The sequence below is a fragment of the Leptonotus elevatus genome, chromosome 4 (genome assembly GCF_054856555.1).
Source record: "Leptonotus elevatus isolate MCC_2025b chromosome 4, RoL_Lele_1.0, whole genome shotgun sequence".
NCBI lineage: Eukaryota > Metazoa > Chordata > Actinopteri > Syngnathiformes > Syngnathidae > Leptonotus > Leptonotus elevatus.
Genome location: NC_141242.1, coordinates 7,144,843 through 7,205,790, shown reverse-complemented (window position 1 = coordinate 7,205,790; position 60,948 = coordinate 7,144,843). Strand labels below are relative to the sequence as shown.

Sequence of the window (60,948 nt, the reverse complement as noted above, 5' to 3'; positions counted from 1 at the left end):
CAAAGTCATTGCCAGTGGCTATCTTGCTCTTAACTATGACAGCGGCCAGTGGTAAACGCCTGCAGCTGGTAATCGTGCACTTTAAAACCAACAAGCTCTCTTTAGAACCACAAATGGCGCCATGTTTAAGGCATGGTGGTTTTTCATTGCACTGCAACGCCGCGGCGGCGGCAGCGCATGGTCGTCATGTGGTGCCAATGATTGTACATCTGCGCAGAGCTGCCGCAGCAACATTTCAGGCAGATGGCCTCAACCCTATTTTAGTTGTGTTAACTGTACAATAATGGACGTCATTTGCATGGCTAAAAATCACATGATTACTTCAGATGGATTGCGCCAATTAACATTACCCGATTATTGGCGCTTTTAGCTGCTGCTACAATGAGTAGCACAATTGACGGTATTACTCGCAAGTTTCTCCGAAGCGGAATTCTTGCTACTACCGTAACTCTACTGCTAGTATCATAATCGCGATCCCGATTTCTGCTGCCGTGATTAAATGACCCTGATCGGCGGCGATATTTGATCTATAAAATGCAGTCATCCAACCACTAGGGGGCGAACACAGGGTTGAGGCTTCACTAAACTTGATAAATAACAAGCTAGCTGCCCCCTGCAGCGAGAGAGCACAAAGTCAGTCGATGGGCTGATAAGGGTAAGAGAAGAAAGTACAGCAAGAATTGGAGGGGAGGGGCGTTACGGTGAGAAGCTACGGCTTTAAAAATGATCAGCATCTGTTGTTTGGACTTTGTGATTGAATGCATTCAGTTAGCCTTTTCTGAAATTCTTGGAATGGAATGGACTTCTATTAATTAATTAATATTATTTTTTTATTTTTTTGTCATTTATTCTGTCAGTTTCAGATGTTTAATTTTGCTCTGAAAACTGTTATTGTTTGTTGAAAAGTAGTGAAATAGAAAAATACAGATGACCCTCATGAGGATAAGCGATTTGGATAATGGACGCTTTTCCCAACATAGTGATTTATTGTGATAACAGGATTACAACACCGATCAAAATAATAATAATAATAATAATAAAAAATATATAATAATAATAATAATAATAGTAATAATAATAATAATAGTCATGTAGTGCCTATGCTTTATATACTGTAATTACTTTTTGTAATCATTGCTGGTAGCTTAGAACTTGCTAAATAGATACTTGTCATTTTATATCACAATTAGGCATCCAATATCACCACCATTAAAAAGAAAACATGCATCTGATCGAGCCAACTACTTCCTCTAATTGATGCTTGAAACAGAGCAGCCTGAAGAAACAGCGAGACATCCCCCCCCCCACCCACCCCCATTTGACTTGATTATAAACTGTACAACACCGGTTTAAATAATGTCTCTCTCTGAAATAACACTTTTTGTTTTCCTCGTCTGACAAGCCATTTCGTTGCGGAGGAGATTGCGTTAGCAACAGGTGCCCGCAACGCAGTGCAGGCGTGATGGCTTCCGTGGCCTCCCCGCTGTTAACCTCCCAGTGGCCCAAAGACCCCCCCCCCCCCCCCCTCCCCGCAGCCTGCCGGCGTAACCTGACACCGGTGCGGACACTGGCACCATCGCGGGTGCGACCCTGAGAGCTTCAGAGACGATCCCGGTGACGGCGGTGAGCATGTGCGCACGAAATACGCATTGAAATAAAACACATATGATTTGTTATGACATAGCGATCAAGATAGTAAGAATAGGATTTTGACAATAATGTGTTTTTTTCGCAAAAATATTACAAATTTCATACTATAGAGTTTGGAAATAGTTTTCCCCATTAAAGTCAATATATTGTATCTGAACAAATTGATATGATATGACCTCAGCAACCTCAATGTATACTGCAGGAGGTGACTTTTTCCAAGCGAGGGTCGCCAGCCAATGAAGCGTTCTTACACTTGAACTCTTTCCCCCCTCCCGCCCCGAGCATCTTGTTACTGCAACTTGGCGGCTGTCTTTGCCGCGCCGATTTGAGAGCCAGGATCCTGTACCTATTACAAGACCGGGTTCAATTTAATTTCCCTGCGGTCATCGAATAGTAGTAAAGAGCGGTGACGGGGCAAGTGTCAACCTTTCCTTGAGCAAGAAACTTAACCTCTAGTGGGGGTCCTGAAGAGCTGCTTGCCACGATGCATTATGACCTTTGCCTTCTAGTATGGCCAGTAATAATAACACTACAGTATAGTCAGGATATCTGATACAAATTGCATAAGTGGGCACAAATTGGTACAGAGGGGAGGTCCTTCTTTTGTTTTTGTTTTTTTTTTCAAAAAAAGGCAACCCTGAGACATGTGAGATTTCGGCCTTTCCCGATTTTGAACACAATAGAGGAAAAATTCTTAAATACATTCCGATTCTTGGTATATGTGTCCCTGCCTGGCCCAGATTATTTTTGTAATCAGCATAAGTAACCGCGGACATTTTTTTTTATGTTGTACACAATTCATCACTACACAACTGTTAGCTTTATTCACAATCTCAGTCAAATGACTGTTAGTGACAATCTTGTTAGGCAGACAAATCATATTATTACAATAAAGAAATAATTGCCCGGTTCCGATTGAGATATTAAATAACTCTTTGGTTACCATTAAACCATATTCCCAAACGAACGACAGTCAACTTGAATCCTTTGCATTAGATTTTTGTTGTAGGCTGTGTTGACGTTCAATCTCAGGCCGCAAATCGTGACCCCTTGCTGGCCTGCCGCCCACCAACATGTCTAATTGTGTTTATTAAAACGCACGACCGCGATGGAAACGCTGCTGCCAGTAATTGAATTTCATCTGAGGTGGTGGGGGAGAGCTTGACCCTTGCATGCTCCTTTGCAAAAATTACAGCTGTGATGACATGCCTGGGGTGCCTACATATAACTTACTAAACTTATTTAGTCATTACAACTCCACTGTTGCCCTTGAAAATAATTTGCTGGTAACGCTTGAGTACACAACATGGAGTAGCCAAATGTCAGCATCTTCTGCTACTTTTTGTACCTTTCCACTTAAATGATCTTTAAAATTGCACTTGAAGAGCAAATATGTTAATTGCGCCTAACGACCAATCACAGCTCGCCTGTTTTCTGAAGCTGCGCTGTGATTGGTCGTTACGCTACTCCTGTGATGTCATTTTTCAGTCGACGGCAAGCAAGGGCGTATGAATGGACTAACGACGCCACTTACTCGCTGTCGTGGGGAAGTGGCGGCCTGGCGGCCATCTTGCGTTGCCAATCGCTAAGCCTGCTTAACTTGAATCATATGTCTGTCTCCAAGGAGAAAATGCCACATTGATAAGAATGTGATTTTAAATGTTGTCTTATAAGGTCAACAATGAAAACGGAACCGCTGTCAGTCACAATTCAAGATGCTGAGACTAAACGGTCGATGCTAACGGTGACATTTGTTCTTTGAAAGTCTCTCATTGTTCCATAGAGGGATCCTAGCGTAAAACATGTACTGATAAGTGTTTTCAACAACAACAACAACAACAAAAACATTAGTATTCAGTATAGCAATGGCAATGTAAGATGGATGCTCTTTGGCTTTCACCACGAGGGGCCAATTGATAGTCCATTCATATGTGGCAATATGGCTGCCCTCTGAGATGGATAAAAACAGATGGATTTAGCTGCTTAACTCTTATTCCACAAATTAGAATGCCGTGTTTAGACTAATGGGGGCCCATACAACATATTATTGTGAAGATTTTTTTTTTTTAAGGAAACAGTCCAATATAGTTGAAATTATATGGGCCAGCACTACTGATTTTGAAGGGCAGATGAGATTGGCATGGCAGAACATAATTGTGGAGGCTGAACTGTGACTAGAGCCAAAACAAAAAAATCGAACATCCGCATCTACTGGAAGCAATGGAGCCAAGAGAAAAACACTATGACTCTTAGGAATAAATCAATAAAAAATTAATGGAACAAATATGAGAATTTAAGTTGTGAATATATAGGTCAGCTCTTCTTATAGTGTTTAGGGCAGCAGAAAAGGCCCGACGTGGTAGAACATCACACATGAAGTGTTTGCAAATATTATTTGAGGATATATAAACATTGACACTTTTTTCATTATTAATTAATTAATTTGTTTATTTATTTAATCAAACGTGGAACAAAAATAAAAGAAATGCATAGTGCAATATATTATCTGAATGTTTTATATGTAGAGGAGGATATAACCCGCCAAAGTATTAATACATAAATACAAAACATGGGAGTTGCTTGTTATTTTGCAGGCGCGCACGATAGCGAGCTGAAGTGTAAATAACTTTTTTTGAGAGTGAGTCGAAGTTAAAGCGAGTGTGGTGGCCGTTTCGCCTTTAAGAGTTAAGAAACTTGAAACCTTGTTTGCGCAACAATCAGTGCAGCTCCCAGCCGCCAAAGTGTCTAGACTAGCACATGATGGTAGTCAGCCAATGGCTCCAGCGCTCTCCTCGGGGGCCCCGTGTGTGTGCGTGTGTATGTGTGTGTGCGTGTGCGTGTGTGTGTGTGCGCGCGCGACTGTGTGCATGTGAGAGAGAGAGAGAGAGAGAGAGAGAGAGAGAGAGAGAGAGAGAGAGAGAGAGAGAGAGAGAGAGAGAGAGAGAGAGAGAGAGAGAGAGAGAGGTGAACAAGAGAGAAACGGGGAAAAGAAAGCGAGCTGGCTTGCTTGCAGTTCGCTTGCACTCTGAGGAGAGAAGCAGGAATGCGCTTCTTGGTCCCGGGGCTCGCTCCTCTTCTTCGCATGGATCCATCGTTGGGATTGTCCAAAAAAAGAAAAGACAAGCAGTGACGTCTCAGGAGGACGAGGATGTTAACACCGAGCGCCTTGTTTTGGGATTTAATCGTCGCTTCTGTGCTCGCCGTGTGACAAACAAACAAAAGTGCCAAACTTTTCAAGTCTGCGGCGTTTTTTTGGGAGCTTGGGGTGCTCCTTTTTTTCTCTCTCTCTCTCTCTCTCTCTCTCTCTTTCTCTCAATGATGGACTCCGCGACGTCAAACGGTGTTCATAGCTGACTTGAAACCAACCCGAGTTGTTTGCTACCCTTTTTAAAATTTGATTGCATTCTGCTCGGAATGTGGCGTTCGGTCGCTCGTGTTATTGTCGTGCGCGTAGACGCGAGCGGTGCGCGCTGTGTCTGATGTTGCCGTTTGGCCGGCAGTGCTCGTCGGTCGGCTGTGCATGCCTTGCACGGCGCTTCGCTCGCTTCTTCATGTTGAGCGTGTGCAACGTTGGGACAGCCGTACACGAGTAACCCAAACCCCCGCCCCCCACCCCCCACCCCGATCCGAATAGATAGTCAAGTTGTCGTATGTTCAGGACGAAACGCTCAGGTCTTGTGCGGCGACTCTGGAGAAGCCGTTTGATTCCAGATAAAGAAGGGGACGATGGAAATGGCCAAACTAGCGAGGGGTGCAGGGACGATGTGTTCGCGAACAACCCGCAGAAGATTCCCAAAACGGAGTTCCGACCGGTGACCCCCGGCGGCTCTTGCGTCGGGGAGGCTGGGGGCCCCGTGGAGGTGGTGGACCAAGATGGGGGCGCGGGGGGCGCGCAGGACCAAGGGGGTCCCCGCTCCGTGCAGGACAGCGACTCCGGGACGGTGACGTGCTGCTTATTCAAAGAGCGGGACCACTCCGAGCTCAGGGCTCCAGAGGCGACCCCGGGCGGCAGGGACCCCGGCTCGTGCCACTTGGCGTTTGGGGGCCTCGGCCAGCGGGACCTCGGCTCCCCCGAGGCCGACCGGGAGGCCATGCCGCGCGCCGTGCACGAGCAAGAACTCAAGTCGGCCACGCACTCGCTTTTAAAAAAGCTCAAGGAGAAGGCGCTGGATACTTTACTGGAGGCGGTGGAGTCCAAAGGCGGCCTCCCCAGCGATTGTGTCCTGGTGTCCCGGACTGAGCTGAGGCTGGGCGGCCATGTGGCGTCCCCGCAGCTGCTCGTGTGTAAACTGTACCGCTGGTCCGACCTCCAGCACCCGGCCCAGCTCAAACCGCTCTGTGAGTGTAAAAGCTATTGGGGCCCGGACAATCCAACTGTATGCTGCAACCCTTATCACTACAGCCGCCTCTGTGGGCCAGGTAAGAACTCCATCGGCTCACCTTACGCATGCACAATCAACTACTGCGGCGACTCTCAAACCTGTATTCACCGATTAAACACTTAAGTACTGCCAATGTTGAAATACAGTAGTGTAATGTGTTCATCAAGAAGTATACTAAATATATTTATCAGTGTAACATAATGGACAGATTTAACGTCAACGCTGCTTTTTAAATCTAAGACAGCACAACATTTGCTCTTAAAATGAGTCGGTAAGAATGTATGTAGCTGATTAAATGTTTGAAAATAAACAGTTCAAAAGACACAATTAAAATTCAAATGTAGCTGCCAATACTATTTAATCCACTGTGACACGACGCACACTGAATTCAGTGATACTTTAGTTTACCACTAGAGGGAGCTCACTCGTAATACGGAATCACTGACCTGGAGCAGTGTTTTTCACAACAGCTTTTGAGCCAAGGAACATATTTTGCATTCGAAAAAAAATCTCATGGCACACCATCAAACAAAATAGGCATACACATGAGAATCGTATTACATTTTTTGACCTGCCATCATACGCCACAGACAGATGACTCCCCAGATGCATTACTTACATTTTTTTAACCAATTGTATGACACACTTTAATCACTCTATATCTAGAATTTACTCATCATTTGTACCTTTATTTTTTTCATTGCTCCTAATCTTTTCTTGATTGCTCTTAAATGACATTTGAACTCACTTTAATTCACTAACTGAAGCATGACTGCCCAAAGTGAACACTAAAAAATCTCCCTGGAATAAAACTGGTCGATTCTCCCGTTGCCGTGTATAAAGTTGTCCCTGAGTCTTTTCAAATGATCGATATGGATTTCTATGGAGAAATATTCAGAACTTGTATACAGTTTTGAACGAAACGATTTGTCAGTATATGTCTTACATCACTCACGTCGGCCTGTGACATATCGGCCTCGCAATGACGCCGTGTGTTTGCCTCTTCGAAAAAGTTCACGTTTCCACCGCATCCGTTCGCTAATGTCTGCCGCGTGACTTCCGCGTCCCCAAAATGTAAGTCGTCTTTTTTTGTATATCTTCCCAACTGTCGTTGAAGTCGATTTCCACCGAACGACGGTAATTGCCGTAATAATCGTAATGAATCGAACCTTGGGCTATTGTGCCGGTGTCGTGGGGGCTCCCTGACTTATTGAGCACATTAAACTGGAGGCAGCGGGCGAGCCTGCAGTTTGGCGAAAGCCCCAACGCCGGGCCACTTGACCCCCGCTGACACCATGACAACGCGCACTATCGTGTGCAAAGATGCGAGTGTCGGTATTTCTGTCTCCTCTCTGGCACGGGAGGTGGTTTTTCCATAACATCCATGTTTACGAGCCAGCTGGCTGCTTTTCGGCTCTTCAAAGGCATGCGTGCAACAATATTCAATTAAATGCGACACTTGTGTTGTGCACGCGAAAACACGATTGGTTGTCTTTTTTTTTCGTCTTTTTTTTTTTGTCGATTGCTTTTTTCTTTGCTTTCCTGCCGTGTTGTTGTCAAGTTGCTCCCTTCTAAAAAAAAAAAAAAAAAAAATGGGAGATGGACTTCACATTACTCATGTGAGGACCCGGGCTCGTAGTAGACATAGCTCACATGCGTTCATGCGTGGCCTGATAGAGATGGTATTTCTTTCATGCTATTCATGGCCCAAGCTTTGAATCAAGATCTTAATCACTGGCTTGGACATTGTTTGGAAATGAGATGTCAAAATTTGGCGAGAAAAGTACTCAAGTTCGAAAAGAAGTCTTTTCGAGAGGATTCGATTGTACGTGCGTTGGACCGCACCAAACGCATCGCTTTTTTATTTGGTCGGCCATTGTACATTTCAAATGAGATCCGTTTCAAGTTGCGCCTTTTTAAAAGCCCTTTTGTCCTAAGAGGTCCCCTCATGCTGTTTAGGTGGAGGAGTGCTGATAATATAAAGTTTGCATACTACTGGCGCCAGACTGACTCGCTTGCGTCTCTGAGTTCAGATCCTGGCAATTACTGCCGCCACTCTTAAAGGACCTGCTGCCTATTATGCGTTCGTCCTTCCCCTTTCCTCTCTGCCCTCCTTGTGCAAAGAACTCTCCTTATTTCTCCTCTTTACAAAAGATAAAAAAAAAAAAACATCCCGTCCGAAATAAGCACGAGTCGTTTGCTTTCAATGAATGCAAGCGCTTCCTGTAAGTTTGTTCGGCTTGTCTTGCATTGTTGCATTACTGTAATGTAGACAATATGAGGTTACCCTTGCGCACTACTACAATTCTACAGTACAAGCTTTCTATTGGCTCTATTAGGTAGTTTGGGTGTACCTAATTAAGTAGCTATCCACTTATGCAAAGATGTATACAATTGTGATTATATGCTAATTTGTGTCACAAAGCCATATGCTGATTATGGGTATGCACTAAGGCCTGACCGATATGGATTTTTTCATTTTTTTTAGGCTGATGCCGGTTCCAATATTTGGCAGAATAAAATTCTGATGACCATTTAATTGGTCGATTAATAAACAATATATATACAGTACTGTATAATGAATGAAATAGCTTCTTTTTCAGTCCCTTAAGCTTAGAACAATGATGATGTTACCATGATTGTTATACATGACTTTTTCCTTTATTAAATTTTAACTTAATAACTGTGAGAAAAATTGGCAAAAAATCTGCCCTTTTTTGCCAATTTTTTGGGTGTTTGAATGTCATTATCTGTGTTCATAAAAATGTAAAAAAAAATTATAATAATAATAGTAATAAATTAAATAAATAAAAGCCGGCGAAAAAATTTGCAAAAATCTGACAAATTTTTTTCTCAATTTTTGGGGTGTGTGTGAATGTTGTTATCTCTGTCTTATGTTGTAATGTGTTTAATTAAAAAAATATATATATATATTTTTCCAGATTATACAATATCAGCCAATTAAAACGGCCGAACGAATAATTGGTCAGGCCAAGGCTCTATTCCAAACCCTGTAGATGTCGTCAAAACATAAATATATTCAGTTAGGGGCCCCGATTTCCTTAATTTTGGGGGCTCGTTAATCGACAAACTATTTGTATTTGTTACACCGACATTGTTCAGTACCAGTTATACAATCAAACAAGATTGGAAAAATAAAGCTGTATGCTGCTTGTTATGAAAAAAATCGGTATCGGCAAGTCTAACTTTTTTTAAGATCGGTGATCGGCCGGAAAATTGTGACCCAACATGCAGTGTTTTGTTTTTTTCTCTGTATTTAACATCATGTCATATATTGCAGAGTCACCCCCACCTCCATATTCAAGGCTCTCCCCTAATGAAGAACACAAGCCACTGGGTAAGTGACACTCGTGATCTCATCTTAACTCATTCACTGCCATTGACGGCTATAGACGTCAAAAATTCATTTGAACTATTTCTATGAGTTTAACATATTTTTTCACTTTTGTTAACAAGAGTATGAAAACCTAGGGAAAAAAATGATAGTACATTTAGAACAGATATAAAATGTGTGATTAATCGTGAGTTAACTATTGAAGTCATGTGATTAATTACAATTGAACATTTTAATCGCCTGACGCCCCTAAAAAAAAAGATTATTAAAAAAAAAAAGTCTAGGTGTTCATACTCTTGTTAACAAAAGTGGAAAAAACATTAAACTAATAGAAATCGTTCAAATGCATTTTTGACGTTTATAGGCGTGAATGAGTTATCTCTAACTTCTATAATCCTTTACCTCCAATGACTTTGTGAAGTTGCTTCAATAACGGCTTTAATGGAGCTTAAACGCAAAAGTGCCGGCTCGGTCTCCTCCTGCTCCTTGGAATCCGCTGAAATATCCATTTTTCAAAAAGAGTGGCCTTAATTGTGGCGTAGCGAGTTCTATGGGCCGCCGGGCCGGCTAGCACGAGACCAGCTGAGCGTCCTGGAAGCACTTGTAGGGAGATGTCATCAGTTTAAAGCCTGTTAGTGAGCCTGCGCTGTTATCTATTATGGGATGAAACTAATAGTCTTTAGTGGATGGGGAACATGATATTGACACTAGCAATGATGAATAGTAGCAGGAGAAGGCCTGTAGCAACATTGCAGGGAGGCTGATGCACCTAATGAGGAGGCTAATTCCTCTTTCCTTCCCTGCAGACCTGTCAGACTCCACATTGTCTTACACTGAAACGGAGGCAGCCAGCTCACCAAACAGCACACTGGGGGAATTCTCAGGTGGGTGTGCTCCTCCTCCGACTGTTCCAAATAAGGAGATTGTTTTGGAAACTGCTCATAGAAGGCCAGAAAAAAAAAAAGAAGAAAAGAAAATCATGTCTGTACTGTTGGACAGGACGGTTTTATGGAATTTGGGTGTGACGAGGAAATTGTTTTTGATGATTTTGTAGAGAATTTCTAAATATGTGTGGTTTTTTTGTGGTGGTAGTTTGTCAGTGGTGCAAGGTTTTGGATGTTTTCATGAATAGTTTGGCTAATTTTTGGCATTTTAGAAAGTTGTTTGTATGCCTACTCTGTTAATTGGCCCATGGACTTACCTGACTATGCGTGCTCTATATCTATATGGCACTTAAAAACATTTTAAGATGGAACCCAGGGGCAACAGACCCAATGAAAGCAAACAGGAGAGGCCCCAGAATTTAACCCTGTGGAACACCATACGATCCGTGAATTCATATTGCGCATATTCGTCCGACCACTTCTAACTCCCTAAACTCCTGCCGTTTGATCGAACCCAAGTTAAGAACCACAAGCTCATAGTTTACGTCCCTCTCATGCACCGATTTGCATTTGCTAGCTAGCTAACCAATCAGCGCTGACATTGTTTTGCTTACTACGATTAACTCGTTCACTGCCATTGACGGCTATAGACGTCAAGAATTCATTTTAACAATTTTTATTAGTTTAACATTTTTTCCCACTTTTGTTAACAGGAGTTTGAAAACCTAGAATTTTTGTATTGTATTAAAACAGATATAAAAATTGGGATTAATCGTGAGTTAACTAGTGAATTCATGCGATTAATTACGATTAAAAATTGTAATCGCCTTTACGCTCCTAATTTTTTAATAATCTTTTCTTCAAAAAAAGAGTGTATTCATTTATTTTTTTTTAAGAAAAGATTAATAAAAATTAAGGGCATCAGGCGATTCAAATTTGTAATCATAATTAATCGCATGACTTCACTAGTTAACTCACGATTATTCACAAATTTTACATCTGTTCTAAATGTACAAGAAAAATCTAGATTTTCATACTCTTGTTAACAAAAATGGAAAAAAAATGTTAAATAGAAATAGTTCAAATTAATTTTTGACGTCTATAGCCGTCAATGGCAGCGAATGAGTTAATAACCCATTCATTCAAATCACATGACACAAAATTTCGTCATTCTTGTCACTGCTTGTATTACAAATATGTTGAGCGAGGTTCTGGATAATGTGTGCATTTTATTGCATGAAGCCATGACAGTGCGAATTAACCGTTCTATTCTAAAGAGAAAAAAAAATTGTATTGAGACAAGCCTGGTTCCAAGTACGTTATCCTGCCGTGAAACGCTTTAGCTGTACAACTTATGGACCGTCATAAATAAATCGAAACACGCAGGGCGAGCATGTTTGTGTTCATATAATAAATGCTTTCCACCCGTTTGTGTGCATTAATTCCCATCGTAGTTTTTTTTACGCGCACCTCGACAACAGGTCAGGTTCTGTATTTAGCACACCTGTTGAGCCTGTTTTGAATGAATGCGCAAACTTGACCAGGTTTCATTTTGGCCTTGTGTTTTATTCCCTCTCATTAAAAGCTATTAAGAGCGTGAGTCGCTCAGATAAAGGTTTCATTGTAAGTCGAGGTTCCGCAGGGCGTGCGGGCCTCCCCGCCCTCTGTTTTCCTTTCAGAAATATTTGAGTGGGATAAAAGCGTAATAAGATCCGGACTCATTCAGAAACACACTCACGCACGCATATTGCGCACATGCGTGTGTGCTGTCGTGGAAGGGGCGGTCGGGTGGATCAGCAAGGGATGTGAGTTGAACCAGACCACTTTAAAAAAAAGGGGGGGGGGGAGTGAGGGAGTAATATTTACTTGAAAAACATAGTAAAGTTTTTTCACTCCGAAATTCTTAAGTGAATTTTACAAGGGACGTTTTGAGAACTTTTTTTTTTTTACCGGTTTATTTAAAAAATAACTGTTGAGGAATAAACAGCCACTCTACCACTTGAGCCATGCCACTCTTGCTGTTGGCCACAATAATGCATTGCTGGTGTGTCCAAAATGAGACCAAAAACTGGTCTTGGAAGTACAAGGATTATGCCTGACATCATCAATATACTAACACACAGCAGGAGTGGCATGGCTCAGGTGATAGAATGGCTGTCTCCCAACCTGAAGGTTGTGGGTTCGTCCCGCAACCCTTGAGTAGCTTCTTTTTTCTTCTTTTTTTTAAAATAAATAATTACTCAGTCACTGCCATAAATTCATTAAAAAATATATTATTAAAAATTAGGGGCAAGAGGCGATTACTAATTTTTAAAAAATCGAGGTTTCATTACTCTTGTTAACAAAAGTAGGGAAAAAAATGTTAAACTAATAGAAATAGTTCAAATAAATTTTTGACGTTTATAGCCGTCAACGGCAGTGAATGAATTAAAAAGAAAAGAAAATATTATAAAAAATTCGGGGTGTCAGGTGATGAAAGTAATTAATCGCATGACTTCACTAGTTAACTTGCGATTAATCACAAATTTCATGTAAAAAATAAATGTACAATAAAAAAATCTAGATTTTCAACATGAGTGGATAAAAAAATGTTAAACTAATAGAAATGGTTCAAATGAATTTTTGACGTTTATAGCCGTCAATGGCAGTGAATGAGACTTAAGAAAAAAACTGGTAAAATGTACACAAAACTTTGTAAAATTTCGGAATGAAGAAACTTTACTAGTTTTTTTAAAGTAAATATGATTCTTTTTTTCTTCTTTTTTTTTTTTTACAGTGTGTCCTTAACTCAAATGCAACACACCGGTTAACTTACGTACGAGCTTTCATTTTGAGTTTTTTTTTTCGGGAGCGCGTTTCTTTGGAGGGTCGAGTAGCTGCCTACCGGCAGTGACGTATTCGGTCAGAGATGCCCCGTTGCTCCCTCGGCCGACTTCTGTCACCGCCACCCAGTGTGGCCCAGTGCGGCGACACTCCCTGAGTCAACAAATGAGGGGCTTGTCGGAGCGTGCACCGCAATTCCTGTGAGGCTGCGGTGAGCAGGGACTTGCTAGACATGCGAGGCTTCGCTTTCTTCCTACTGTGTTGCCGCTGGTGCGGGCCGCACTCGGGTGAGAGGCTGACCAGTGGACCAGAAGATGGTGTTTGTTACGTGCTGTGCACTCGTTATTGAAGCCACCCTGGCTCCTTTTGTTTTGAGAGGTAGGCTAAACGTGCGTTTGATTTTAACATACAGCATGAACAAACAAAAACACAGGAAAATTACAGTTTGCATATTGAAAACAACCACATAACGTCCACTAGCTTAATGCTAACACATAATGGAAACAGCATATTCGGGCTAACAGATAGCATTAATAGTCATGTTTTTTTCACACGGGCGGCTGACTGGTTAGCACGTCCGCCTCCCAGCGCAGAGAACGTGGGATCGAGTCCGGGCTTCGGCCTTCCTGGGTGGAGTTTGCATGTTCTCCCCGTGCCTGTGTGGGTTTTCTCCGGGTACTCCGGTTTCCTCCCACATTCCAAAGACATGCATGGCAGGTTAATTGAACACTCTAAATTGTCCCTAGGTGTGCTTGTGATTTAGAATGGTTGTTTGTCTGTGTGTGCCCTGCGATTGGCTGGCAACAAGTTCAGGGTGTACCCCGTCTACTGCCCGAAGCCAGCTGGGATAGGCTCCAGCACCCGCGACCCTTGTTGTGGAATAAGCGGTCACGGAAATGGATGGATATTTGAACACAAACAAAGTCAGTATAACAACACTCAGGCATATATTCTTTATCCTCTGCAAAAATATTACTATTACATGGAAATTGTTTTTCCCCGTGTCGTCCGCCAAACAAACAGTTTAAAACTCGAGCTGTCAAACGATTCAAGTTTTTCATCAGATTAATCCCATTTTGGATATTTGATTAATCACGATTAATCGCATAATTAAAAAGCTTTTAGCCCGTCAAATTTAAAGAGCGCCTGTTATGTGTTAATATTTTCGACATTTAATGTTATGAGGACGTCTTCGAAAAATGTTGTCCACTGCATAATTAGTTAATTACCTGCATAATTTAAAATGGGGGGAAAAAATGACAAGCAATATTCTGAATGTCATACATAAACATTTATTAATTTAATTAATGGTGTGATTAATCTGCGTTAAAACATGATTAATGCGATAATTTTTTGTGATGAATTAATTCGTTAATGCTTTAACTTTATATATATATTAATGCGACGTGCCGCTGTCTCCTCCACAAGTCGCCGTACATTTAGCACGGCGGTGCTGACCCGGAAATCACGCCGCATGTGATCTGGCTCGCGAGGAACAAGTAAACGCAAGTGGGCGCGGTGTAATGTGCGGAACAATCAAGCCCAAGCGTGCGACCCGGGGCCACAGAAATGATCGATGCGCGTTGTTCTGTGGAGCTTTGGTAACGAGTCTATGAATGATCACATCTGCATTATTCGATGCACTTTTAATCCAAAACAACTTGTGATGTTTCCGTTCGCATGGCTGATATACGTCCCTGTTGGAGCGTACGCGGTTAAAGGCGCCACATGGCCGCCGTTATCGATACCTCAGGCTTGCCGTGCTATCTTTAGCCAATATGTGCTCGTAGCCATCTGGACCGTTCTCAGCGTTTTATTTAAACGTGGCTGCGTCACATTGTGGGAGAAAGACAGCCTGCAGCAGACACTCTGGGATGTCTGTTTACGTCAGGTCAGCTTGGGAGCCTGCGCACGCATAGCATGCGACGTGCGTGCGTGTGTGTGCGTGTGCGTGCGTGTCATTGCCTGCGCTGCCCTCCCAGTGTGCCCGCACACCTGTTTCCTCAGCGCCCGGGACTCGTCGTGCGCACACATGAAGGCCTTTGAAGCGGGCCTCATTGCTTCCTGTATGACCGTCCGAGGGCCGCTCGCTCCCTACGCGTTCACTTTATTACGGCGCTCTCGAAACTTCATTTCACCAGCTGGGTTTCTCCTGGTGAAAGACAATTCCCTGGCAAAGCCCTCCGGACCCGAGCGTAACAGATGAGAGAGTGGACTGAATGGGGGGGGAGGCGTATATTGACTTACGGGATTATTTCAAGTAAAACTGGAACACTGTGATGCCCTCACATGTGGGCAAGGAGAGCCGCAGTCGCTGAGACGTGTTCATATTGACTCAATTAGTCAAACACACAAATACAAAATGAGCAAGGAGATATTCGGCCAAAATGCTCACATGCAGACTGACACCAAATTCACTCACCGGGCCACACCCCTTAAAGGCACACAGTTAGTACACAAATGCCATGTACAGTACCTACACTTTATAAAGCCTGTTAATTTCTTCACATTTGCTTTGATTATGTTTTTCTGTATCTGTGTCGAGCTTTTTTTAACATATCGGGTAATCATGAAGGCTACCGATACTAGCTATCGATACTTAAGGTAAAAAAATCTGGCATGCTGCAAGTCCTCCTTACCAGTAGTTGACATTACACTGTGGTGTTTTGATACATCAGCGAATCATAATTTGCGTCAGAAAAAGTGATTTGTTTGCAATTAGAGGTGCAACGATTAATCAACATCTAATCGATTATTAAATCAGTTGATAATGATTTTTGATAACTGATTAATTGTTTAGATACTTGGTTTTATTTAAAATTGCCCAAATACTTGTCAACAGGAAATGTTCGCCGATCTCTGTCATCCTCCATGGAATCAGACAAAATAAAATTAAAATAAAAACATTTGCTTTAAATTTGGACAACAATGATCGTTTAGTTTTTCCCTATTTTCCAACATTTTACAGAGCAAAGCATTAACTGAATCCTAATAAAAAAAAAATTGCACTATCAATATCAATTTAAAATTATATCTTATTTAAAAAAAAAAAAACTGATAGAAATTCAAACGTTTTTATTTATCAGATTAAATGATTAATCGACAAAATAATCAGCAGATTAATCGATTATTAAAAGAATCGTTCGTTGCAGCCCTATCTCAATTATGTTCATTTGAATTTTCATATCAAAAGTTATCTACTCTATCGGTGAAGACTGATCAGTCTGGGAAAAAAACGGCATTGAACCTCCATATTTTATACGATATAGTGCTATTTTTTCATGAACAATTGTTAAAAAAAAAAAATGCCGACATGGCGTCCTGTAATAGCAAACAATATTTACGATCAACGAATGACGCAACCCGTGTAACTGTTCCTGCTTTAGACTGCTGTAATATCATGGCTCCAGTCTGCCTGCATTCTTCCGTCATCACAGGTTGTGTGCAATCAAGCCATGGAATTCGTCAGCATAACACACACGCACACACACACGCACTCACGCTGCTGCGGCTGCAGGGGCTCCCTCGTATTTACGGGGGTCACGTGACCAAGAGGACACACAAAAGTGACCCGAGTCGTTGTCCTTTTTTCCCCTTTTTCCTTCCTCTTACCGAGCGTGTCGGAAAGCTGGAGAGAAGAAGCGGAAAGAGGTTGTGTATATTGGGTGCCCTCGTCCCTGTAATGGAAGCTTACTAGAGGGCATCGGTAGTCAAAAGTTCCCACACAGTAATCATTCCGCTTTCTGCACAATATGCCAGACTGTCTCTGGAGCAAAGGCACTTTGTCAAGCCCACTGGCAAAGATATGGAATCGATTGATCAGGGGAGTTGTGGTGTGCAGGCATTGAGGCCACTAATCGCTGTCCACACGATGACTGTTACGTTAGACTTCCCCCCCCCCCCCCAAAATGTAAGCTTGTTCTTCTGTCTTCTCTCCGCACACTCGCAGCAGACAATGAGGCGCTCTAAAATGTCAACGCCTGCGGGAACACCCTGTCCACACGAAGGCTGTTACGTCACTTTTTAAACCTTGCTCTTCTAACCTTTCTCCATAACATGCGTGCACTCGCAGCAGACTATCAGGCGCTCTAAAATGTCAACGCCAGCAGAAAGACCCTGCCACATGATGGTTGTCACATTCAACTTTCTACATTTTTTTTCGACCTCACTCTTCTGCCGTTTCTCCATGACATGCGTACACTCGCAGCAGACCATGAGGCAATCTAAAATCGGCAACGCCAGCAGGAAGATCTTGTCTTGGCTGTTACGTTAGACTTTTTACTATTTTTTAACCTCGCTCTTCTGCCTTTTCTCTGTGACTTGTGTGCACTCACAGCAGACAATAAGGCACTCTAAATGACAATCTAGCAGAAACACCTTGTCCACAAGACGGTTGTCACTGTGAACTTTTTACACGTTTTTTTATCTTGCACTTTTCTCCGTGACATCCAAGCACTCACAGCAGACAATGAGGCACTCTAAAATGGCAACGCCAGCAGGAACACCCTGTCCATACGATGGCTGTTACTTTAGGTTACTTTTTAACCTCATTCTTATGCCTTTTCTCTGTGACGTGTGCACTCGCAGCAGACAATGAGGCTCTCTAATGTCCACAATAGTGGACTATTTGAAAGGGAGAATATCCAGTTAGAAAGACAAAGCTAGCTAACCAAGTGCATGTCATAATTGTGTCAGAGAATGGTTAATGCCAACAAAGCTTATCTAACGGGGGGAGCGGTGACTCATGCCGGGGGTTTGAGGTACGTCACGGGGCCTCGTTTTAGCCACGCCCAAAAGATCAGTCGCCCAGCTGAGCCGCGATTGGTGGTTCTTAGAGCTCTGAGCAACTGTGATGTCATTTTCAGTCGACAGCAAGTGGCTAAATGGCCGCCCCCTGAGATGGATAAAAATGGGTGGATTTTGCTGCTCAATTCATATCCCACAAATATGAATCCGAATGCCGTGCTTAGACGAGCAGGGGCGCACACAACATTTGGGGTTGACTTCCCTTTTAATGAATCGTTTCATGGCAAATCGAGGCCTGCATGTGGCACGCTAGCCATGTCGCCGCCAGCCGCTGCCAAGTTGTCACGTAGCAACAACCGGATCAGCATCTTGTCGTTTGAGTTCATCTCCCCCCGGCAGCCTGGCATGTACCCTCAGGTTTCCACCGCAAACCCGAGTCTTTCCCAGCGCTTCGCCGCCCACACTCCCTCAGGAACGCCGATGCTCCAGGATACGGGATGTGGAAATAATGTGACTGGAGTGCTTCCACCCTGCCTCCTGGAATCAGGTTTTGCGGATTGTTTATTTGAGGGGAAGGAGTCCTCAGACAAACATCCTGCTTTAAAAAAAAAGCGGCCCAGGGTTTTTGCAGCGGTGCGGGGAGGTGCGCTGCCCCTGCGACAGCGGGGGGAGCCTGAGGAATGTTGGAGAGTGGCGCGATATGCTGGGCGGTCTTGTCGGGGCTCTCGTCACCCCGTTTGTCACGTCCAGCTCGGCGGAGGCTTGCGGCTGCACATCCTGAGGGGTCTTGCGCTCCATTCTCTGTGTAGCCGTGTAAAGTCCTTACCCACAATCCCTGTCTCAAGTATCTGTTCCTGTCCTGGGAGGCCGGTTTCCGTTTCCTCTTACGTAACATACACACACGCACAGAAATGAAGCGTTGATAAGAGCGATAAGCACATTTTTCATTTTCCCTTTCTCAGCATTGTTAGACGGCGATCAGAAATCCACTTTCAACTTTTCCTCTTGGGGGGCCGCGCCGCTGAATGTCCTCGGCGGAGTCCGCAGCGGCGGCGGTTCATGAATATGCCCTGTTGTTGTCTATGCGAGGGTGTGTGCACCTTGTGGTTGTTTTGATTGTTTGTAGGTTGATTGCGAGTCTAGATTGTTTCCACTCAGACCGAAACAAAACAAAACAAAAACAAAGCGGGCATCTGGCTTTTAGATGAAGACGTCTCCATATTTGTGTCCTCAGTGTAGGACGTGCAGACCGAAGGCAAAGTCAACATTGAACTATATTTAAAACCGTTTTTTATGATCTTTCAGAGTTGAGGAGTCCATTCTCGTTCAGTCCAGCTCGCCAAGGGAGCTTTTGGCGCACTAGTCTCTGATCTGATTTGTCCTTCCCCTGCAGGGGCGTGTCTCCAAGATGGCGATAGCCATGTCTGCCCCGTAATGAGTTTGGCATCATAGCGGCGCGAGAAAAACTTTCTACAAAGACGGCGTCATGTGTCTACTTATTACAAGGCACGCTTTGTTTGGCGGATAAGGCGCATTTTATGCTCTTCCTTTCATGATTGTTATCATAAATTTGTGATTATTTATTTTTTTATCTGCCGTGGGAAGGATGCTAACATCGATGCTAACATCGAACACGGTACATAGCTTGGGACTTTTCATGTCCTTTTTCACAGCGGTCTTTTTGACCTCATAAATGGTCAATAATATGGAAGCATAGAAATGCCAATGTAAAGTAAACATACATCTGAATTTTGAACGTCATTTCACGTATATTTTAGCATATTTAATACATTTGAATGTACGTTTGCAAGTACACTGACACGTAGGTTCGAACGTATTTAAATATGCTCAAACGTACTTGCAAATATGTTTGAACGGATTTATACCCTGTGGGATTATGGGACAGAATGCTACGTTTTTAGCATTTAGCCTATAAATATGTTGAAACGTGTACGTTTTTTTACCGTACGTTCGAGCAGATTTAAATCTGCTCAAATGTACTTCCAAATACGTTTGAGCGTATTTAAACTCCATGGGATTATAGGAAAGAATTACTTATTTTTTGGCAATTAGCCTACAAATATGTTGAAACGTATTTGCAAATTTTTTTGAACGTACATTCAAATGTATTTCAATACGCTCAAACGTACTTGCAAATATGTTTCAACATATTTATACCCCATGGGATTATGGGAAAGAATGCTAATCTTTTAGCATTTAGCCAACAAATATGTTTAAACGTATTTGCAAATACATTTTTAAACGTCTTTGTAGCCTAAATGCTAAAAACTTAGCATTCTTTCCTGTAACGGAAACCAAGCACCGCAGACGTATTAATAAATCTTCTTTTTTTTTTATATGAATGAAGAATGTTTATATTCTTAATTTATGAACGTATTGTTATAATGCAGGCCAAATGCTGAAAAAAATTATCTGTTGTTAGCATATAGCCTAAAAGTACGTTCGAACATATTTGCCACATTTACTCCAAATTGGCAAATCGACGCTTCTATAATAAACAGAACGATTATGCAAAAATATACAGTCTGGAAAAAAGTGGTTTCAACCTTCCCTAATAATAAATCGAATTCGATTCGTATTCCAAATTGTTCAGCCCAACGCGAGACCGTATTTCCTTTCATGGTTTGAGTCACACTGGCATGATACAAACCCTCGCACCCATGCAATTATATAACGTCAAGTCTCGGGAAGTTGCCTGCTAACTAACAAACAGTTGCACAGAATGCGACGACGTCACACGTTTGTCCCTTGTGCGAACAATTCAGCTTTGTTGAATTGAAGTCCCGCGCTAAATTGAGGCACATTGTAGTTATATATGGTCGTTATATCATTGCAACACATTTCACGGAGGCTTTTAAAAGCGCCGCCGCTTGGCCTCTTGACTTAGCGATATAATGTTGCCCGCGCGGCTGCGCTGCTAATCTGAAGCAGTCCTCGACGTGGCCTGAAACCTTTTACAGTGCATGCCACGAGAAACAAGCATGCGGGCTCAGTGTTTATCTGTCTTTTCTGGCCAGCCAGTGTGGTGCCAGCGCCGTCGGCTTGTTTGACTAACTTCTGAAGGGCTCGCAGATAAAGATTAATCAAAAAGCTCATGCATGACTCGGAGTCTAATCTCCCGGCACCGTGCTTGTCATTCAAGGTAACACGGTGCGCTGTGTTCAACCACAATAAGGTGTGTGCGCTAAGAAGGCTTCCGCCCCATTTTTTTGTTTTTTGTTTTTTGTTTTTTTTTGCCTTGCAAGTGACCTAAACGTGCGGAGGGATGCCGCTGCCATCTTTGCAAGAGCTCCATTCATTCAGCTCGGGTCACGGGGTTACAGCAACAAATAAGGAGCGTGCAATGCCATTAAAAATGTATGGAATGTCCAACTGTTAGTTGAGTGTTTTGGTTGTGCCTCCTCTCAAGGCTGAGAGAGGGGGAACAATGCTCCCTTTTGAGCAGCCACTGTAAATGTGCTTGCCTGGCAAAGGCGAGCGGAGGAGGTGCCAGTGGCGGAGGCCGTTTTTATTTTCTGACCATTTTACCCACAATTATAAATCCAGACTCTGGCCTTGGCGGCTATGATTTTGGCCTGTGGTCTGATTGCCGGTTAAAATAGACTCAAGATACCCCCCCCCCCCCCCCTTTCCTCCCTAGAGGTGCATCGACAGTTGCGCCCCAATCTATAGCCGTCAGTATTTTTGAAACTCAGAATAGCCGGTGCATTCTTTGAGCCACCAGAATGCTGTGTGCGGATTAGCCGCGGAGGCCCGTGTCAGTCGACATCTCCAAACAAGTCTTTTGCAGCGAGAGGGGGGAAGGACAGAAGCTCATTGTGGACAGAGAGGAACAATAAAGTGCTTCATTTTCTCTGGCTGTTCACATGTAACTGGAGAAACATGATTTTCACTCCTTCATTATCTTAAACTTGATCTGCCGGGCAAAAATCTCGCACGCTGAACATGGGACCCAAGACGACATGGGATTCGTTTTGAAAAAGCCGATGAATTTGTTTGATGCTTACGCAAAACACGTTATTTTTTTAAATAGCCTGCTTTGACCAGGCTAAGCCTTAAACAGTTATCCATGCAGTTTTCTACGGTTGCTCTCTCGCTAATTCACGGTTCGGTTCACGCGTTTTCATTTCTGACCTTAACTTCATCTATTAGCTATTCAGCTATTTTGCGGGTTTCTTGCTATTTTTCTTCCTTCTCGGTAGGTTCAGTCAAAAAATGTTTTTTTTTTAAGTGTAAATTTGTTGAAAAAACAAAACAAAACCATGAACATCAGAGCTCATCGCCCATCAAAATTCATAATGGCTTAATAGAGACATCAAAAGTCAAGCTCTGCTTGGTGGAAATTCACATATAAAAAGACAGTAGAAATTTTAAGAAATAAAATATAGTAAAATTAAAAAAAGTAAGAATATTTAAACAAAGTTTAAATTATCTGCCAACAGAACACGAAAATTATACTTGACAAGATTAAAATAATAATAATAATAATAATATTTTAATATTATTTTTTTTTAAAAATCAAAGCTATAATATATATAACTATTTTCTTAAAATACATAACTATTTACTTGTGTTTGGCCAACTTAGCCTTTCACTGCAAAAACCAAAAAGCCATACTAAAAATAAGCAAAAATGTCCCCAAATTTGGACAAATTGTCTTATTTTAAGCAACACAAAAAATCTGCCAATGGGGTAAGCTAAATTTGCTAGCCAATAACTCTTGACCCAGCCAGGGATTGAACCCACAACCTCCCAGTCTGAGGGTACGACACTCTACTACTACACCACTGAGCTTGTATACGCCCAGCTTGTATGCATGATGTCCTAAATGTTTTAAATTCACTGATTTCTCAATACTTCGTATAACAAACAATGCTTACTGATGAAACTCCCTGAAAGTCATTGATTTAACATGTAAACATCCTCACGTGTAAATTCCTTTTGACTTTGTCCCTGCCCTTGGGTTATAGAGGGGGGGAAAAAAATCTGTTTTTCTTTCGTGTGTCTTCAATTCTTGGCTGCGTGGCTTCAGTTCTTGCAGTCAGACTGTCGCATTTCAGGGTACGGTTTCGATTAGAGGTCTGGCTCTGACTTCCCCCTCTTCGCCTCTATGTGACTGCCAGCACATAATTTTTAATAATGAAATCCTGCCATTGCCTTTTAGCTTGAAGACTTTGTGCAGATGTTGACAGAGAAGGGCCACGCCGGTGATTGGAAATGTTCACTGCTGTGTTTTTAATTGATGTCTCTGTTGTTGTGAATGGACTGAACGGGGAGGAGGGGGGCGGGGGGGGGGGGGGGGGGGTGTTGTCTGTGTTTGGGGAGCTGGTGTCTGGATGTTCACGGTGGAGCAGTCGTGTGTGTTACAGCCCGGCAAGTGTTGTGATTGAAACATAAACTCTGGTGCCACATTATCCTGACAGAACACATTCTCCTCACGGACTCTGATCAATAGGAAAGCCTTGTTTCAACTACAACTTTTGTCCATCACATACGCTGGAAACCAAAAACATGCCTTTCGCTTAAATTAGTCTTGCTACCATAGCATGGAATAATAGAGTTCATTGTTATTGTGGGTCTTTGAGTTTTCGTTTGTATGGCAACAGTTCATTGGATAGGGTCGTGTTATCACCTTAGCTAATGCTAAATAGCGATGTAACAATATCGTCGTCATGATGTCACGATATTAAAAAGAGCACATCAGTTAACGAAGCGGCGAGGTTGTGTTCCATTTCTGCAGTTCTAGCAAAAATTTAACAGTTAACTTCCTTTTTAACTCATTCACTGCCATTGACGGTTATAAACGTTAAAAAATCATTTTAACTTTCTATTAGTAAAAAAATAAAAAGAATCGACTTCTGTTAACAAGAGTATGAAAACCTAAAAAACATTTTATTGTACATTTAGAACAGATATCAAATTTGTGATTAATTGTGAGTTAACTATTGAAGTCATGCAATTAATTATGAGTAAAAAAAATTAATCGCCTGACGCCCTAATTTTTAATAATCATCTCGTCAAGCGATTACATTCTTTTATTGTAATTAATCGCATGACTTCACTAGTTAACTCACGATTAATCACAAATGTTATATCTGTTCTAAATGTACATTTTTATACTCTCGTTAACAAAAGTGGAAAAAAAAAGTTTAATAGAAATAGTTCAAATTAATTTTTTACGTTTCTCGCCATCAATGGCAGGAATGAGTTAATTAATCGCCATGACAACTGTGTGATTGACATACACTTGGCTTGCTGACTGGACTAAAACCAAACCAGAACGCCGGGATGATTTGGCGCATGTCATTCGCCGGCCATCTTTCTTGCTGTCCTCGCTTTTAGCGTGTCGTGGTTTTTCACAGTTTCCCGCTGTCCTATTTTCAAGTGCAAAACTGACTGTACCCGTAACTGAGTAGCGCTGAGAAAATCCATCCAAACTCCACACAGAAAGGCTAAAATTGAGATTCGAACCCCTAACTTCAGAACTGATGCTAACCTGAAAAAAAACGTTTACAAGATCATTTTTGTTAGATTTTTTATTTTTTTTTGTGAACCTCCTTGCTGCACCCCACCCCCACATCCTAACCAGAGTAGGAAGTTTGGAGGCACGGGGAGGAGGAGGAGGGGGGAGTTGAGGAATGTGCAGGGTCCTCTTTACTCAAAGCTTCCAGCCTACTTGGCTGAAATCCGCCTCGCACACTCGCAAGCAAACACTAGCGCGCGCGCACATGCGCACGTAGGTTGTACGAGGGGGTCAAAGGGCGCAGCCACCCAGCAGGATGTTCACTGAGTGTTTTGCTTTCGGTGCTCGGCCGCCTGCCCTCGTCCACGTCTACGGGCCTTGGCCGCGGCCCCCCCGCAGTTCTGAAGGCCGGCAAAAGACTCTTTTGGCACTTTGCGGAGGAAACTCGAAGGAAACGAGTCGCACGCGGTCTTCCTTGCTCCTTCCCTGCCGAGGCCGCTCCTCCATGTTAGCCGCGTCGCTCTCTGTAGCCTTTCTGTAATTTATTGATCTAATTTTATGGATCGTGTTAGTTATCTGCTACATCAAGGGCGAAGCACTTTTCCTCCCCGGAGTCGTCTCGGAACGGAGGGAAAGTGTAGAGGAAGTGGATGACAATGTGAAGGATCCCCGTTGTGACGAGCCAGCCTTGCTTTGCCGGATTCGGTTTCTCAGCTTTGCCTCGGCCGTGTTTTGTGGGATCTCTCTCTCTCGCTCTCTCTCTCTCTCTCTCTCTCTCTCTCTCTCTCTCTCTCTCTGCCAAGCACACCAGACCTCGGGGAGGGGAAGAAAAAAAAAATCCATAGACATATAAAAGCAGCTTCAGTTGGCGTGTCTGACTGATAAAGCTGACTGCGATGGCAGAGATAGCCCAGACGCCAGACGAAATGTTGCCTGCTCCGGGTTAGAGTCTGCCAGTGGGAGCCGTTGCGCGCTGAATTAAAGGCAAGCATGAGGGCGAGTTTGATGCTTTGGTTGTCGTTTTAGGTGGAAAACCGTCAAATACGTACGGGCATAATGTTACAATGGCAATGCAAAGAGTCGGTTCCCTAGCCCCAGACCCCCCCCCCCCCCCTCCAACCTATCAGTTCATTGGGAGAGACTAATAGCCGGAGGGGAATCTAATCCTTGGCACAGGATGAGAGGCTGCTGCCCCCCTCGCCTCCCTTTTCTCCACGCCGCCCCCTTCCCCTCCTCACAGAGCTGGACTGGAAACAGTGTTTTTGTTTTTTTTTCTTCCCTCCCCTTCCCTCCCCTCCCCTCCCCTCCCCTCCGTTGCAGACTTGCAGAGGAATGAGTTCATGTGTGCAGTCCACTCTGGATTAGCAGAGATGAGGTGGCCTAGTGAGCACGGAGGGGAAGCCATTGTTTGTTTGCCTGTCCCCCTGGAGGTTGCGGCGTTTTAACACTGACTCGTCCCTTTTTTTGGCTTTATCACCCCCTTAAAGTCATTTCTGGGATGCTATTGAAACTTCAATGCTTCCTTTTGTGTGTACTTTGGTCCCAATCCACAGACAGGCGAGCACAATGGTGTTCAGATGTGAGCCTCAGCAATCTTAAGGACAGTTTTTTTATGATATTTTGTTTGGTCTGTAACTGTCACAGTGCCGACATTGACTTTGAATGACTTTAAGGGTCATATAATGATTAAATAAGTTAGCCGCATGACAGTCCATTATAATGAAGTCCATTAAATGTTTGATGCTTGAGTTAAGTATTTGTGCACAAATTAAACAGGGAATTTTTAGTAAGGCTTCTGACATCCGGCATAATATAATCCTGATAACTGATTCATTTATTAAATATATATATTTTTTAAATGGGTCCCTTCAGGCTTACAACTATAAAGATATGAATTACTGGCAGAACTTTTAACCATTTAATAATTTACTTTGTGGTTTAGTTTTTGTTTAAATTTGCACTAAAGAGAAAAATTTGCAAAAATCGTCTGCTTTAAAAAAAAAGAAAAAAAAAAAAGGTCATTGTCTTTGTCGTATGTTGTATTGTTTTAATTGGTCGGACCCTTTCGTTTTTAGTCAGCTTCATTTCCATGTAATATCTTCAACAAACAAGAGGTCATATATGCTTAACTTTGTTGATGCTCATTTATATCATCATAAGGTGAATGTTAATGATAATGTCATACATTTTTGGGGTTTTCTGCGGGTCATTAAAATGTAGTTGGCTAAAATTAAGGCCTTAAATGGCATTGAAAATCATTAAATATGATGTCCGGAGGCATTAACAATTTAAATACAGTTGATGGAAAAATATTGTTGTTCGTGTTTTATTTTACATACAACATTGTGCAAAGGAGTCACTACGACACAATTTAGCAAAAATAAATGTATTTGTGGGGACTGGTCACTAGTTGTAATTTAGAATTAACAAAATGGCCTAGAGTCCACAAATTGCTTCCACACACCAATTTCTCTGAATTTAAAAAGAAAAATGTACTGTTCCTGTCACCAATCCAACATAAAACACTAATGCCGCCTAGTGGCAGAATATTACCTCAACACAAACTTATGACTTCATGTTTCACACTCTGCATTTTTATTTGGTAACCCTATTTGTTCACTTTTATGTAAATTGTTAAGAGAATGAAAAACTGAAAAATGTGCACGGTAACTATGGAAATCATGTGACTATTACTAATAATGAGTATGATGTGGGCATTAAATTCGTTTATGTTGCATTAAAATTGACGTTTAAAAAGCATTAAATTAGATTTGCTGATACCTGCAGAAACCCTGATTTGATAGTTTAGTTAGAATACAGAAATGTTCTGCAAGCAGGTTCAATGAGTTGGAAAACTCACCACGCCCACTGCTCACTTATGGAACAATTTCATTTGTCCATGACCTTGCCCTGGTGTTGTTTTAGCCCCCGTCTGATGAAATGAGGCCTCAGCACTTCATTTGACAGACTTGTGGTCAATACTGCCAAGCTCAAGAGATGATTGCATTTTGGAAGCCGGAGCTTGAAAGCCGGTGGAATTTGCACAACACTGCAGAAATTAAGCACGGACTAATACTCAATATCTTAAATCATTAGGCGAAAATATGTTTGTTCTTTGTCTCCCAAGATGTGTCTTCTTACTCTGAACTTTAAGTGTAAGAGCATTTCACTGGCTTGAAGTGTTTCTTTGTGTGTTTTTTTTCTTCAAAATCTTAACTCATTCACTACCATTGACGGCTATAGACGTCAAAAATTCATTTGAACTATTTATATTAGTTTCAAATTTTTTCCACTTTTGTTAACAAGAGTATGAAAACCTAAAAAGATGTTTTGGGTACATTTAGAACGGATATCAAATTTGTAATTAATCGTGAGTTAACTATGGAAGTCATGCAATTAATTACAATTAAAACATTTAATTGTCTGACACCCTTAATTTTTAATAATCTTTTCTTCTTCTTTTTAAATTAGCGGCATCAGGCAATTATTATTTTTAATTGTAATTAACTCATTCACTGCCATTGAAGGCTATAGGCGTCAACAATTCATTTGAACTGTTTCTATTAGTTTAACATATTTTTCCACTTTTGTTAACAAGAGTATGAAAACCTAGAAAACAAATTTATTGTATATTTACAACAGATATAAAATGTGTGATTAATTGTGAGTTAACCATTGAAGTGATGCAGTTAATTACCATCAAAAATTTAAATCGCCCGACACGATTTAAAAAAGAAAAGCAAAGATTATTAAAAATTAGGGGCGTCAGGCAAATCGCATGACTTCACTAGTCATGTCTAGGTTTTCAACTTCCTTTTTAACTCATTCACTGCCATTGACGGTTATAAACGTTTAAAAAATCATTTTAACTTTCTATTAGTTAAAAAAAAAATCTACTTATGTTAACAAGAGTATGAAAACCTAAAAAACTTTTTATTGTACATTTAGAACAGATACCAAATTTGTGATTAATCGTGAGCTAACTATTGAAGTCATGCGATTAATTCCGAGTAAAAAAATTATTAATCGCCTGACGCCCTAATTTTTAATAATCATCTCGATTTATTGTAATTAATCGCATGACTTCACTAGTTAACTCACAATTAATCACACATTTTATATCTGTTCTAAATGTACATTTTCATACTCTTGTTAACAAAAGTGGGGAAAATGTGAAACTAATAGAAATAGTTCAAATGATTTTTTTTGACGTCTATAGCCGCCAATGGCAGTTAATGAGTCAATAAGTCGGCCGCGTTGTGGCCGAGCGCGCGGGCCCTGAGAGTGACACTAAGAGGGAGAGGCTTTTGAGAATAAAATAACAACAATAACATGTGCTACTATTCTAATGGGTAAACGGAGCTGTTAGAGGGCGACGGGGTTAAATGGATGCAGAGCACCAGTAATTGCTCCCATCCTGCCGCAACTCCACCCTGAGCAGACCCTCTCAAAGGCCAACATGGATTCAAAGGAGTCGAGCGCCTCTGCTGTGGTCAGAGGGGAGGAAGACACACGCCCTCCCCTAATTCGCCCCCTCGTGTCGTATTTGAACGGCCCTTCTATGCCTTTCCTCGCCCTCGCTGACTTTTCTGTCGCAGTTTGCTAACATGCGATCGCACGAGCGAGGAAATTGAGCCTTTATTACCATCTTTATTTGTTAGCAGTTAAGGCATAACTCAATTCTCTTCCAACCGTACACCCCTTTTGTTGAGACTGCTCTTTTGTTTTGGAATAAGCGCCTCACACTGCGAGGCCTAGTTTTCGTAAAACGTTTGATCCAATTCCGAGTAGAACCAAATCAGAGTTTCCACTGCAAAAGAACAATTCCGTCAAGTCCAACTCGTAAGACGCGCGTCGCTGGAGGAGGGCGCCCGGTTGCCGTGGTGATTTTCCAAGCGTCCAGCTGCTTGCCGATAGTTGCGCTCCAGTCAAAGAGATCCTAATGAGGCCTTCCCTCAAAGCTCTCACCTCAGTGCCTCCCTCCCGTAGCCAAAACACACAAATTGAGCACAAAAACACAAACATGTCTGGTTCGCAGACACGTGCGCAAAAAGCGCTTCGGCGTGACGGAAGAACAGCAAAAGGCCCGGATCGCTGTGCCTTCATTGTCTTCACTCCGGCTAAACAGTCGGTACATTTCACGGGCTCACTTAAATAATCACGGTTATTTTTGATTGCTATTAAAAATCACAATTAATAAAAACTATTATTCCTGAATATCAAGGCTTTATGCGTTCCAATTTACAGAGACTAGCATTCTTTGAAAGTACGTTTTTAGGAATACCGTATTTGCCGAGTTTACAAGATCGTACTCCGTGTTCTTGTTTTTGAGAAACAGCTTCATATTTTTTTGAGCATTTCTATATTACCTGTCTGTATGTCCTTCCCGTGTGACTATTCGTTATTTAAAGGAAGTCGATGCTAATTTCGCTTTAGCATTAAGGATGTAACAAAAATCGAACCAAATCGAATCATTCCACTTTGAAATATATTGACATTCGTATCGAATCGTCTTTTATTGGAGAGAGATATTTACAAGGAAATGGCACATTTACAGTACTGGCAAGTTCATTCAAATATATGTAAAATGGCGATGAAAAAAAAAAAGTCCTTGCACCATCATTTGCGACTGAGCCTTACCAAATCGAATCGTAATCCCACTTAGTCCAGATTTGAATCGATCCACTTTCAAATCGAACTGTCCTCGAATCATTTTTTGCACCCCATGTGTCAAAAGTCGTATCAAATTATCTTTTGGGGAGAGATACACACAACCGTGTTAGCATGTCAAGGGGATTTTACATTGACGTTAGCATTAGCACTCAACAATGCTTCTCAACGTAGGAACTTGCAAATACACGCCAAGCAGTTTGGTACATTCCTAATTTTTCTTCGACTGTCATGCTTTTATGAACGGGAGAAGCCAAATCCGAAATTGCTTAGCCCGACTCGGTTATAAGCTCCGTGTGAGAGATAGCGGCGACCAAAGAGAAGGCGCCGTTAGCCATTTGGCCTTTTTTTTTGCGCACACTTTGAAAGTTTACCTTGATGTGTGGGCTCCGTTTGATTTGAGACAATAGAGGGGGCCGTAAACAAGTCGGGGCTGACTTCTTTGTACAGGCCGCTCGCAATAAATGCTAAACTCGGAGCGGAGGAGTCGCAGTGTGGAATTCACTAATGGCACATGCATGTTGGGGCCCCTGACGAGAAGGCGGGGGTGGGGGGGGACGTTTCAGCCACCAGTGTGTGCGCAAACACACAGAGAACCTGCCCGCAGCCCCGACTCGCACTCAACCGCTGTACAGAAAAGTCCAAAACCGGCTTTTTCACTCATTTTTTCCGCAAACGTCATCGAACGGGCGCGACGTCTTCGGCTCCTCCGCCTCGGAGGCGTCCGTTAATGCGGCGGGCGGTCATTGCGCCCCGAGAGCACGCGGGCTGAAAGGAATGGGGCCGCGGGCATTGGGCTTTAAATCCTCTGTGCCAATAGACCCTGTGAAGCAAAATAATGGCATCACTCTGTGTGTGAGTTAATGGGAGCTGATAGCATGAAGGCCGGGGGGGTCGGCGGGTCACGGGCTTGTGCTAAGTTGTCAGGGAGCTGAATGCCGTCCCTGGGCCCACAGCAGGGGGAAGAGCTGTGCGCTGGGGGAGGGGGACCCCCTCCCTCCTCTTTTCCTCCTGTGGAATGTGAGGAGGGAAGACATGGTCATTTTCTGGAGGACTAAAAACGTACCCAAAAAAAAAAAGCGTCTTCCTCATTGTGGACATTATTCACGAGGCATGCAAAAAAAAAAAACTCAAATAATTCGAGATCACGCACCCCGCTTTGGCCATCATTGGCTGCAGGTGATTACATTATATTGCTAGGCCACTCGGGAAATTCGGTGCGCTCAGTAGTCGACCTGTGGCAGTTGCGATGGTACGTTGTGTGATTTCTTTATTATTGTTGTTGTCTTTATTGAGTTGAGCGGCGTGATGGGGGTCACGTCAGTGTCCTGACGTCATGATTTGCGATGCGATGTTGAGCAATTATATGTATGTACACAAGTTGCTAGCTAGCTAGCAAGATATGAGATGACGTCAAACCGTATTGAAAGATTTTGAATGATATTAAATGATATTGAAGAATGTCGAATGTTCTTGAAAGGTATGTGGAATGCTATTGAATGATATTTAATGATATGGAATTAGGTGTAATGATATTGGTGGAAATGTGCAATATGTGAGTGAAAAGTGTGGAATTTTTTGGTGTGCATTCCCAAAGTGAACTGAATTATCTGAACATTTTGAATGTTGAATGGGAAGGAATCGTTGAATGTGTCATTGGAAATGAATATGCAATTTGTGGGTCAAAAACGTAGAATTACGTGGAACGATTTTGCATGGGTGAAATATATCAGTCGGATCAGTTTGAATTCTGAATAGGAACCCTAAAGTCCTAACCTAAGAATTTTTGGGGGGTAAAAAATATGCTATATTTAGTGGGAAAATATGGAATTGTTGTTATGTGAGAATTGAGGGAGTGCTGAAGATCGATCCCAAGGTAAATTGAATGAGCTGAACAGTTTGAATTTGGAATGGGAGGGAATTTTGGAATGTCTCATTTTGCAATGAACGGGGATTTTTGTGGTGAAAAATATTGAATTGTGGGAAAATTGTCAAAGTTAGCAATGAGAAAAATAATAGCCCGTGAAGCATGAATTTTTGGAACATGTTGGAGTTGGAACGGTTTGAATTGGTTGAAAATTGTAGAAGTAGTTGAAGGCCGTTATTAAAAAATAATAAGAGTAAAGGTTTCTGTGAATGCGCAAAAGAAACTGGTAGGGTTCAGTACCACCAACAAGATTAAGAACCACTTGTCTATGGGGTTTTAATTATGACGGCGACCTCTTGAGGCCGTGGCAGAAACTGCAGGTGTTGACCTGGATACACCCTCAGGATATGTATAGTCCGCGTGTGTGCGTTGGATGAACGCGCAGGCTTGGATTTCAATACAGTATTTATAGCGTAGCCATCTGCTGGCAACAATAAAAAGCAGATCCCCCCCAAACGTAAGCCTTCCTTTTTACCAGCCGTGTTTGCTTGTGTTGATGTTTTGACTACAACGTACCCTCCCCTAACCCGCCCCCTCATGTGTGTGTGTTTTCAGCAGATGCCAGCATGTCGCCTGACGCCCCCAAGCAGAGCCACTGGTGCAACGTGGCGTACTGGGAGCACCGCACGCGCGTGGGCCGCCTCTACACGGTGTACGAGCACTCCGTCAGCATCTTCTACGATCTACCTCAGGGCACGGGCTTCTGCCTGGGCCAGCTTAACCTGGAGCACCGCAGTAGCACGGTGCAGCGCACGCGCGGCAAAATCGGCTACGGCATCCTGCTCAGCAAGGAGGCGGACGGCGTGTGGGCGTACAACCGCAGCGAGCACCCCATCTTCGTCAACTCGCCCACGCTGGACGCGCCCAGCGGGAGGAGCCTGGTGGTGCGCAAGGTGATGCCGGGCTTCTCCATCAAGGTGTTCGACTACGAGCGCTCGTGCCTGCTGCGCTACGGCGCCGAGGCCGAGCTGCCCGACGGACCCTACGACCCCAACAGCGTGCGCATCAGCTTCGCCAAGGGCTGGGGGCCCTGCTACTCCAGACAGTTCATCACCTCCTGCCCCTGCTGGCTGGAGATCCTCCTGAACAACCACAGATAACACGGACGCGCCCCGCGCACCATCCCAAATATCATCTACCTAGATTTAATATAAAGTTTTATATATTATATGAAATATATATTATACCTGTAAATACGGAGTCCTTTTTACAATGTCATTATTTATGTATGGTGCAATGTGTATATGGACAAGAGGAAACAAATGGAAAATGCACTTTGGCTTATCTATATTATATATATATATAAATATATATAAAGATAAAGAAAATTTCAATACCAACTTGAGAAATTATACAGCAAAATTAGGACTGAGCCTGGATTTGGTGTATAGTTTTTATATACTATTAATATCCAGACGAAAAGCTAACCATTCACACATTGATAATAAAGTATTCGTATAATAAATGGACCTGTTTTCGTCTCTTCCATCCCTGCTTTTACAATTTCTAAAAGACAACCGGCGGCATGCGTGCCGTGAGGTTAGCATGTCTGCCTTATGATTCTCAGGTTCAAGGTTCGAATCACAGCGTGGTCCTTCTTTAACTCATTTACTGCCATTGATGACTACACACGTAAACAAATTCATTTGAACTATTTCTATCAGTTTAACGTTTTTTTTCCCACTTCTGTTAACAAGAGTATGAAAATCTAGAAAACAATTTCTTATTGTACATTTAGAACAGATATAAAATTTGTGATTAATCGTGAATTAACTAGTGTAGTCATGCAATTAATTACGATTAAAAAAAAGTCATCGCTTGACGCCCCTAATTTTTAACAATCTTTTATTTATTTATTTATTTTTAAAAGAAAAGATAAATTAGGGGCATGGCTTCACAAATTTTATATCTGTTCTAAATGTACAATAAAAAAAATCTAGTTTTTTATACTCTTGTTAACAAAAGTGGAAAAAATGTTAAACTAATAGAAATAGTTCAAAATTAATTTTTGACATCTTTAGCGGTCAATGGCAGTGAATGAGTTAATGGACTTTTGTGGGTTTCTGATACCTCTCACATTCCAAAATGTTAAATGGTACTTCATTTATATAGCGCATTTCCACCCTACTGACGATGCAGCATCAGGAGCAACTCGGGGTTTCTATATTTTGCTCAAGGATACGTAGATGTAGTCACAATGGCAGGGGATCGAACCCACAACCTCTGGGTTGCGAGACGACCACTCTATCACTGAGCCCCGCCGCCCCGCAAAAACATAAGTTCATTGAAAATTGTTTTTAAACTTTTATTGAATCATTTGAGGTTTTTTTCTCCTCCATTGAGGTGCAGTTTTAATAATACAAACTAATATGATATATAATTTGTAGTGAATACAAAATGTGTCTTTTTGATTAACACAGGCCTCCTACAGTACTGTATTTTAATGTTCGTCATTATGGTGGTACATGTGTGTACTAATTATTTTTAGGTGGTGCAAATAGAACCGTTGATATAGAAAATGAATGGATGGTTAATTTGATAAAAGAGACAAAAAACTAGAAATGAGTAAGTACCGATACCGTGATTGTTATCAGGCCGATACCAGCCTTATTTCAACGTATCAGGTACTCAAGAAGAATGCCATTACCAATTATTAAGGGAATAAAATCAGACATAGATTAACTCGTTAAACGTTTAATGACGTATAGTAAAATCAAAATTAATGCTGCCAAAAACGTTAATTGACATTTACGGGGGGTTTTCTTTCTCAATGGGCAGTTCAACGTGTTGTGCAGCCTGATCAATGGACTCGTGAAATCGCAAACAGCAGATGGCAGCATTGTATGTATATTTTCAATGGGCTCCCATTAGTATGAAATTACACTGAAACATGACCAATCTGATGAAATAGAACGTTTTCAAGGATGACGAGAATGATCAAAGCCTTTGTCACATTCAATCTAACTCACAGAGCGTCACTAAACAAAAAAATATTAGTGTCAAAGTCACTGTTGTGCAGAAAATTTTTCTTTTCACAAAAAGCTTGTTTTCTCCTTATGTTTCAATTTTCGCTCACTGTCACTCAAATGACCTATTTACAAATGATGATTACTAAAAACTAAAAACGGAATAAGGTAGAAACCTACTTTTTTTCTAATGAAAGAATGGAACGCGATCTTTTATTTGGTAGCCACCATGTGTATGTAGTCAAAGTACATAATATTCTGTTTGCTTTGAAAGATTAGTTAAAATGCTCAAAATCGGCCGGCACTGTCGGGGGTTGTTTTTTGGATAACGCGTGGCAGTAAAAGAGTTAAGTTCGAACGTACTGAAAAGTCATTTGAACGTCTTAATAGTCGTTCGAATGTATTGCTAAAGACTATTGAACGTAATGGAAAAGTCGTTTGAATGTATTGAAACGTAATGCTGAAGTAGCAAAAACGTATTGATGAAGTCATTTGAACGTACTTCAAAGTTGTTCCAACATACTGATAAAGTTGTTCGAATGTAATGGTAAAGTCGCTTTAAACATATTGAGAATGTCATCCGAGCATACTGCAGTCGTAAAGTGTAGGCTCAATGCTAAAACCTTTTTCCACCCCATCATGCCGCTGAGTATTGATTTTTACATGTAACAATTAAGGCTGTGGCATTATAGAGAAAATGCTACTTTCTTAGCATTTGTGCTACATTTTACCAATACAATACGTTCAAACGCAAGTGTTTACTCCCCAGTGGCAGTTCCACGCTTCCGTATAGATGACCTTGGCTACTTGAAAGTAAGAAAATATCGGCCGCTGAAGTTGTTTATGTTTCCATAAACTTGCCCTGCCCACGTGTCCTTGAGGTCCTAAGAAGCCATCACGTTGGAGATGATGGAAATGAGGTGTCAATCTCAAACTGTTTGTGTGGTCCATGCCCGTTCGCCAGGGTCTCACAATACACGTTGAGCCAGTCCGGGGGACCCAGCAACTTGAGACGGCCTCTGTGATGGTGGAATGTGCACTTTTTTTCTTCTTTCTTTTTTTTTTTTTTTTTTACAAGCCTACTGGAATCTTCCAAACTGCTGCCAGGGTGGATGTGGTTTCTCTGGCTTCCTTCATAATTGCTGGTGTTGGGTTCGATTGGTGGTGCGTTGGTGGTGAGCGTGCGTCGGTGTTTGCCAGCATCCAGCAAAGGAGCCATTCAGCTCCGCTCGTTCCGCTTTCACGAGCAGCTTTTAATAGACGAGCGTCGACGTCCGCTAACGTCGGGGAGAGCATTTGAAAGCGCTCGTTACAACGAGGAGCGCCTTTAAACTCCGTAATGCGATTTTCCGATTGAATGTGCTGCTGAGCGAGGCGTCTCGCTGCTTCCCCGCTTCCATAAAGCGGCTCAGACGGCCTCCTCCAAGGCCCCGCTGCCTGTCTGGAGCCAGCGTTGTGGAGAGGAGTGGCTCCACTCTGCCTCTGCTCACTTCCCTACAACTGGGGGCCATTATCCCGCTCCTTTTTGGTGTCTCGGAAAGCGCTTTAATTAGAATCTGGGGGGGAGCCAAGTGACAGTTCATATGTAGTGTATACATCAACAAAAAGTTCCTGCCAGTCACCTAAAAAAAAAAAATGGTTCCAGCATTTAGTTGATTCCAAACATGTGCTCAGGTCATGCCATGAAGCAGAATCTGTCTGTTGTAGCCCCCCAAAAAAAAGCTGAATTTTACTGTATCTGTGTTGCGAGCATGTGTATGAGCGCACTACAGCTTTTTAAAGCTCAGATTTTCCAAAGCCTGTTATTAGGGTTTGGGTGCTGCCAAAGCCTCACTACATTCCTCAGACTCAAGAAGCTTTTCCCGACGCCGAGAACCCTGAAACGAATATGCTCACTTATTGCTCGAGTCACGAAACGAATACGAAGAATCAACAAACGTGCCGAAAAGTTCAGTTCGGTTGAAAAACAAAGGCGATGTCGTTGATAAAAGTGGGTGGGGTCATGTATCGAAAGGGTGGAGCTGGACGCCGTGCAGCCTGCTGATTGGCCAATGCAGAGTTGTCATTGTTATTTATCGTTCAGCAAAAAGTGAGTCATATTTTTGGCAGTGCTGGTGACATACGCACTTCATGTGAAGTGTCTGATGAGGAAAAAATTGGGACCTCTTGGCAACTTTTGGCAAACGGGGAGTCTTAAACAAGAGGGAAGAACGAGACGCATTAAAAAGCTTTTCAAAAATCAACGAGAATCAAACTGTACTCTGGCTTTGTGGTTTTGTGTCCCTTAACCAGGAAGTAGACTTCTAATAAACAAAATATTTATTTTAGGATTTCTACAAAAGTACATTTGTATGTAAATTTCAATTTAATGTGTCCACACCCAAAAAAATGTTTTTAATAATTGTTGGGGAAATTATTTAAAAATTATTAAAAATGTAAAATTAAAAAAATGTCTAATATAAATAAATTCCAAAAATGTCATGAATTTATTATATTCAAAAGTACATACAAATTTGCTTTACTACCTGCAGACATTCAATATTAGACATAGGAAGACCAGATGAGGGGGAAAAAAAGCAGTTCTAGTAATATTTTTAATGGGATTTTTAAAAGAGAGAGTTACGTTGAATATATTAGGCCTACTGAGATTTTTTTTTTTTTTTACTGAGTCACTTTGGGTGATCTTTCGAGGCTTACAGTGATGTTCATAAACAGGTACTGATGACGAGTGGGACCAACAACTAACATCTCTGTTTTATCAGGTGGGTCCTTGCTGGAGGCCTGCCATTCACGCTGTGGGATATTTTTAGCAGCGGTGGCAAAAATACTTAAACTTTATTCTTAAGTGCAGATATTTGTGTTAAAAAAATACTAAAGTTATGATTTAAGATGTTGAGCAAAAAAAAAAATATCTTACTTTACTCCCTACACTTCAATCGGAAAGGTTAAAGCTGTACATAGATTTAAAACAATGGAATACTGTTGATAAAAAAGGACGATAGAGCCATTCAACCATTTGCAGAGATATTGCACAGTGTAAACGTTCTAGTGTGGTTGGCAGATCATGATGTTGTTTGTTCACAAGTCTGGCATGTGACTGTCATATATGTGGTATAGCACATAGAGGCGAGACCAGGGCTTGATGTCACACTTTTTACACTCTTTAACACTTTAACAAAATGTACACCAGATGAAATACTTTGGTTTCAGGTACATATTTTGTATTTATGTCATTTTCAGTGTGACCGCGAAATGTTGCCTCACCATTGGGCAAGTTGTCTCACCTTATGGGGTAAGATGTCACACTGGACTTTGCAACTAATAAGGAAGAGAAAGAAAAGTAGTAGTTCATTTTTTTGTTGCACCCTCTGATGGAAAAGATAATCCCAATGTGACAATTTACCCATGTGACACACAAGCCCCGGTCTCCCATATGTGGTAAAGGACTGTGGATGCTACTCCTCGGATGTATTCTGCACGGTACAATTCCCTATAGCACTGTGCATCTGTAGAAGTTCACGGGGAACTCCATATTTTCTCTCTGTTGAGCCCTTAAGTGCAGATACCTGACAAATCCACAAATGTAGTGTAACAGAATTGACACTTCCCACCACTGCTGTTTTGGTGGATGACATCCCATAATGTAAAGCAAGCCAGATCTGACTTTACCGTTCCAAACTGTACTGAGCTGTGCTAAACTGACCCGTAAGCGCTCAGAGGAAACATGGCTGTAAAGTCAACTGTTTAGTTAAGTCAGACAGATGTGGAGCAGCTTGCTGCCACTCCATTTCATGATCTCGCCACGCTGCACATCTGGCGCCTCTAAAGAACACACACACATACACACGGTGGAGTTAATAGCACCTTTGGAGACGAGCGGAGATTACACGGAGCGGCCGGAATAACTTCCTGCTCTTGGTCTTGTCATGAACGCCGTCCCACAAGGTGTCTTCTTCTCACCTCTGCGCAAGGTGTTAATTACGACTCCTCGCAGCTGCCGTGCTCGCCCGCCACTTACGGGGCGTGCTGACACATGCCGATGTACTGGGGATCCACGCTCTCACGGGGGATTATGGGAAGGCACGCCGGCACCGTTTTAACTCACTGAAATGCGCCAAATTTAGGGTGGCGAATTGGCACCGGTGCGACTGATTGTCCAGTACTGTGCTAATTTCAATACCCTCATTTCCAATTTAAGACGAGTGCAAGCTTCCTCCTCACTAGTACGATCATTCAGTGCACTAGTAGAATGACTGTGTCTTTTTAGTAAAGTGGTTTTCTCGACAGTACTGCAAACTTGTGGTATAACTTTGCCGTCCTTGGAGAGCAACTACATTTTACTAGTGCATTAGTTGATAACTACTACTAGTATCGCACCTAGTGACATTTGAACATTTTACAAGTTAACATCTACACAGTAAATTCTGTAGAGTAAATTTTAATCTAAACAGAGTATCTAGTCCCACAGAGATTTTTTTTTATTTTTGGAAGAGACTAAAATACAATATAAAAAAATTAAAAGTCACTTAAGGGTTGAGGAACCAATCCACAACGTCAGGTTGGGAGACAGCTGTGTAAGAGCCCACACAGTCCATGGCTTGTACTGTAAATCATGACAGAAAAAAAACGTCAAGGAAAAGCCTACTAGAACACTTGAACTTTAAATGGGGTTAATCAGAGACATTTGAAAATGTGGCAGGTGTGTGCTGACCTCCATTTAATATGAGTTTGAATGTAATTAGTTCTGAAAACAGCCAAAATATAAAGAGTGTGCACACTTCGGCAAGTAATTATTTTTTATTTTGTTTTGACTTGTGTTTTTGATTCAGTTTGCTTTATTGTGTGTGTTTTTTTTATTTATTTATTAAGTGTGAGTATATAGGGGTCACATTGCAATATTCTTCTCCACCAGAGGGCGCAACAAAAAAGTGGAATTCTAGTTTTCTTCGTATAAATGTTCAGGGATTGTGTACTGCCTGAGAAGAGAATAGCACATTGTGAGCTGAGATGAGTGCCAGTTATCTGTTTTGCACAACCCAAAGTAACATTTTCAACTTCATATATTTTGAAACAGGTGTCGTACAGACACATTCTAAAAAAATAAATACAATTTCAAAAAATCAACAAAAAACAGGCGAACAAGGATGATTTTGTCCTTGTTTTATTAGTTGCCAAATCCAGTGTGACATCTTACCCCTTATAATGTGACAACTTACCCATTCATGGGGCAACGTGTCACATAGTCACTCTCTCTATTTGATGGCTCTGCACTCACACAAAGTATGTAAATGACATTTATACAAAAAAATATACCTAAGACTTTGGTCTTTCATCTTGTATACATTTTGTTTATATATGATGTATTGATTCCAAGAAATCCATAAAAGTGTAAAAAGTGATCCAACTATATATATATATATATATAAGGCTGTCTTGAGTTCACCAATGTGCAGCTTCCTCATCTGGCCATCGTTGTCTGCAGAATCTTCCGTCACAGCTCTGATGGGGGAATTTTTTACAAGATCTGTCGGGCCACCAAGCGAGCCTTCAACACGCGACTTACCGCTTTGTCAGAAGCCAAAAAAGGCAAAGCCGCGGTGATGCTCCTCTGCACATCTTCGAGCGCCCTCCCTCCGGCTTCCCTTCCGCCCTCGGGTAATTACAGGGTGCAACAGGGGGCCTCTCTGACGTACGAAAAGGATTTATTTTTGTGAGTTTCCACAGAGGTTAAGAGAATGCCACAGTGTGTGATTCGCGCACACTCTTGGCAAAAAGCTGATGGCGTCCGTTCATCAACAGCGTATCACCTTGTTTCGTTCCCATCATGCAAGCACAACGAGCTCCTTTGTGGTTGCGGAGGTATGCTGAAAAAAAATATGGCCGATTTCTTTCGAAACAAAACAAAAAATCCGCATTCTGCTCCTCCTAAATCGTGTTGTCACGCATCCAAACACTCGCACTGATGCAACGCAGGCGTCTGCCTCGATTCCGCCAACAATTCAATTTGCTTTTAATTACACCATTGCAGAAACTCGTTTAATTGCATTAACTTGCAAAGGACGTGTTTTTCCCCCCCTGCATTCACAAAGGAGTTTCACTGATGAGAGGTGTGTGTGTATGTGTGATAGTGTGTCAAAAAGGCCCTGTAATTTATTGGAGCCTTTTATAGAGCTGCTTTACAGGCTATAATCAAACCTCTTCCAGACCCTGCTATCGAAATTGTGAGGCAATAGCACATGAATGCTGCCATGCTTACACTCATTCTGCCTCTGGGCACTTTTGGGGGGGAAATGGGATTTTTTTGGGGGGGGGGGGGGGGGGTTGGGGGGCTCCATTGTACAGTGCCGGAAAGTAACAAAGAAGAAATACTTAATTACTGCACTTAGAGGGTGAGTTTGCAGTGTTAAAACTGCTGGCAAGATATCAATATAGCCACTGTTGCTTTCTGTAGGTGTAAAATGCAGGATGGAAGAGGATTGAGGCATTCAGTCATCTCTTTCTAATCAGCAAAAAAATGAGGCTGAGCTTGAAATACTTCCTGTTTTCACTCGTCTGCTTTCAAATGTAGGGATAAATACAATAGTGTGCTTGCAACGCGCGCAGGCTGATCGGCCATGGTTGGTGCAGCGGGACAGCAAAAAAAAAAAAAAAACGAGAGAGCAATAAAAGGACTGGCAGTCCACGGATTCACTTTATTAAGAGGTTACGCGTTACAATAGCCTTAGGCTTCCATGGCATCAAACACATTCACTGCCAAAAACGAAGGAGCGCCACCCTGTGGCGCGGTGCCACGCTGCCGATTGTTACATGCTGCCATCTAGTGGCCAAAACAACAAAACTGAGTTGAGAAGGAAAACTGGAGAAATAACAGGATCTTGAATCCAGAACTCGCAATGGAGGGATGTTTACTGTATACATATATTTCAAAGTATTTCCATTTTATAAAATGGGAAGTCAAGTCTTCACAATATGAATTATGTCTAAACACAGTATTTTGATTAATATTCCATAAATTAAGCAGCAAAATCCATCCGTTTTTATCCATGTCAGGACGCAGCCATTTTGATTTAGGTACAATTTTAAGTCAATAGCAATTTGCAAAATGGCCGCCCGCTCAGATGGATTAAAAACTTCTCTTACTGCAGTCTTGCTACAGCTAATCAATGGAATTTTGCTTACCTACGTTATAGAGAAAAAAAATGTAACACTTTATTGTGATAGCGTGTCCAGTATTTTTATTTTTTACATTTGCCACCTCTGCCTTTTGTGGAATACGTTCTGCAGTCTGTATATGAAAGGATGTCAAGCTCCTTTCCGAGAAACTGTAAAAGAGAAGATCGAGGATTACCCCCCCCCACACTCCTCCCCTTTTTCTTTTTTTTCCTTACTGCTAATACGTTCCATATTGTGAGTTTAAATGGGGTGGATTCAGGAAATGCAGTCACACTGCGTTGCCTTCCAAGCTTCCAGTCTGAGGTTTGGCGTGCAGCGCCGGCGGTTGAGTGCAGGCGGGCTGATTGGGTCCCGTTCATGTGGCCTCCGCCTCCTCCCCCCTCCTCGACATGTCCACGTCGCCGCTTCTTTTTCACCTCGCCTCGTGTCTTGTTTGCTGTCTTCTCCCCCTTTGACGTGTGTTTACATCCTGCAGCTTTATGGCAACTTGTGTACAAGTTTGCAGGGGTGGTCAGAATTTAGAGATGGAAGAAATCCCCCCCCTCATTTTTTTTTTTTACGCTAAAAGCCACATATAAGGCTTCAGTTTGCTTATGAAGACTGCGTAAAGCCCAACCACGTCAGCTCTTTAATTAACCTGTTTGTCTTATTTTAATCATCCGTTGGTTGCGCTTCGTAATTTCCTGTCGTGTTGTCATCGCAGTTAAATCATGACACATATCATGAAAAATCCTGTGCCCTGCAAGATTTTTTTTAAATTTTTTTCTAGTTTTGGTGAAGTCAACTGAAAACATTTTTTGGGGTTGCTATTAGACTGTAAGAAACATAAACATTTCCACACTTTTGCACACGGCTTCAACTCTATCTCGTAAGATGATTAGACCCTTTTTGGTCATATTTCTTTATTTTATTTTTTCAAAAAGAGCTCAGTGTCCTTTTTTTCTTCTTTTTTTTCTTTTTTTTTTGTATGTGGGTGAGTATGTGTATGTGCGTGCGTGCGAGTGTGAGTGTGTGTGTGTGTGTGTGTATTCGTTTTGGTCATATTTCTAAATCCAATGTGTTTTAACCATCAGATACCTCTGAGTGATCCTCATGTCGTACTTGACCGCCAGCCATCACTTGTTGGTGTGAGCCGCATCTCGGAGAAGGCAGAAGATGAGCGAGGAGGCTGCGGAGGTCAGGTTACACATTCCACGGCCACCTCGCTACGGCCGCCGTCTCCACGCCGACATACCTGCTGAGTGTGTGCTAGCGTGCCAGCGTGGGCTCTGGAATGCGTGTGTGTCCATACACACACATCCTGGTTGCTGTCCAGCACTCCGACGAATACATAATGTGTCGCGGTGGGCATCATCGTGACATCAGCTGACAATGGGATTTGAGAATTTTTGTCCACTTGGCAGAAAGGAGAAAAGTTGTCCACTGATGACTGAGAGACATGTTGGCGAATGATCCACCAGATGGCGCTGGTTTTTGTTGCAAGGTTTGTAAGTTTATATTCAATACAGAGTCAACGTTCAACGACATTAAAATTCTGTTTACTATGTTTAGGGAAAACTAAATTGTTCATATGTGGAAATTTGGCCACCAAGCAGGGGTGTACCTTGCCTCTGGCCTATAATCGGTTAGCACAGGAAATGTGTGGATTATTGCAATTACTGTATTGTTGAGTATATTTTGTGAAAAAAAATGGGATGGGAAAATAGCACAGCATTAAGTGTATGGGCGGGTGGCCAAAAGAGCAGCAAACCTGTCGTTCTACATGTTCAGTCATTTTGTTATAATTTGAATCGGGAGTGTCGAGCCATTAACGATTGTGTTTATTTGACTCTTTTAAGACTGCACCTGTGTGATTCATAGGAGGGTAGGACTGAAACTGTCTGCTCGTCTGCCGTTGCTTGAGATAATCATTTTTTAACTTTAGTTTGTCCCGCAACAAGCTATTAACTCATTCACTGCCAATGACGGCTATAGACGTCAAAAATGTGAACTATTTCTATTGTTTTAAAAAAAAAAAAAAGAATTCCCCACTTTTGTTAAGAGTATAAAAACCTAGAATTTTTTTTTATTGTACATTTAGAACAGATATAACATTTGTGATTAATCGTAAGTTAGCTATTGAAGTCAAGCGATTAATTATTAAAAATTGTAATCGCCTGACGCGATTTAAAAAAACAAACAAAACAATTATTAAAGAATTAGGGGCATCAGGCGATTAAAATTTGTAATCGTAATTGATCGCATGACTTCAGCCGTTAATTCATGATTAATCACAAATGTTATATCTGTTCTAAATGTACAATAAAAAATTCTAGCTTTTCATACACTGGGGGAAAAAAATGTTAAACTAATAGAAATAGTTCAAATGAATTTTTGACGTCTATAGCCGTCATTGGCAGTGAATGAGTTAACACAAATGACAATAAATTTCAAAGCTGTTAATATTACAAAACATTTCATGTAATTGTATTAAGAGTTTAGCTGTATTAGCGGAGACGAAAATCAATTCCACTGAACAGTGGCATTATGCTGAAATATGTTCCTAATATTTTCTAGCTACATAGAAGGTTTCAAAATACTAGAAACAGTATACAGTGATAGTGATTGAAAAATTTTAAAAATCCAATTTGATCATAATGGTAAATGTAGTGCTCTTATATAGCATTTCATCTGCACTGTCTATTTCTCTTGCTAACCCTAGTTTAAGAATTTAACCTCCAGGATCCTTCATCAATGACAGAAACCAGTTTATTTATTTATTTATTTTGCCTTTGGTTCCATTTTAAATCCATCCCGTTATGTTGTACTAGCCTGGTACTAGCTCGCGCTAAGCTAACTTGTCAGTGTCCAAATGTCCAAACTCCCCCTCCCAAACTAAATGACCCTAACCCGTGAGAGGCCAGCAGTGAAGTAACTACCTAGCTGGGCTTTATTGACTGACTTTAATGCTCATTAGTCGGTTTATATAAGTTAGCGCATCTTTTCTACGACATGTGTGCCACTTCTTCATATTGAGATGTGAGTATAGCCATTCAACATTCGTTTGTGAAAATAGACGCAACAATATGCTACGACCCGTTGCGAAAATTCTGATCGGACGTCTATGCATGTATATGTGTGTTTTTATAATTCATGACACAGCACTTGTATTTGATATTTAATTCGCATTTTGCACACACTCGATGCAGATAAATGATTTGCATTGATCGTTTGCGCTTGACTATAAAACGAGTGAGGCGCAATAAAATGTACATTAGCTCAAGCTCGTGTTTTGGGTTTCCTGGGCTGTGACGCGGTCATGGACTTCAAGAGAAACATTTATGATGCTAACTCAATAGCGTGCCATAAATCACAATGTCGCGCTCCGCAGTAAACTTTACATTTGCACGCTGCAGTGGGAGACACATAACCATTGACAGTTCATTAAAAAAAAAAGCTAAAGCGAGGCGCTGCATATTTTGTGAGCAGCTTCTTGAAACTTATTAAACCCTGAGTGGCAGGAACTTGGCTTTTAAAGTATCCGCAGGAGACATGTTTAGTCCCCCAGGCGCGGGGCTTTAGCGAAGGGGCCGTGTGCTCCGTTGAGAACGCGAATGTCCCTTGAGGGCTCCCCGACCATGAAGAGCAGCCACTCCTAATAACACCTCTTATTCCTGCAACACGATCCCTGCCTTTTGACATTCCTTCACCTTTTGTTTGCCTCCTCCGTTACCTGCTCCGTTCCCTCGCTCGTCCCGTGCCATCCCGTACCGAACATCTTAATCCGCGGCTCTCTTTCATCTGGCTCCTGTTAAAGCCCGAACAGAGAAACTGTGAATGTTAACTTCTGTCATCACCTCCACGAGAGAGAGCAGAGAGAGGGGAGTGCACGAAAAAGCTGTTCAAAGATTCACAACTCAACTTAATGAGAAAATGTCTTCTTTTTTTTTTTCTTCTTTTTTTTTACAATGCAGGACATAGATCTGATTGTGCAATGAAAGAAAATGCCATGCTTTCTTAAAATGGGGCAGGGGCAGCAAACAGAATGAAAATTAGGAGGGGCCCCAAAATGGATCCCTGTGGAACACCATATGACAGATACCCTTCCCTATCCATGACGTTAGATTGTGAGCGTTAATGTTAGTCTAAATGTGTCCTGCGATTGACTGGTGACCAGTCTTCCGTCCAAAGTCAGCTGTGATAGGCTCCAGCTCACCCGTGAACCAAAAGCTATACAATGGATGCGCAGGGGTCCTTTTTTGATTCAAGTTAAATTTCAGAGCATATAATGATGAACGAAGGGAATAAAATTGAAAGAATTAAACCGTTTTTGTCACTTTTTTTTTGTGCTTCAGTTCACTGAACATTGTACTGCTCCTACTGGTACTCACCTTGGCCACCTGGGGGCAGTATAATACAGAGACATACATGAAGAAGAGTTTCACATCTAACTCAGTAAAAGCTACAGTCCTGTTCGCAAGGATGTGCTGTGACCAAATTTATACTCGTGAATATTTATGAATGGGGGCGGGGGCTGATGGGTTGACTCAAGTAAAGAACCACAAAGCTCAGAAAAGAGCTTCTATCTTACTTGGTTACTAATAAAGTTAGATTAGACTATTCATATTAACATAATAAAAAATTATAAAACAAAATATAATGAATATGAATATTTTTATTTGTATTTATTTTTACTTTTGAGAAATATTATCCACCCCCCAAAAATGTGGTACACTCTAAATTGCATTACTTTTAGGGCATTCCACTGTATGTCAATTGATTCCTCTCATGTTTCTCCCCAGTGCCGAGCTGCATTCCTCCATCACTACATGGATCTTTGTGTTGCCCCTGCAGCCATTCTATTTATCCCAGGGATCGAATCCCTATCGTCAGCGTATCTGACGTTGCGCTGAGGTGAACCAGCTCCTTTTTCTTATCTCTGCTGCTCTCCTGTCATCTCGCTGACGTGCCGCTCAGAGATTCCCAGGCAGATTTATGTGAGCAGTCCCCCCCGCACCCCCCCCCCCCCCCCCCCCACCCCCCGGCCAGTGGCGGCAGGTCCAAGCGACTGCGGCGGCGTGTCAGAGCCGCTTGTCTTCTTACAGCCGCTCGTGTTCTTACAGCCATCAACACGGCGGAATGGGCCCCCGGGTTGAGGTGGCGCGGGGTCAGACGGAGCGCAGTCGAAGTGCAAAAGGTTTCATGGAGAAGTGCAGCAATGTAGAAAATGTGCTATCAGTGCATGTGAATACAAAGATGGTACAGCTCGTTCCCACGGATAGAGTGTAAAATGACAACGCATAGTAAATTAATAGGGGGATATACTATACATCACAGCACATCAGCCTCCTAGTGGCTGTGAAATGTATAGACGATGACATCGCAGCAATGGGATTTTTGATTGTGTGTAATCTTCTGGCCATGTCATAATATAATTCATTAGCGTTGACATTGCCATTTTATCCACTTGCAAAAAATCGACATAATATATTCTGTTTTGCGTCCAAAAAATACACAGAGCTTGCTTCGTCTTTTCCACATTTCTTCTGTTTCAGTCAAATTGATTGATTTAATTTGCCCTCTGCACAAAATGCCCTCTAATGTTTCAAAACTTCTTTTTTGTTGCATATTTCTATGGGGGAAAAAATTGGTTTATCATTGCAGTATGAAAGACAAATTTAACACCTCCCTATTCACACCTAAGACCTTGTCACACTAACAAGTCACATGACACTGGGGAGGGAAAATTAATTACTGTGAGGGGATGGATGGATGGATGGATGGATGGATAGATAGATAGATAGATAGAGAGAGAGAGAGGTGGTTTGATGGATGGATAGAAAGATAGATAGATAGATAGAGAGAGAGAGAGAGAGGTGGTTGGATGGATGGATAGAAAGATAGATAGAGAGAGAGAGAGAGAAAGAGAGAGAGAGGGAGGTGGATAGATGGATGGATGGATTGATAGATAGATAGATAGATAGAGAGAGAGAGGTGGTTGGATGGATGGATAGAAAGATAGAGAGAGAGAGAGAGAGAGAGAGAGAGAGAGAGAGAGAGAGAGAGAGAGAGAGGGAGGTGGATGGATGGATGGATAGAAAGAAAGATAGATAGATAGATAGAGAGAGAGAGGTGGTTGGATGGATGGATAGAATTAGAGAGAAAGAGAGAGAGAGAGAGAGAGAGAGAGAGAGAGAGAGAGAGAGAGAGAGAGAGAGAGAGAGAGAGAGAGAGAGGTGGATGGATGGATGGATAGAAAGATAGATAGAGAGAGAGAGAGGTGGTTGGATGGATGGATAGAAAGATAGAGAGAGAGATAGATAGATAGATAGATAGATAGATAGATAGATAGATAGATAGATAGATAGATAGATAGATAGATAGATAGATAGATAGATAGATAGATAGATAGATAGATAGATAGATAGATAGATAGATAGATAGATAGAGAGAGAGAGAGAGAGAGAGGTGGTTGGATGGATGGATAGAAAGAGAGAGAGAGAGAGGTGGTTGGATGGATGGATAGAAAGAGAGAGAGAGAGAGAGTGAGAGAGAGAGAGGTAGATGGATGGATGGATGGATAGAAAGAGGTGGTTGGGTGGATGGATGGATGGATAGATAGATAGAGAGAGAGAGAGAGAGAGAGAGAGAGAGGTGGTTGGATGGATGGATAGAAAGATAGATAGAGAGAGAGAGAGAGAGAGAGAGAGAGAGAGAGAGAGAGAGAGAGAGAGAGAGAGAGAGAGAGAGAGATGGATGGATAGAAAGATAGATAGATTGATAGAAAGATAGATAGATATTGCTTCTGTCAGCATTCCATTCATGATTGTGAGGGTGAATGACATTTCTAGCGGTTCGAGAGCAGCTCCTCTGGCCTGTACTGACAGAAAAGGATGATCCCCAGGAATTAATACAAATGCACTAATAACCTCCCCTGCGGGCTGCTGCTCATCAAGATAATAGCAGAGGCGCCTTCGCCAGCTGAGGGAAGGAGAAGTGAATCGTCCTCACACTTGGCTCCCGCGTTCTTGCTGAATGGCCGACATGCGGCAGCTTGTCACCCGCGCTCGCTCGCACACTCATCTCAACGCGGCTGCCCTTCATTCCACAACACATGCAAACTGAATTATGTGCTTGTCAGACATGTTTTATGGCCCCCCCGGAGGTCCGCTGTCAACGTTCGCTCCTTTCCCGCCGGTAGAGCTTTGTTATACGTAACATCCATCGATCGAATCAGTTAATTAGTTACTTTAAATGATGTTTACGTCAATATTTCTATGCGTTTGGTTACACAATATCATTTCTATTAAATACTATGCATTGTAATTCCTAAAGGAGAAATCTAGCTCACACTCAGGCTAGCGTTGCTCCAACATTTGCTCACTCATCACGGCCCTCGAAAGACAAAATGGAGGAATGCGCGCCACTCTCGTAATTGCCGTTGCCAGGGTTTGAGTGCAGCAGGTGACGTGTTTTGTCTGGGCCGCGGCGGTTCCGCGTTACACTCAGAGGAGAAGCGCTGGCGTCCGTCCGGGCCACACACTGTGGTCTGTACGCGAGGCGGCAGGTGGTTGTTGTCGCTGCAGACACACTGTTGGAAGGTCGTCCCGCTTTTACCACACGACAAGCCAGAGAGCTGCTCCATATATATATTTTTTTTTCCAGACTGCCCAAATATTAGTGTGTCCGTCCCGTCGTGTGGTTACACCTACAGACTGCATGGCTTGACAGATTTGTTTTCATCCTTTTTTATCTTCCCCTCCCTGCTGCCCCCCCCCCCAACCCCCAGCAGAGTTTTCATATCAAAGTGATCTTTCTAGCAGGCCTGAAATCTCAAACAAGAGCCCTTTTGTTAGCTTGTCCTCCAACAGCCAGGAACAACTTGTCAGCCCGTCCAGTGGCAGAGCAAGATGAAGAGAGGTGAAGGGGATCCTTGCGGCTCCTTTACAAAAGACATCGTTGAGGTGTATGACAGTGAATATGAAACTAAATACATTCATGTTGTTTTAATGAAGAAAAGGCATTCTCGGAAAATACACTGCGAAGCAATCACAAAGTTTGAAAGGTCTTTCTCTATTTTCTTCTATTTTTTTTTGTTTTGCTGTGTCCTTTTTTTTTTTTTAAACAAGCTACAAAATGGTTAAAAACATTGTTTGAAATGTAATAATTTAACAACAAAAAATACACTAGCACCCAAAAAGGTTCCGATCAGCTAGCATGATCTGCGCCTAGTTATAGCCTACCATCCAGTCATATGGATTGGAAGTGTAAATAGGCGGACCAAGGCAAATTTCTTAACTTCTGCAACTCATTACCAACACAAAAATCATTACCAGGCCTCAATTTTGCTGCATTTAAGGTAGGTACACAGTGTTGGTAGGTGTTAGCTGATGTTTGGTTTTCTAGCTAGGAAACATTACAGCTAGGTGGTCTGACTGTCCTCCACTGTACTTTAAAAAAAATAAAATAATAAATGGAATAAGAGAAGCAAGCCAAAGGTGCTACTGGCTAGCAAACAGGGCTGTCGTTTTGGATTTATCATTGCAGTTAGTTTTCATTTCATTTGGACTTTTTGTTGTTGTTCTTCTTAAAAAAAAAAAAAAAAAGAATATATATATATATATATATATATATATATATATATATATATATATATATATATATATACAGTTAGCTTTAATTAGTTTTTAGAGCAGGTTTGTTTATTTTTATTCTTTCAAAAAATCTTAATTTTAGTTTAGAATTGATTAGTTTTAGTAGTTTTTTTTAGTATATGGAGTATTTGTCAAGTACAAGTTAATTAAAAGGTCACCTGGTATTGCATAGCCTAATAAAGTAAACTACAATTCTCAAACGGCGGACATTTTCGCTACAGGCTACTTATAATTAGTTTTAGTTAATTTTGTAAATTTTCAGATGTAGTTTCAGTTTTCTTTATTAAAGCAAAATAAAAAATAAAATAAAAAGCCAGGTTCAGGTAAGAGAGTTAGATTTGAATGGTATAACTATTTAGAATGGTGATGTAAGATGGATCAATGTATCAGTTTATATCTATTCAACCTAAAACAAATTGTTTGTTTATTTATTTTAACAATTATATTCGTCACAAACATTGTCTTTACAATAATATGTTGTTCACTTACTAGTCTAAGCATGGCATTCTGATTAATATTGCGTTTGTGGAATATGAATTAATTAAAATTAATGAATCCGCCTCTTTTAAATCCATCTCAGGGGGCGGCCATTTTGTCACTTGATGTCGACTGAAAATGACATCACATTTGCTCAGGGCTCAGTTGGCGACCAGTCACGGTTCACCTATTTTCCGAGTTTGGTCATGTGACATTCGCAAGCCGAGTTGTGATTGGTCGTTATCTGAACCCTGAGATTTTTCCGCTTTAGTCAATAAGCACGATCAATGTTAATAGACTGTATTATTGTAATGAAGATAATCGGGTTGATAAAATAAATTTTTCTCATTAGTTAACAGACCAAGCCATGAGTTTACGTCAAGACAAGCTGCGTGTTGTCCATCACAACACATGGATGCATAATTAGATGTTGACAAAGATATCAAACAGATTTCACTTTGTTCCCACGCAGGCCAAAACATGGGGGGGGGTGACGTCATAGCCGAGAGAACATTCTTCAAGTGTGTCACCTGACCACACTTAGACGTCAGTGGAATATTTGTTTGCGGCACCTGTGACCGTCACCCAGAACACTTCCCATGCTAAGTGTCAACTTTAGGTGACCTGCGTCCACAAAGAAGCTCTCTGTGAAATGCGCTACGAGGCTGTAGGCATGGAAATGTACATTTACACTTACTTGTGATTATACACCATATAGGAGGAGACCAAGAGAACACAGCGCGGTGGCTGGCGGCCAGCTGAGGCGCCAGATGTGCGCGCTTGTTTGGACCTCGTCCCGGCGTGTTGTAAGCGTGTCGAGCCGAGACGGCTACCGGGTACACTCGGAGGGATCTGGGCGGCAGATGACGGCCCGAAGCGTGACAGCTAACAGCTATTTAGCTTTTTAAGAGACGGAGAAGACAATGTTTGGTTACATCAAAGTGGAGCCATGAAATGGATTAGCAGCAGATAACTTTGATATTTCACTTTCAATATGAAACCAATTGGATCGGATGGGACATTTTCGAGTGGTTCGTGGTGATCTCGTATGACGACTTCGGGCACAATCAAGTGCAGTGGATTGACTAACTGAACGAGGACGCAGATCCATGTGGGGGCATTTGACATGTGAGCGGATTCACCTATGCGCAATTTTTTTCCCACAATATATGATAGATTTAGTTTATCGCTGCTTATTCAATCATTTTTGGGATTACAATTTTTTTTTTCCCCAAATAAATTTATAATGGCCATTAATTATATATTGTGGTTCCTATCCCGCTGTAAATCAAATTAGAGACTAAAGATGGGGCAAGAGACGACTGGGTTTTTATTTGTATTATTATTTTAATCACTGACCACATTTGTCATGTGTTATTGTCAAGTCATGGTGACTGTTTTAACAAATGAGGAAGTGATTTATTCATTTATTTTTTAACAAAATCCCCCTATGAAATTTTATTTAGGGTAATAAAAAAAAACAATAAAAACATGACAGGCACTCTACATTACTTCTGCTGTGTAAGAGATGGGGGAGTACCGATTGGTACCTGGCCTTATTTCAAGATATCGGTACTCGTGATGAAACTGTTATTGATCGCCCTCTTGTGGTCGTTTTATGACCAGGAACTAGAATTTCGTAGAATAGAAAATTGCCATTAATTTCATGCAGTTTTCAGGGGAAATGTTATGTTGGGATGCACAGGTCATTCTTTAAAATGATCTGTTTTTGTTTTTTTGAGGAACATTTATAGATGAAATGTACTAGTGGTATCGAACTGAACCTGAAACACGAACTCCCGAATCGCAAGCACGTACGGGTCCGCTGTAAAGGTAAATGAAAACTGCAACTCAAGAAACATGTAGTGTACGCTATTTGCTTTGAAGGGTCACAAAATGATGCGATGGGCCTCGGTCTTAAATTTGACACACATTTTTTAACATTGTATCATTTAATTTTGTATGTATTTTGGCTTTTTTTTGTTCATGAAGCAAAACATCACAGGACGCATTGGACAAGCTGCTCTATTTTATTTCAGATTGACAGCCTGTAAATGTGTTTTGATGTGGATAGAGATCGGGGAAATATGTTGTGTGTGTGCGTGTGCCGATTTGGCCTTCAACGTGATCAACAATATATCGAACCTTCGCTCAGTTTTGTTGCCGTGACCTGGCTCGTATGGTTCTAATGTTGGCAGCACGCGACGAAACATTCTTGTCCGATGAATCTCCTTCTTGACTGTGTTCACATTTTCTCCTCCAGTACACCATCGTGCCCCCCCCCCCCCTTCCCCCTTCCCCAATGTATTCAGGGAGAGAGAAGGCTGCCTGTTTCCACACTGACGCGCGAATGCTTGTCCGGCTCAACCGTGTTTGCTTTCCACCTTACGTTACATACAGGGAAACAAATTGCACTATTTTGAGACCCTCTGGAGTGGGGGAGGGGAAATACTCCATGTAATTTTATTCAGGTGAAAAAAAAAGTTGATTTTTAATTTTATGAATGGCCAACATGGTTCATGAGGGCCACATGTGGAGGCTTCTGCTGGCTGGCCATAGTGAGCGTGTAGCAGCTCTGTGAGGGAGTGGAAGTGTTCTGTCACGGTTAAACACCAGCGCCTGGTGCTGATTAAGGACCATTTGTTTCTGTCAGAACACAAAGCAACAGCCTCCTCCCCGGATGATAAATAAGTTAGTGGAATTAAAGTAAAGGGGAGGATGAAAAGGACATGTTCATCAATGAAATGCTTTGACACTGGGATGTTGTGGTTGCTCTTGATGTGAAAATGTTTTTTTTCTTCCAAAAGTCATTATCAACTGTTATAGGATTCAATCTGGTGACAACACAAGTTTTAACAATGGGTTTTTGAAACGTTTCACAACAACATTGTAAAATAAATCCCAGTTGACAGGGACCTGCAATAACATCTGAAAACAATGCAATATGGGTGCCAGGCTTAGTCGACGCATTTAAGCTAGCAATGGGCGCTACAATCCATCTTTTTTCCCCACCACATGTCATTCAAAACGGAATTTAAAAAATTCTAAAATGTGGAGGCGTGAGGCTAGCCATATCCTCACGCCACGACAAAGCAACGGATCTGTTGTAATGTGGAAAAGCCAGCTTTAAAATGTATCGTGATGTTGGTGTGTGTTGTATTATGCTACTTTCATTGAAGAAGAACGTTCTTGTTAGCACAACGTTGTGTTGTTGTTGGTGATGATCAAGACGGAGCTTAGCTTATGTTTAAACCAATGGTTCTCAACCTTCTTTTTTTTTGTGACGTACCCCTGTGAAATACAATTTTTAAAAAATCAGCCAAGTACCCCTTAACCAGAGCAAAGCATTTCTGATTGAAAAAATAAATAAAAATAAAAAAACAAGTGCTGCCTGTTCTCAAAAAGAAATTATTAACTGAATTTTTAAATGAAGTTTTCAAGTGATTGACAAGTTGCTGGGGTTTTAAGGATACTGAAATTGAATAGCCTACTGAATATAAAATTTATTTTATGAATTTTTATATATATATTTTTAAACATTTACATATCCTTTTTAAATATATATATTTTTTTAAATCTCACTTTCACCCTGGAGAGCTTTCACGTACCCCCATTTGAGAACCACTGGTTTAAACTATTGATACAATTATAAACATTTAGTAGGAGGGTGTCATTTACTCTAATTACTCTTAATTGTAGGGCTTTGCTGTACTTTTCTACCACTTAGTAGTACTTAAAATATCACTATTAGTACTAACATCATAGTATCATCAGCAAACCAATCAATGCAGTCACATCTTATGCTACGACCTCCAAAGACAAGAGCAAGCCCTTCGGGAAATCAGGGAAGGTGAATACTTAAATATCTACGCTGAATTGGAAATTAATGACATCTTTTTTTGTAAGCGTGCGGCAAGGTGAGCTACTGGTTAGCATGTCTGCCTCACGCTGCTGAGAATCTTGAAAGACACGATGCTAACCGCTATGCTAATCCACAGCATGCTTATTTTTCGCACTCTGACCTGCGCAGACATATGAAGACCGTGTCGCCTTGTCAGCCGGACATTTTGCTGCCCCGCAGAGCAATATAGCGACAGTAGCAAATGAGTCAAAAGTCCTAAACTGACTGATTAGAAGGCAAGATACCAAAAAAACGTGATTAGCAATTAGCCAACTTGGGGGCGTTATAAACATCAATGAGGAGTAGTTAAGTCGACTAGTGAATTCAGCCCATAAACGTGAAAAGGATGACGTTGTGCTTTTCAAAAACATCCACTTTTCAAATGTTTACGTTTTAATCAGCTACTACAGCCTCTTGCCATGTAAACAAATGACCAAAATGACCGTTTCTTTCCATTTTCACTTCAAAAACGGCCTGATTCAAACAACCCGTTCCCTTTTTGTGCTACTGTACACGCAACCATAGCCATGCATAATAAACCAAGTAGCTGATGACCGGCCTAATGCTTGTTCTTTGTCTAAATAGCCAAGATAAAGACGGAGAGGAGAGTGGTAAGCAGCAGCCTCGCCTCTCCGCCCTCCCCTCCCGTCCTCCCCGAGGGGATCGGATGTTCTCAGCCGTTATAAGCAAGCAAAGCTGGCGGCCGGCAGACCGTCTGGCTCCAGAGCGGTGCGGGTACACACGCGCACGCGCGCGCACGCACGCACGCACGCGCGCACTCACACACAATGGCAAACCTTCTGTCATGAGGTTTGCTTTCACTAAGGTCAGCTAAACAAGCCCGGAGGCCTCCAAGCGTGGTCGTGAAGCTCCGCCGGCGTCATACACTCATGACAACACACTTCACTTTATTTCCTTCCTCTGGGGGCGACTGTTTCTTGTTTGTGTTGTTTGGGTGTGTGCGCGCGTGTTTGCACTGTCACTCTGTCCTGTGCTAAGTTGCATCGCGTTCCACTTTAATGTCGTGACTGAAACTGTGTGTATGTTTTTACCGACTTCGATTTTCGCAATAACTATTTGAACTGTTTCTGCTTATTTTAGCTAATCGTACGACAATCGAATCCACTAAAGCACAGCTATGGCCTGATTTACGATTCATATTGTATATCAATTGACCGTCTTAATTTCAACTCACTGTCGACATGTTCTCACCTCATTTGGCCAGTTTGACTGCGTTCATAGAAGAACATAGTAACTTTTTTTCCAGTGACTTATTCCTGCTGTGGCTGTTTTTGATTTCACAGTTAATCCTCTTCCTCGTCGCCCACCTTTAAGAATGCACCCCCCCCCCCCCCCCTTCTTCTCTTACCTCAACTCTTCTGATGTTCAATTACAACTTAAAATAGCTCCACTCACCGTTTTGTTTACACTCGCTTCTCTTTGGGAGGTTGGGAATCAAGGATTATTTTTTTTTCCTGACTGAGTTTGTGTCCTCAGTTTTTCCCCAAATGTGTTCCACAGACGGTCCCTGAGAAAAGTCAGGGAAGAACTTACAGTAATTCATACTTTAAGCAACGTTTTTGCACAGTTTGTACAGAAAAGGTAGATTAGAATACAATGAGGCAAAGCAGTCACACTTTCACATGCTGAAAACCAGGTAAGAGGGAGTATAAAATTGCTCCTTTACTCATCTTTTTTTTTTTTTTTACTGAAGAATTGCAGCTATCAATTTTTAACAAAACAGATTTACTCAAATGTTTCAAACATAACTTTTTGTACTTGTTTTTGTGTAAAAAAAACAAAAACAAAAATAAGACTTTCAATCTTGAGGCAACATAATGCTGCACGTCTTATCCCGAATCAGCTCGAGTAAACTTCATCTTGGATGGATTACATGATAGGGACATAATGTTAGAAACAGCTCTCAGTGTGATACAGTGCGGTTCTACAAACTAAAATACTATAGCTACAAACAGTGACTGTGTCAAAGAAGAACACGTTATAAACTGAGAAGTGTACCGCGCAGTTGATAGCAAAATACAGCTCAGTGCCCTTAAAATGTTGCCTTTTTTTTTTTTTGCTTTTTGCTTTGCTCCCACTCATCTTTCCAGTTCCCTCCTTTTCCTTCTCAAACCCCTCCAAACCCCGCCCCCTCTCCTCTCTGAATGAGCTGCCCTCAGATTACTGGGGTTTGTGGAGGTCTATCAGAAACATGTGTGCCGGGTTGAGGGAGGCTGATGGGAAGTCCTGCGTCAGGCGGCTCAGCCTCATTTCTCCTAAAGAGCGAAGTTGAGAGAGAGAGAAAAAATGCGAGCGAGTTCAAAGCACAAACTCGCCGGCCTTTTACAGGATATGATTTTCCACAGAATGGATAAACACGGGGGGAAATTGTAACTCTCGTGCAGGAGCATGTTGTTTGCTCCATGCTATGTATTTATTTTGCATAAAAACTCAATGTATTGTTTTTGTAGACCAAAATATAGTGTACAGTACTTTAACCGCACACATATACGGCTAAAGAAAGTATTCAAACAAATGTTACACTGCCATCAAGTGGACACTTTGTTTACTGTCTTGTGAGAAATTAGTTCCCAGAGCCAACTTCACAGATTACAGTTAATTTGCTGTCCCGGATAAGCAGAAGAAATGTAGGGATGCATTTCATTGTTACTTTGATGTACAATTCCGAGATGAAGTCAAAATGGCGGTCATTCGGTGAAAGCAGAATCATATAATAGAGAGCGTTTGGCCAACTCGGGCTGTGATTGGTCACGCTGTGATTGGTCAACTGCTGGTCACATGACATACGGAAGCCATCTTGTTACCCTGCCGAAACAGAGTTGGCCAAACTCTCTCTATATGGCTCTGGGTGAAAGAAATCTCATTGAAAAGGATCGTTGTAATTTCATTTGTGATGATTATTTTGATTTTAAAATGTGATGAGATGTCGTTTGACTACTAACAATCTGTGTGGTTCGTATGCTAGTGACAACTGCAAAAGCAACACATACGCCGTTTGTTTTCACTATCAAGGAAGCATTTGCATTGCGTTGCATTGGGGATGTATCAGAAATGCCCGGATGTTCAGAATTGTCAATACTACACTATACTTCACAATACTTGAACTAAACTCTATGTTATTATATTTTATCAATGTACAAATACTTATTGTTTTGTTTTTAAAGCGAGTTGTTCGAAGAATGTTGCCAAGACAATAAAGCGTCCCTCCAACCCCTCCTTCAGAGTGGGCCTGGAAGCAGAGTGGAAAAATCCACAGCATTTAGGTAAAGCCGCATGTCATAAAGGCAACACTAATGAGCCAGAGGTTTTAAGAGGGGAGGGGGTGCAAATGGTTCACATATGGATTTGAAAGAGCACAGGCATCACAGCTATGTTGTGTATTTAATGAAGCAAAGTCATCCGGTTGCACGTTTTTTCGATTTCAATCTTCCCACAATTCTTGTTTGCTTGTCACAAGAAATTTGGAGGAGACATATATCAATTCTGACAATGAAAATCTGTCAATACTAAGAGACCTACAAGCACTACTATTAAGAGTAGTCTATATATATGATATAATTATATATAAATCTATATTGGGTGTCTTTCTGGCCCTAAATTCTGCCGATCGTGCAAGCATTGGCCACACAATGCATAATAGATATGTGATGCAACAAGCTTGATTGCTTTCGTTTCCTTTCCCGGAGCCACATTAAATCATCTGCTAAGCCACATTAAACTCCATTTCCTATGCATCCTTAAGATGATAAGACGCAAGTCTTAACAAGCGACAGTAGGGTGATAAAACATAAGTGTGGTATGGATCCAACTGCATCATAAAATGTTGAAGGCATGCGTTGAAATAAATGTTATCAAACACAAGACTTTGCGTACCTTGTTGGGGGTTGCGTTCTTTCTTTTTGTATTTCTTTGTCGTTCTAGAAAAAAAAGTGTAATTGCACATCCACTACAGTTGGTGGCAGTGGTGCTCTCATTGTGAGAAAGTGAGTAATGAGTATTAGCCCCTGTACTTACAACATTTTTATAAACAAATAATACTATTTATTGTCATGGCGGAGAGGTGGGCGGGTCACAAAATATTTGTTTTTTTCCCCTGAGGGGGGCGTGGCAAAAATAATGGAGAAGAATTGATTTACAGTGAAACAGGCACAGCTCCAGGATTTATTTTCTCCTTTAAGGCTAGAGAGGGGTTTGAAACATAGTGGGGGTGAGAAAATAATTGTTAAATATATTTTAGAATATCAAATAAAATGCTGGAGAGGCTTCACTGGGGCTACACAGATTTCTGATGGGGGCTGTAGCCAGGCTTAGCCCTGGTGTAGCACCATGCATGCAGTGAAAACCTCTAAAGATGAACAACACAATCCATTCTGTTATGCTCATTGAATTTCAAGTTCTCGTATAGGTAAATAAATAAATAAATAGGAAATCATCTCAATTGAATCACTGTAATTTGTCCCATGCTCGAATTGTCATCATCGCAAAACTTTATTCAACTGTAAATGCATATCTTAGGTAACATTTTACATTCTTAGCTGTTGTAAAAGTATAAAATAAATCAAATCATACTGTATAACGAGCATCCATCTGAACTGCTTATCCTCACAATGATCACAGGCAGGAAACTACATAATACTAAAATAATGTAAAACTACTCCATCTTTCAAAGCACTTTACAGACACATAAAGGAATATGTTTAGTGTAACACTTATAACAGTTTAATCTGTAAATATACCAAGTTAATATCATCTTAAAAGGACTTTTTCTGCTAACAACCCATGCTAAATTTTGACAGGGCATTAGCGACATCTCGTGGCATCTTGGGATATTTCAGAAAGTCAAAAAAAAAATCAGCTACGTTTTTCCATTACTAGGTCGAAACAGGTTCCACAGGTTGAACAAAATGCAAATAGATGAATCACGATTAGGTGGGAGGATTATTGCAAAGGGAACGGATGGATGGTTTGCTTACAACACAGTTTGTTTAAATGAACGACTAAGACTTAGCCAAAGTTGCATGTCCTACTTCAGTAAACTGCAAAATCTGACTAAAGAAAACAATTACACTACTGAAATTTCACTTTTTTTTCATAATCTATCTTACGTCATTCTTCAACAAAGGAGCAAAGCACATTTAATTTACATGAGGATAAAGTACAAGAAACATACATGTTTACAGTTGCTACAATACTAACACTAATGAGAAGCCATTATCAGGGAACCGCGTAAAAAAGAGAGAGGCCAATAAGCGCCTCCAGTGCCCGAAGCTCTCTGAAATAAGCAAGTTTTAATGTTCAAGAGCAAGGCTTAATTATCCATACATGGCTATTCACAAGCATATTGCCAAAGGGCTGCAACTATCACAACCTAATGGAAGCCGGCGTTGCAACGTGCTATTCAGAATTATTCACTGCATTACCCACCATTCATAGCACGTATTAGCACAGGCAATTTCATGCATATGGATACAGTGGCTCTTAGCGGGGGAGCTTTCTGATTGCTCGGAAACTAATTTCACAATCATTAGTTTTGGAGGTGGAGTGTGATCGAGCGTGTGCGGCAGATTGCAGAAGATGACAACTTCTCCATGAGTTTTAGTGAAGGGTGTTAAAGAGGTAAAAATTAATTTTGGGAAGGTAGGGGTAGGTATAGGGATGAAGATACTTAATAAATGCTGTGAACATGCCATTTGTGAACAGAGGCGTATTTTGAATGTGCAGGCTAAACATGAAGCCATTTAGCCCGAGGGAGGAGTTAATGAATCATGGCCAAGTGCTGCATCCCATCCATATATGAGATGGGCAGATATTTTTGCAAATCCTTTGATTCAACTTAATTCTGTTATGGACCATTGT

General features: G+C 41.6%; 1 protein-coding gene across 4 annotated transcripts; it reads left to right on the top strand.

Moving 5' to 3' along the window:
- Window positions 1-4,576: 4,576 nt before the first annotated feature.
- On the top strand, window positions 4,577-33,370 carry smad6b (SMAD family member 6b). Of its 4 annotated transcripts, none has more exons than XM_086072613.1 (4): window positions 4,577-6,069; window positions 9,334-9,390; window positions 10,194-10,271; window positions 32,477-33,370. In XM_086072613.1, exons 1-4 carry the CDS (start codon window positions 5,301-5,303, stop codon window positions 33,019-33,021), a joined length of 1,449 nt encoding a protein of 482 aa, XP_085928739.1. In that variant the 5' UTR covers window positions 4,577-5,300; the 3' UTR covers window positions 33,022-33,370. The 4 variants fall into 4 exon arrangements, with proteins under 4 accessions (XP_085928739.1, XP_085928742.1, XP_085928741.1 ...); XM_086072614.1 differs by having other exon boundaries at window positions 4,580-6,069; window positions 32,480-33,370; XM_086072616.1 differs by lacking the exon at window positions 10,194-10,271 and having other exon boundaries at window positions 32,480-33,370.
- The last annotated feature ends 27,578 nt before the right edge of the window (window positions 33,371-60,948 follow it).

What these genes read in the sequence shown, in the direction of transcription:
- smad6b (XM_086072613.1), top strand. Translation starts at nt 5,301, where the DNA reads ATGTTCAGGACGAAACGCTCAGGTCTTGTGCGGCGACTCTGGAGAAGC. An exon ending in TGAAGAACACAAGCCACTGG is followed by an intron (nt 9,391 to 10,193) that starts GTAAGTGACACT and finishes CCTTCCCTGCAG; the next exon opens with ACCTGTCAGACTCCACATTG. An exon ending in CACACTGGGGGAATTCTCAG is followed by an intron (nt 10,272 to 32,476) that starts GTGGGTGTGCTC and finishes GTGTGTTTTCAG; the next exon opens with CAGATGCCAGCATGTCGCCT.